General features: G+C 38.8%; 1 protein-coding gene across 1 annotated transcript; it reads left to right on the plus strand.

The window, feature by feature from the left end:
* The first annotated feature begins 29,700 nt into the window (after positions 1-29,700).
* SEC61G (SEC61 translocon subunit gamma) lies at positions 29,701-36,416 on the plus strand. Its single transcript, XM_007187661.2, has 4 exons — positions 29,701-29,818; positions 31,369-31,467; positions 32,754-32,856; positions 36,317-36,416. The coding sequence occupies exons 2-4, from the start codon at positions 31,374-31,376 to the stop codon at positions 36,324-36,326; spliced, it is 207 nt and encodes a 68-aa protein (XP_007187723.1). The 5' UTR covers positions 29,701-29,818; positions 31,369-31,373; the 3' UTR covers positions 36,327-36,416.
* Positions 36,417-72,089: the final 35,673 nt, after the last annotated feature.

The raw sequence follows: 72,089 nt of genomic DNA on the forward strand, positions 1-72,089 counted from the left end.
ACGTCAATCCGCCATCACTTGATTTCAATCCGGCTGCACTAGGCAGTGAAGGAGAAACTGAGAACGTGGACGGATGGGTTCCTTTGGGATTGGGATTTGACGACACAGCTTTGGTGGAAAGATAAGAAAGCAAGAAAAGCGCAATGCTGATGTACTGTTGTAAAATGCTCAATCATTCCGCTCAGCCTGGCTGATAGAGTGAACTGGGAAACTAGGATGATGTATACATCCCAGCGATACAAAGAGCAGTGTTACTCAGAATAAAAGAAAAGGCAAAGAGGAAGAACGGCAGGCTCAGTGAGATCTGAGTTCATTATTTCAGAGGTGGGATAATCACAGTGTGACCAAGAGAAGAAAGTGCTTAAGTGAAATAGAAGTGAAGATTGTCAGGGTTTAGGAGAAGAATATTTTGAGAAAAATTATAACACGAGATAAGAGTCTCTACCAGATATAGAAACATACTATAACATATCATGTTTAAAGCAAAGAAATATGGCATAAATACAGAAAAACATATGAGTGGTAAAGTATAGAGAGCCCAGAAATTGACCTAGATCAGTGTGGGATTATTGAAATATTGCTGGACAATGAGTGGGAAACAGCAGAAACTTAATAAATTATATTGGGTTAAAATTAGACAGTATTTTGGAAAAAGTAAATATATAACCATATTCAAAAATCTCTGAATATATCAAAGAACTAAATATTAGGGAAATCACAGACGAGCTTGCATAAAGGCAGAATTTGTTATAACTTTAAACTGTTGATATCATTTGAAGAATTGAAGCAATATAAAAGTATGAGAGAAAAACAACAGATTCTATTACATAGGAATGTAAAATTTTTGTAAGCAAAGAAGGGTTAAAATAAAAATGCGACAGAAGACTGGGTAGCACATACAAATAGAATGCATACATATAATAAAGCAAGTGGTATAAATTGCTACAACCCTAACGGAACGTTAATTGGCTATGAAAATATTCATATAATTTGGGCCAGTACTCTAACCTCTAAAAATTTATCCTAAGGAAATAGTAAAAAGGAGAAAAAGTTAGGTCCATGAAAGTATTAATTGCAGGATTATCTGTAACTGTAAAATAATGAAAACAAACCAAATACCTAACAATAAGGGAATGGTTAAGGAAATTAGGACATCGTAGCTCAATGACATATTTAGCTATTAAAATGGTAATTTGGAAAACAATGTAATAACACAAAAAATATTTGAGATAATATTTAAAGGGTATGGTAACATTTATATGGTTATGGACAAACACTAAAATAGCACACTGGAAAGTTAACACAATTCTTTTAGTGTGTTAGCATTATGGGGGATTTTATTTTTTAAGTTTCATTTAAGAGTTTAAAACATTATATGGAAAATTCAAACAGAAGACATGCACAAGGTAGGAAGGACTACAGGTGCTGCTGAAACCAGACAGGTAAGTCACCCAGGCTAATGACACAGGCTACAGGAGTTCTGGGCTGTGTCTGAAACCCCCAGAGGGTTTCCTTATCACCCCGATTCCCTCGCCAACACTAGAATTAATCTGTGTTACTCACAGGAAGTGGTTTGCTTCGATGCCTGACTTAATGTCCTCAGATGAGTCTCCGCCCTGAGGCACTGCCCCTCCTGGTAACTACACGCCACCATCATTTTCTAGGCAATAAAAATGTAGGACGGTCAACCCTAAGCTTCTGAAATGCAAAAAACCTGACATTTTCAAAGTTTGGGCTTTTTCAAAACTTCCTCAATCTTCTCTAAGCAAAACGGACCCATAAGAACCAATTCTATTGGTCTGTCACTTTCTCTGTGCCCAGACAGAGTAAGATTTCTTCATTTTACTCTACGTCCTCTGCCAGATAATTTGTGGATCTTTTGGATTATGGGTCATCAAAACATGGAGAAAAGAGGAGAAACGAGACCTGAGAGGAAGGAGGAGCAGAGGAGGGCTAGGAGAGGCTATCAGTCTACAAAGTAAGGCAAGGGGATGCGAGAGGAGAGGGTTTGCCACCAGAGGGCAGATCCAGGGTGCGAAGGAAGGGGCTTTGGAGAAGGGCTGCTCTGGGTTCCAAGTCTCTCTCGACATCCCTGCGAGATGCCAGCGATGCCTTTTCAATCAGTGTGTGACTGAACCGTACTTTTATAGGTGAGCCATTGATTTCAGGAAAGGAGCCATACTGGGCCTGAGAATTTATAAGTGCCTCCCTCCTCTCCCTATGGATACATCCTGGGACATTCTGGTGCTACTCCAGACAAGAGGCCGGCTGGTTCGTGCCTCTCCTGCTTCCTAAGGAGCAGGCCCTGTCGAATGGCCCAGGGGAGCCGGAGCTGAAAGTTCTCTCTGCTGGATGTTTCTGCCAAGGAAGGAAAGTGAAAGCAGAATCTTCAGCATCAGAGTTAACTGATAAAAGATACCAACTAGAACAGTATTTCTACATATTTCCATTTTCCATGAGAGACTGTACCTCATGGAAATTCCTCTCTGGAGTAAAATAATTAAAGGTAGATACAAGTGTGTCCTTTTGCCACGTTTTCAGTATTAGTTCTCTTAAGGGGTAATATTTAAAATATTTATCAACTGCCTAGGACACAGGCACCAATCATTAAAATGAAACAGACATTGGGGCTTCCCTGGTGGCGCAGTGGTTGAGAATCTGCCTGCTAATGCAGGGGACACGGGTTCGAGCCCTGGTCTGGGAAGATCCCACATGCCACGGAGCAGCTGGGCCCGTGAGCCACAATTGCTGAGCCTGCGCGTCTGGAGCCTGTGCCCCGCGACGGGAGGGGCCGCGATAGAGAAAGGCCCGCGCACCGCGATGAAGAGCGGTCCCCGCACCGCGATGAAGAGTGGCCCCCGCTTGCCGCAACTGGAGAAAGCCCTCGCACGAACCGAAGACCCAACACAGCCAAAAATAAATAAATAAATAAATAAATAAATAAGAAAATCCTTTAAAAAAAAAAAAAAAAAATGAAACAGACATTAGCCTTGAGTGGCTGGAGTGACAGGGCATTGTGAAGGCTTGGAGCAGTGACCATTTACCAGCCAGCTGGAAATACTGCAGTATTTTAACAAAAGTATGGCCATGTTGGCATTTACTTATTATCAACCTTGGTTCTTCCTCTTCTCTTCTCCCCCTTGGTAGCTGCAGCCTCTTTTTTGTCTTGCCCGACCCCCGCCAGCGCTGGGTGTGATTCCCTTTCTCTCTGATCATGAATTACTTCATGTGCCTGGTGGTGACCAGAATCCTACAGGTAGACTTACTCCTCAGATGCGAATGGGGGCAAGCGGGTAGTGGTGCGACAGCCAGGGTGATGACCCCAATTGTCATGGAAGCGGAGGAGGGTTTCCGTCTTGGGCAGGAAGGCAGAGAGTGCCCATGGTGGCAGAATGGAGCCCGTGGGGACATTCCAGACAGGGAAACTTTTCCCAGTGGTGTAACACTGGGTGGCCCCTATCATCTCCAACCTTCTCAAAGCTGCAGACGTTGCTAGCTTTTGTGAGACCACCCAGACCCCTCACTGAGCCCAGCTGCAGCACTGTTTCGTAGCAACGAATCCCCTCAACGAATCCCCTGGATGATTTCCCAAAGGAGGGGTGGGAGCGGGGACGGGCAAGAGCTTCCTGTGAGCTACACTGATTTCATTAATTTCATCCTCACTACTTGTATCGTCCACTAGAACAAGTAAATCAAGTTATAAGTATGGCTGTCTCGATTCAAGCTGTAAGGAAAAAAAGAAGCAAGTGTTCCACGTTACAAATAGAAACAAAGGGAGAAGAATGATGCTTTAGAAGAGGTTGATGATTTTAACACCTCCACGTCTATACTCATTTACTCAGTACAGCAAACCCTACTTAGTAAAGTAAGACAAAAGAATGTCCTGTTAAAGAAGCACACAAAACATTTGCATTTGAATGAGTAAAATCCCCAAACCTCAATGCTGTAAAGCAGCAGCTGGGGTGCAGTGGAAGGAACTTCTGGACCAGGAGCTGAGAGAACTGGGCTCCAGGCCGGCTCTGCCATTCAGTAGCTGCCTGACTGTGCCCAGCTCAGCCGGTCTGAGCTTGGGTTTCCTCTTCAGTAAATGAAATGCTGGACTAAATGATCTCTACAATCCCCAGTCAAGTGAAAATCTCTCTTATTGTCGTCTGCAGTCGACACAAATAAATGGCAACTCCTAATCCCCTCGGCCCTCCCCACCCAGCTCACAGCCAGGTGAGTCTGGTGGTCCAGGGAGTGGCAATGTAGGACGGTTTCTTTATCTATATTTCTGCCAGTGCTTCTCTTAAATAACTGATAGTGGCTGGAAAATGCTTTGAAACTTAGAAGTCACTGGGCAGAGGTGAGGGGTTGACCCTTAGACTGATTTTATTTAAAGACCATCAAAATCTGCAAACCTTCTATACTTTTCTTGCTACGTGTGGCAAAATCTTTTTTTCAGAAGCTGAAGTGTCAAACAACATTTTGTACGTGGTCCTGCCCTGTCTAAGGTAAGGGTGACCTGCCTATAATTTCTCTCCATTACAGACACTCCAGGCTCCTTTAAGAATGGCTATCAGCACTATTCCTTGACAGATAATGTGCATTTCTTTATGGCATTTTGATTATTATTTCCTTAAGCCATTATTTAAAGCTATTATTGATATTTTACTTTTCAAGTGCAGGAGTGCTGTGCCTGGAAGTATTAATAGTTATGATTTGATGAGAACCTACCACATGCAAGTTTCCAGGATGGAAACTTTATATACAATATTATTTAACTGTCAAAATACCCCTTTGAGTGGAGATATTACTATCTCCAGTTAACAGATCAGGAAAAGCTAAAATCGCATAAGTATCTTGCCCAGTGTCAAACTGATGGTGGGGCAGAAATCTGAACCCAGGCCTCTCCAACCGTGGTTTCCCACTCATCCCCTCCTCCTTCTGGATGCCAGGCTCACAGCTTTCATTCCCATGGTTTTTATTCCCAAATTCTTATAAATTCTTTATATTGAGAAATATCTGCTAGCATCATCTGAGTTCATCCCAATATATTCCCTATAATTTTAGTATAATCAACTTAGAGCCTTATTTATAGTGAAGAGGTCATGCTTCATGCAAGAGGGCTTGAGTGGACCTGAGGCAAATCCTCAAGAGACCTAACGATTCAGCACTGCTGCCTCCCAGTGGCTGTGAACCTTGAGTGACTATTGAGCTTTAGAGAGGCCTGCGATTATAGTGATTTTGGGTAGAATGAAGATGTAGAGGAAGGAAAAGATAGGAAAGATTCTAAGGAAATATATACTACGAGGCTTGATGACTGGGTATGGAAAGTGGTGGTAAGTGAGAGAGGTTGGAAAGTAGATGATGTTTATCACAATATTGAAATGAAATTACAAAGGGTTTGGTGGGGGACAGAGGGACTTGGAGGCCAGTGAGAAGACCAGTGGGTTGAACGTGGAGTTTCACTAACGTTTAGGAGGTGATCACAGCAAGAAAACAATCAGTAAATAGTCCAAGAAGGAACAGGAAGAGAGTAGAATAGAAACGGGGAAAGATGATGCTGAAGACAATTTTAAGGACTAAAGCAGCCAAGGGTGTAAAATTTCAGAGTTTATGATTGTATTAAGCTAATTGTTAGTTTAAGAAAATTGCTTTAAAATTACTGCAGCAGATTACTTGACTTGTAGAAATACACAGAAAAATGACTTGTGTAATTTCTCCATTATGTGTCATTCTTTAGTCCCTAAGAGCCCTGAAAACAGATATTACACTGGTAGAGGAAAATGACCCCAGAAATGGGTCACGGTAGAGCCTGCAAAAGATTTGTTTTGCCTACTTTATAGTTTTTTATCAACATTATGAAAATAAATCTTATTAATTTTATGAGTCAGTAATATCTATCCCAAGGATTGATATTTATGAAAGAAGTAAAACTAGAATGCTGACTTAAACCCCAGGGAGCTTTGTTATAATGAGAAATCCTCAAGACCTGAATTTAATCAAGAACTTGATGAGGATTTTACATTGTGCTATTAGTCATACTCCTCAGGATTTACCTCATCGTATACTCTTCCTTCATTTAATAATTTTTTTCTAACTTTGCTAAGTTAGAAGCATTCCAAAAACTGATCACGACGCAATAAGCATTACCAACAATGACCCTATCGTAGTGGAAATGACCTCATTACCACTCTTGTTGCCAAGAGCAATCCAGGGCAGATGTGGTCTTGGTTTGAGAGGAAGAAAACAGTCTTAGGATGAAACAGAGACACTGGGAAGATGCCTCCCCCCAAATCCCGATCTGTTCCTCTTACAAAAAGGATCATGAAACTTTGGTTCCAATACCAATGAATGCACCGCTGATTTAAGAGACAGTGCACGTCAAGCTGACGGTCAGAATTCTATAAATGAGGTATGGACGGCATGACGTGAGCTTGGCTGCGTGTTTACGAGCAATAGCCGGAGTCGCAGCAGTGACTGCCCTGCACCTGTGGCCTCTGCTCCCAGTTACAGCACTGCCGTAAATTCAGACAACATCTCCCCAGCAGGCCTCTGTCACTACCGAGACATAACTGCAAGTAAAGATGGCCTTTCCTTCTAACTTTCAGTTCCGTTTTCAGTCATTTACTTCATCATTACTCACGCTATTATTCTTTCGCTCATTCAACAAATAATTTTTTGTTTACCTTTCTGTGTGCCTCTCCATGTACTGTTCTAGTGGCAAACAAGACAGACAGCATCCCTGGCTCTATGAGGAGGCAGAGCCGATGGGCCCCGCTGCTCAGGTCCTCCGCACTTCTGGTGGCTGAGCAGAGAGCTTGGGAAGGAGACCTGAGCCAGCTTAACAGAAGGACGGGCTAATTACTAGTTTCCATGACCTGGAGCATCCTCCTTTCCATCAAAGCCACTTCCCCGGCCAGGGAACTTACGTGATCTCAGGGATGTTCTCTGACCCTGTCCCTCATCCACAAATGTGTGGAACATTGCGGGGGACTGTCCTTCTTCCTTGGTACCTTGGCCGTGGGTCATATCTACACCCGGCCTAAGCTCTGACAAGTAACAAGAGTCAAGGAGATTCTACCTGCTTCTACTACTTCTCTGAAGGTCTTTCTCAATAAACTCTATATCTGAACTGGATGATGCCACAACAAATAAATAGATAGAGATACAATTTCCGATCGCGATAAGTGCTGTGAAGGAAACAGAGCAGTGCAATTGGATCGAGAGGGACTGAGGCTGGGTCAGGACCAACCTAGGCAGGACAGTCAGGAAGGGCTTCTTGGAAGAGATGGTAACAGAATCAAAGCAGGAGTGATAAAGGGCAGGCAGCCCAGCAGAGAAAGAACATTCAAGCACAGGGAACAGCAAGAACAGTGGCTTGGGTGAAAGGATGAGATTGAAATGTCTGTGGGACAGAAAGAAATCGAGCACCACAGTGAATGAGGCAAAGAGTATTAGGGTTGACTTCAGAGAAGTAATCAGGGGACTGGTAAGGAGATTAGGTTTTGTTCTAACCGGAATAAGAAGTTATGGGAAAAAAGAAAAAAAAAAAAAAAGAAGCTATGGGAGAAGATAAAGTGAAGGATTAATAAAAATTGATAAGCCTATGTAATAGTTTAACTCTTGGATCTGGAGGAGAATGGCGTGCAGGTGGCATGGAGGGAAGCAGGGAACCAGTTAGGAGGCTACTACCGTGGTCCAGGGGAGCGGGGAAAGGCAGAGGGGCAAAGACTGCTTCGTCTAATTACGGGACCTGCAGCGAGTGTTGGTGGGATGGGAGAGGTGGGAACAAGGAGAATCACAGATGATTCCAGCGTAGAGAGGGGCTGTAGCCCTTTCAAAAACTGGTGCACACGATCACTCAAAATTCTGTAAAATTAACCACCGAGCAGAAAGTAGGAGGCCACGGGAAATAAAGATGAACAAAGACTGGAGGGTGCAGGGTGACAGGAAGTTGGAGACACGCAGTGGTTCTCAAATATTCTCGGGAAGTGCTAACTCCTGCAGTTCCTTACAGGCAGCTGTCATCTGAGGGCTTCTTTTAGGGGCTCCCGCAAGCTAGCACTCACTGCAAAAACGTGGCAGATTATTCTTCAAACCTGCATTTTAGAAGGGGGATGAGAAGATAGACTAAGCTTGAGAGAAGCTTTTTTTCTTTCTCACGGCCCTCTATAAAAAAAAGTTCAGGACCAGAGTCTCAAGCTGACTGGGAGGTTGGCCACCAGACTTTACCTCAGAGATTGAGAATTAGTCACAAGATTCCACGTAAGCCACAGAAGAGAAGTGGGAAGCAGACAGCACTCGCCGAACTGCCATGTGCCTGGCCCCGTACACATTATCTGTTAATCCTCCAAAAGAACCCGTGAGAAAGACGTGCTTTCCTTCAGGATCTGCAAGAACAAACTGAAGCTCAGAGAGGTTTATGAACAGCTCACGGTGTCCCCGACGGTGGCAGGGATGAGCCCCGGGCTCCGCCTCCTGGGCCAGGTGTGGGGCTGCTACAGGGGACGGCACCTCCCCTCACACCATCGCCGTGCCCGCCCTGAACTCTGGCCTCTGCTTCTTTCAGCCACTATCACGAGGTTCACCCCTGGGACTGGGGTCTGCCCTCAGGGGAAGAGTCATAAAAATGGGAAATTTACCAAGTGACTTCTCTCCTTCCACGGCCCACCCCCCTCCAGAATCTGCCTGCTTTTCCTCTCTCTCCTACGTCTTCATGTAGTGTTTAAAATATATCATGTCGAGATTATAGTTATCTTCAGGAGAGTTCCTCGATACTCTATTACTGAGAAATAATGTTTTAAACAACAAAAAAATTCTGAATCAAATAAATGGTTTCTAGAAATGTATTCATTTTCTTTTCACCCTTTACTCTGATAGAATGAATGCTTTTTGGTGCTCACTCATCATCTCATTTTAGCCTCCTTTTGTAGAAGATCTAGTTGGTTCCTACACTAAACCCAGTGCCCATAGACTAAATAACCACACAATTCCACGGGCGTTTTCCACATCGCATTCTGCTATCTTATTTATGTTTCTGTACTGCCCTCTAGTGGTTGATTGTCTGAAATACAAATCAAAGTAGAGTAGGCCCTTTGTATCCATGGGGTCTGCGTCCGGCGATTCAACAAACCACGATCCAAAATGTTCAAATTCCAGAAAGTTCCAAAGAGCAAAACTTGAGTTTTCTGCAAGCTGGTAACTATTTACAAAGCATTTATATTATACTTATAAACAACTATCTACATAACGATAGCATTTACATGGTGTTAGGTACTATAGGTAATCCAGAGATGATTTAAAGTATAGGGGAGTTTGTGTGTAGGTTATATGCAAATACTCTGCCATTTTATATAAGGGACTTGAGCATCCATAGATTATGGATTTTGTTATCCACGGGGGTCCTGGACCCAATCCCCTCAGACGCCGAGGGATGACTGTATTATTTTCGAAATGCAGGCACTTTTTCTAAAGGTAAGACAAATCTCAGACAGTTCAATTGGTTAGTAACAACTTGTAGTAGACATAAGTCTTCCTAACAACAATCTTACTGATTGTGAACTATTTCAATTTTGACTTTGACAACAATAGAAAAATTTTAAATGCTTAGAAGAACTTTAAAAATTCTGGACATGTTTAAAGAATCTGTTGGCATAGTTGGAATGTAGACAATAATTAAGTATATTGGAAAAGACTCCTGAAAGCCCCTGGAGAAGAAAGTGCTGGGCCTAGAACCTGATTTGAGAGGAGGCCGGGCGAGTATATGCTTTCTTGGAGTAACATCGCCATCTTGCGTCTTTCTTAGATACTGCTGATAAAAATAAGCAAACCCTTATTTCTTTTAGCACTCCTAAATGTTCTCTAATTAAAGAAATTTGAACATTTGTTTCAAGGTTCAAACAGAAGTTTTATTTATTTATTTAAAGAAGAGTTTTTTTAAAAGACTGTATTGAGGTATGATTTACACTCAATAAAATGCACCCTTTAAAGTGCACCAGTTTTCAATGAGTTTCAAAAATGTAAACACCCAGGCAGCCATCAGAACAATCAAGTTGCATAACATTTCCATCACCTCCCAGAGGTACCCTTGTGCCTATTTACAGATAACCCCATGCCCAGCTGTTGCCCCGGGCAACCACTGATCTGCTCTCTATCATTAGAGATCAGTTTTGACGTTTAGAATTTCATATAAACGAAATCATACAGTATGTACTCTTTTGTGCCTGTATTTAAATATGTGCTTTTTTTCTTCATCATAACATTGTTAAAATCTGTTCATGCTTTTGCATCTATCAGTAGCTCATTCATTTTTGCTCCTGAGTACTATTCCTTTGTGTGGCTACTCCTCTATTTACCATTCTCCTGTTGATGGACACAGCTTGTTTCCAGTTTTTAATTATTTTGAGTAAGACTGCTCCGAAAGTATGTGTATAATAAGTGTGTACAAATGTTCTCATTTCTCTTGGTAAATACTTAGAAGTAGATGGCTGGGTTTCAGGGTAAATAGATGTTTAACTTTATATAAAACAAAGTATTTTCTAGAATGGTCTTACCATTTTATTTTCTCAGAGCAATCAATGAGAGTTCCAGCTGAGTCATATCTTTCATATTTGGTGTTGTCATTCATGTTATCCATTATGATGGATATATAGTAGTAGCTCATGATGATCTTAATTTGCATTTTCCTGTTCACTAATACTGTTAAGCATCTTTTCATATGCTTATTGGTCATTCATATATATTCCTTTGTTAAATGTTTAATAAATTTGCTTCCCTCTTTTTATAAAGTTGGGTTGTTTCTAATTATTGAGTTATAAAGTTCTTTGTATATGCTCTGTATGTCTTTTGCCAAATACATGCATTGTTAGTATATTTTCTGAGTCTGTGACTTGCCTTTTTGTATTCTTAAGTGTCTTTTGAAGAGCAAACATTTAAAATTTTGATGAAGTCTAATTCATCAATAATTTTTTATAGGTATAGCTTTTTGTTACCTATCTGAAATTTTTGCCTATACTGAGATCACAAAAATTTTCCCCTATGTTTTTTTCTAGAAACCTTATAGTGTTAATATTTATATTTTGGCCTATGATCCTTTTCATGTTAATTTTTGTATATGATAAGAGGGAAGTACTGAGGTTTCTTTTTTCCTAGATAGATACCTAAATGCACCAGCACCATTTCTTAAAAAGACCATCCGTTCCCCTTGGCCCTTTCTTGAACATCAATTGACCATATTTGTGTGGGCATATTTCTGGACCCCTTATTTTATTCCTTTTATCTGTTTATCAGAACTTAGACTTGTCCTGATTACTCTCATTCTATAAGTCTTCAGATCCTCCAAATGTGTCTTGTTTTAAAATTATTTTGGCTACAGTATGTCCTCTGCATTTCCTTATGTTGGGTTGGCCGAAATGTTTGTTTGGTTTTTTGCCCTTAGTTGTCTTTAAAGTCATTTGAAACAATTTTGTTAGATTGTATTGTGACAGTTGTCATATAAGCGTGCATTTTAAAAAAACTTATCAAAATTGGTGAATTTTTGTGTGGCCATTTTAATATCGAATATGGAAGAAAAAAAGTAACATTTTTGGCATATTATGTTTCATTTATTTCAAGAAAGATAAAAACACAACTGAAACGCAAAAAAAAAAAAAAAGATTTGTGCCGTGTATGGAGAATGTGCTGTGACTGACTGAACGTGTCAAAAGTGGTTTGCGAAGTTTTGTGCTGGAGATTTCTCGCTGGACAGTGCTCCACGGTCGGGTAGACCTGTTGAAGTTGATAGCGATCAAATAGAGACTTTAATTGAGAACAATCAACGTTATACCACGCAGGAGATCGCGGACATATTCAAAATATCCAAATCAAGTATTGAAAATCATTTGCACCAGCTTGGTTATGTGAATCGCTTTGATGTTTGGGTTCCACATAAGTTAAGCGAAAAAAACCTTCTTGACCGTATTTCCGCATGTTATTCTCTACTTCAACGTAATGAAAACGTTCCATTTTTAAAACAAATTGTGACGGTCGATGAAAAGTGGATACTGTGCAATAACGTGGAACAGAAGAGACTGTGGGGCAAGTGAAATGAACCACCACCAACCACACCAAAGGCCAGTCTTCATCCAAAGAAGGTGATGCTGTGTATATGGTGGGATTGGAAGGGAGTCCTCTATGATGAGCTCCTTCCAGAAAACCAAACGATGAATTCCAGCAACTACTGCTCCCAGTTAGACCAAGTGAAAGCAGCACTCGACGAAAAGCATCTGGAATTAGTCAACAGAAAACACATAATCTTCCATCAGGATAATGCAAGACCGCATGTTTCTTTGATGACCAGGCAAAAACTGTTACAGCTTGGCTGGGAAGTTCTGATTCATCCGTAGTATTCAGCAGACATTGCACCTTCAGATTTCCATTTATTTCGGTCTTTACAAAATTCTCTTAATGGAAAAACTTTCCATTCCCTGGAAGACTGTAAAAGGCACCTGGAACAGTTCTTTGCTCAAAAAGATAAAAAGTTTTGGAAAGATGGAATTATGAAGTTGCCTGAAAAATGGCAGAAGGTAGTGGAACAAAATGGTGACTACGTGGTTCAATAAAGTTCTTGGTGAAAATGAAAAATGTGTCTTTTGTTTTTACTTAAAAACCAAAGGAACTTTTTGGCCAGCCCAATACATTTTAGGATCTGCGTGTAAAGTTCTACAAAATAGCTAGCTGGGATTTTGATTGGGATTGGCATTGCACCTATTAATTTGGGGAGAACTAACATCTTAACAATATTGAGTCTTTCAATCCATGAACACGATATTTTTCTTTACATCTTTAATTTCTCTCACCAATTTTTTATAGTTTTCAGTGAATAGGTTTTGCAAATATTTTGTTAAAGTTATCCTTAAATATTTCATGATTTCGATGTCAGTATATAAATACAATGGTATTTAAAAATTTTCATTTTCTAATTTTTCAGTATGTAGGAATACAAGTGGTGTTGTATACTGACCTTGCATCCTGTGGCCTTCTTAATTCACTCATTAGCTCTAACGTAAATTCTGGAGATTCCTTAGGAATTTCTACACACAATCATGTCATCTGCAAATAAAACAAATGAACATTTTTCTTTCCAAGACAAAAAATGCCTTTTATTGCTGTCTTGCTTTTTTGTACTGGCTAGCCTGGCAAGGACTTCTTGTGCAAGGCCAAATGAAAGTGATGGGGATGGAGCCGGGTCTTAGGGAATATGGATTCAATCTTTTCCGTTGACTGTGATGTTAGCTGTACATATTTTGTAGAAAAATGTCTTCTATCAGTTGCCTTTTATTCCTATTTTGGTGCAAGTTTTTGTAATAATTGCAGACTAAATTTTGTCAAATGCACCTTTTCTTTTCCTCCTGAAGCAGGAAAATTTATTTTCCCCTCCTTTATTCTGTTAAGGTTGAGTTACATTAATTTTTCATATGTTAAGTCAACCTGGCACTCCCAAGAAAAAATCCACTTGGTCATAATATATTATGCTTATTATACATAGTTAGATTCAGTTTGTTAATAGTTTATTAATGATTTTTGCATCTAGGTTCCTGAGAGATATTGGTATGCAGGTTTTTTTCTTTGATGTATTTGTCTGGTTTTGGTATCAGAGTGATGTTAGTTTCAAAAATTGAGTTGGAAAGGGTTCCTTCTTTATTTTCTGAAAGAGTTTGTGAATATTATTATTTTTTTCTTCTTAAAATGTTTGGTAGGGCTTCCCTGGTGGCACAGTGGTTAAGAATCTGCCTGCTGATGCAGGGGGGTTCGGGGAGATCCCACATGCCGTGGAGCAACTAAGACTGTGCGCCACAACTACTGAGCCTGCGCTCTAGAGCCCATAAGCCACAACTGCTGAAGCCCGTGCACCTAGAGACCGTGCTCAGCAACAAGAGAAGCCACCGCAATGAGAAGCCTGCGCACTGCAACGAAGAGTAGCCCCCGCTCACCGCAACTAGAGAGAGCCCGTGCGCAGCAACGAAGACCCAATGCAGCCAAAAATAAATGAATAAAATAAATAAATTTTTAAAAAAAGTTTAAAAAAAATGTTTGGTAAAATCCATCAGTGAAGACATTTGGGCTGGGAGTTTTCCTTGTAGAAAGATTTTTTTTTTAAAATTTTTATTCATTTATTTATTTATGGCTGTGTTGGGTCTTCGTTTCTGTGCGAGGGCTTTCTCTAGTTGCGGCAAGTGGGGGCCACTCTTCATCGCGGTGCGCGGGCCTCTCACTATCGCGGCCTCTCCGGTTGCGGAGCACAGGCTCCAGACGCGCAGGCTCAGTAACTGTGGCTCACGGGCCTAGTTGCTCCGCGGCATGTGGGATCTTCCCAGACCAGGGCTCGAACCCGTGTCCCCTGCATTGGCAGGCAGATTCTCAGCCACTGCGCCACCAGGGAAGCCCTGTAGAAAGATTTTTAATTATGAATTCAGTTTACTATATACATGGCTATTCAGATTTTCTATCAATTTTTATATTATAAAGAATTTGTCCACTGTTTTTAAGTTATCAAATTTAACAGCATAAATTTATTTGTACTATTCTCTTTTTATCCTTTTAATGTCTGTAGGATTGATAGTGACGTCTTCTCTTTCATTCTTGGTATTGGAAACGTGTATTTCTTTCTTTTTTTAATCAGCTTAGGTATAGATTTACCAATTTTATTGATTTTCCAAAGAATCCTTTGGTTTCATTGATTTATCTCTATTGTCTACTTAAAAAGGTGGTAAATGTTTTCTGTTCATGGCCAAATAATAAATATTTTAGGTTTTCAGGCCATATGATCTCTAACGCAGCACTAGACAACAAGTAAATTAATAAGTGGAACTATGTTCAAATAAAACTTTATTTACAAAAACAAGTGGTGAGCCAGATTTTGCCTGTGAACTGTGGTTTGCTGACCCTTGGCTTATTAATTTCAACTCATCTTCACTTTTTCTTCCTTGTACTTTGGGGTTCATATTCTCTCATTTTCTAGCTTTGTAAGGTAGAAATCTTAATCCTTCAGTTCTGAAGAACATTTCCAATGAGTTTAGAATTCTAGGTTCACTCCCCCAACCAGCACCAGTAGTTTAAAGATGTGATCAGTTTTAGATGAAATGCTTGCTCTTGGTCTTTGTTTCTGTGTATATATGTGTATTGCTTCCTTTGGCTACTTTTAAGATCTTTTTAATCACGATTTTCAAAAATTTGATTATGATAATGATATACTTTGCTGTGTTTTTCTGTTTCTTCAGCTTGGTTTTTTGTTTGTTTTTGTTTAGTTTATTGGATGTGTGTGTTAGTTTATAATTAATCAAATTTGGAAAATATTGTGTTCAGTGATGTCACATTGGTACCCTGAAGTCAGCAATAGTGTGAGTATTTACATCATAAAAATTGGCCTATGCTATAAATCAAGTCTTTTTTCCCCCATGGAGCCAGTTGTTAAAATTTACTGCCCACAGGTCACTAAAATTTGGTTTTCAATTTTTTTTCTTTATGTTTTTCTACTATGGTAGTTTCTGTTGCTATGTGTTCACATATACTGATATTCTTAAGTTTTCATTGGATGCTATCCTTATACTGTAAATTTATTAAGATACTGTATTTTTCAGCTCTAAAGTTCTGTTTGGTTCTTGTTATAATACTTTCCATTGATCTTTTCATGATGTTTTTCTTTGAATCCTTGACCATATATATATATATATATATATATTTTTTTTTTTGCTGCGTTATGCCTTTGTTGCTGTGTGCGGGCTTTCTCTAGTTGCAGCGAGTGAGGGCTACTCTTCATTGCGGTGTGCTGCCTTCTCACTGCGGTGGCTTCTCTTGTTGCAGAGCATAGGCTCTAGGTACACGGGTTTCAGTAGTTGCAGCACGTGGGCTCAGTAGTCACGGCTCGCGGGCTTCAGTAGTTGTGGCACGAGGGCTCAGTAGTTGTGACTCGCGGGCTCCAGAGCAGAGGCTCAGTAGTTGTGGCACACTGGCTTAGTTGCTCGTGGCATGTGGGATCTTCCCAGACCAGGGATTGAACCCGAGTCCCCTGCACCGGCAGGTGGAATTCTTAACCGCTGCGCCACCAGGGAAGTCCCTTGACCATATTTTTAATAATTGTTTTAAAGTCACTCATTGTTAGCTCCCTGTTACTGTTGACAGGAACACTGTCAACTCCTGTTTGGCCTCGATTGCTTCTTCCTTCTCTCCCTTCCTCTCTGTGTTTACTCTATGGCTAATTTAGTCCTATTACTAAGGTATCACCCTCCTGAGGTTTCTACTAAATGTTCCATATAGTTGACAAAGATTCCCTATTTGGCTGGTCAGAACTTGCATGTTTCCTAGATCTTGCGTTCTCTAGGAATGATTCATCTGAGAGCACCTGGTCATTGTTAGCCCAGCCTGGTGGAGTTTTACCTTATGCTAGCATAGCTCAGTTTTTATCAACAGACTCACAGAGAACCCTGAAGATTTCTACAGCTCTTTCTCCATCTAGCTCCCTCCTCTATGCTAGTCTGCCCCAGAAATTCCAACATCTCAGACTTCTTGATCCCTAATAATTATCTCCTGAACTCAAGACCACTGCAAGGGATCCTCCCCTCAACCCTGCAGCTTTGCTTTAGACAGTGCCCTTCAGGCAGAAGGCTGGAGTGATTTTAAGACTCAGTGTTCGAAAGTGGTTATTTCATATATTTTGTCCAGTTTCCTCATTTTTTTTAAACATTGAGAGGACATGTCTTTTTCCAGTTTCTCCATCATGGCTGGAAGCTGAAGTTCTTATACATGCTTGACCAAACCAATAATCTTTCTTCATCTGGTATATTCAACCCCTTTGACCGAGCTCTTAATAGCACTATCAGTCTTAGGTGGTATGCATTATGAATAATACAAATGGAGGAGATATTATAATCCACTGAGTCAACACCAGCTATAACAGAGGGAGCTGGATGTTGTGGGTAGATAGATGGTCCTCTTGTGCAGTGAATAAATTATGTCCTTCCTTGGTACTTAATCCTTAGGTTGGGTTGAACTAACCTGAGGGCTAAGTATTAAATTTCTCATTTCTTAAAACAGCTAGAAAGTAACAATCTGAGGATTCACTCTGGGGTAGTAGAGAAAGAGATAAAATGCAAAAATAATTCTTTCCTGGGAGTTAGGAAGCTTGGCTCAAAGGCCAGGACTCTGCATTTGTAATCCTCCACACTTCCTTCTATTTCTATCTGTAAAAATGGGCAATTGAACTCTTTGTCCTTTAACAATCCTTCTGGCTTGGCGATTTTTACTACTGTTTTCTTTTCTCACTGTTAATTCCTAGTATTATCCCATGTTAATTGGTGTAATATCATAGGCTAGAACAGTTATTTTCTAAAGGGTTAAATGATCCCTAGTGCATCAATTAGTAGAGGGTGGGTGCTAAGAGCAGTGCTAGGAAAGTGAATAAAAGATAAAAACAGGCATATCAAATAGCCTCTTGTAATAGTGTAGCGATCTCTGTATTTCCAGTTAAAGAGAGCTTCTGGGTTAAAAAAAATCACAAGATAGCAGGGCCTGATATTTTAATCTCCAATCTTCTTATTAAAATAGCAATGATTGTGAAGTAAAGCAGGAGCTCAGAATTCATCTCCTCCAACATCTAACGTAACTAACAATAATTATTAGCATAGTGAATATTTCAAGAGCAAGAACCAAATGAGGAAGAGCATACAACTTCATGCCATGAACTTCAGTAAGTAGTGAAAAAAGAAAAAAAAAAATATTCTGGCATGGCTTGGCATAGCTTCCTAGCCTTAACCCTAAGCTCCAGAAAGAGAGGGAATGAAATATTGAGAATTTCCACAAATGTTTCTTACTTTGGAGAAAAGTAGTCGGAGGGTTGAACAGGAAGCTCAGGTAAAATTCAAAAAGAAATTGTAATAGGGAAGAAAAAATCTGACTCCATATTGGACGTATTTCTTTTACTTCAACCTTTGTTATACATAACAGCCCATCTCTGGGAACCTCTTATGCCTGAACATTAAGCTAAAATCCCTTTTTTCAGCTCACAGGAAGCAAACTGACCAGGCCCACCTGTGAATGGCTGCAGGAAAGAAGAAATTGACACACCCCCTTGGAGTTTGGAGGGAACCAGGAAATATTTCCAACAACTTATCATCTTTTTAAATTTTACTTCCTCACCTCCCGCCTCTCTGTTCCATAAAAGAAACTAGCACCCAAACCTGGGCAAGATGGGTCTTTTGGACACTAGCCCACCATCTTCTCAGTCTGCTGGCCTTCTGAATAAAGTCATTATTTCTTATCCCAACAACTCATCTCTCAATTTATTGGCCTGTCATGTGGTGAGCAGTATGAGCTTGGGCTTGGTAACAAAATCTTCAGGAGTAAAAGCATCTACAGCAAGACACTGAGCAGGGGCAGAAGAGCTGTAAGACCTGTGTGGGTTGGAAGAACAGTCTGAGAGCAAGGGATCACCCACACGATAACTGGGTGCACTTTGGGCCAAGCGAATATTAGGATAGGGCACTGGGTCAGAGGAGAAAACAGAATCCATATCCTTAAGCAAAGGAAACATAGCTGGAGCCAGGCCTATGCCATTTCCCTGCATCCTCGGGCTACAGAGAAGGCAACAGGAGCAATGCTCATCTTCCAAGCTGCAGTTCTAAGGAAACAATCAGGACTCTGAGTATGAAGGACACTGGGGAAAACTCGGCCACACTATAGAGAACAAAGGGCAAGTCAAGCAGAGTAGCCTATGTTCTGCATATGCAAGATGAAAAGAAAGGACATAATTATACCATTCCCTGTATTTTTGTGGCTTTAAATTTTTTATAATAAATATTTTTAAAGGATTGTTTAAATTTAAATTATACAAGCATACAACTGAAAGGTAAATACAAGGAGATATGAAGATAGCATAAGACAAAGAGTAGAAATCTCAAAGAAACAGAAGGAAACTCTCTACAACTTTTTGTGACAAAAGAACCTTAATAAGGACATGAACTCCAGAAAATGATTTTTCGTCAGTAAAATTTTAAAAACAGAATAAAAAAGACAAAACTGCTACTGAAGAAAAAAATTGAGAACCAAAATAATATCAGGGAATGAATTAGAAACAACAAGAAACAGAATAGAGAGTTAAAAACTGAAATAATAAAGTACAAAAAGGCTTGAGCTAATCACAGTGAACAGAGGAACAAGCAAGGTAAAACAATTAAGAAAATATAATATATAAAGCAAAAAGAAAAGCTAACAAAACGTCATTTCCTTAAACAGATACCCCAGCAGATCAAGCAGAAAACTTACTACAAAATTTCCCTGAAGTAAGAATCAAATAGTCTATGTAAAAAAATTACACAGAATATCAGTTTTTATTGCGACAGATCTTGTTTGCCATTGAATTTCAGGAATAGAGAAATAATTCTTTAATCGCATAGAGGGGACAAAGTAAGATGGGAATATTTCAAGCTAATGTCAAATTTCTCCCTAGTAACACTTAGTGCTAGGATATAATGGAGTAATTAATTTCAGCCAAATTTTTAAAACTAACGAAGTGACAATTTTATACCCACCCATGTCACTAAAATACAAAGACAGATATATTCAAACATGTGTGAACTCAGGAAATGTACTGTCTATAAGAACCTTTAAAAAAAATAAAACTACTTGACAAGGAAATTTAACTGATCAAGAAATAATTTTAAAAACATAGTTTAAAATCTGCAATCCCTTTCTCAATATAAATTTTCACAAAGCTCTATAAACATCTTCCTAAAAGGTTAATTCTACAGTGCAACAATGGAAAACAACATTTCATGATTTTTATATTCTTGTGATGTTACTGCGTCCAAAAATTATACTTGCTTGAACTTTTATTTCTTTTAGAAAACAGGAAGAAAAAAAGGCAATAAAAACTTGCCCCAATTTGCTAGGGCTGCCATAACAAAGCACCACAGACTAGATGGCTTAAACAGAAATTTATTTTCTCACAATTCTGGAGGCCAGAATTCTGAGATCAAGATGTCAGCAGGGCAGGGTTCTTGTGAGACTGCTCTCTTTAACTTCAGATGGCTGTCTTCTCACTGTATCTTCATACCACCTTCCTTCTGCACCTGTGTCCAAACTTCCTTTTCTTATAAGAACATCAGGCACACTGGAATAGGGCCCACAATAATTACCTCATTTTAACTTAATTACCTCTTTAAAGGCCCCATCCCCAAATACACTCACATTCTGAGGTCCTGGGGCTTAGGACTTCTACATGTAAGTTTTGGGGAGACACAATTCAGCCCCTAACACTCTCCAGGGCTCGATGTAAAGAAAGTGCAGTTGAATGCCATCATGCTCCATTATTTAAGCCCCAGGGAATGCAATGAAAAGGTCAGAACCCCTTGCCTTCTTGAAATAAATCAGCTGGTTATAGCTAGGTTTGGGATCAAAGTCATCTCATCCACGTTGTCTTGGGAGAGGTGCTGGACTTCTTATCATCTTGGGGGGAAAAAGGACTGACTAGTAGTAGAGGGAAAGAGCACAGGACACTCAGTGTTGTTTAACAGTGGTTTTGATAAAGCATAAAGAAAACAGCAGAATGACTAGTTTCTTCCCATTTCCTAGAGTCTTATTTTTTATTTTCACTCACTTTATTGTTTAAGGTTTACAGAAAAAATTGAACATAAAGTACAGAAAAAGACTACACCCTCCTCCTCCCACTCCCTCCGCACAGTTTCCCCTATTATTCACAACTTGTACTAGTGTACATCTGTTACTATTGATGAATACATTATTAACCAAAGTCCATAATTTACACTAGGTATCACTCTTTGCGTTGTACAGTTCTGTGAGTCTTGACGAATGCATACCATCATGTAGCCACCATTGTGGTGTATTTCCAGGCACTCAAAATCCCATGCTACACCTACACATTCCTTCTTCCCTGTCCCCATACCCCAGGCAACCACTAACTTTTTCGTCTTTACAGTCTTGCCTTTTCCAGAATGTCATAGCTGGAAGCATACAGTGTGTAGCCTTTTCAGATTGCCTTCTTTCACTGAGAAATACGCATTTAAGGTTCCTTCATGTCTTTTCACGGCTTGATAGCTCTTTTTTTTTTTTTTAATCACTGGATAACATTCTATTCTATGGACGTATCACGGATTGTTTATCCATTCATCTACTGAAAGGCATCTTGGTTGCCTCCACATCTCACAATGATAAATAAAGCTGTTATAAAAATCCCTGTGTACGGGGGCTTCTCTGGTGGCGCAGTGGTTGAGAGTCCGCCTGCCAATGCAGGGGACACGGGTTCGTGCCCTGGTCTGGGAAGATCCCACATGCTGCGGAGCAACTAAGCCCGTGCGCCACAACTACTGAGCCTGCGCGTCTGGAGCCTGTGCTCCGCAACAAGAGAGGCCATGATAGTGAGAGGCCCGCGCACCGCGATGAAGAGTGGCCCCCGCTCACCGCAACTAGAGAAAGCCCTCGCACAGAAACGAAGACCCCACACAGCCATAAATAAATATAAATAAAAATAAATTAATTAAAAAAAAATCCCTGTGTACGTTTTCAACTCGTTGGGTTAAACACCAGGGAGCGTGACTGCTGGATAGTGTAGTCAGATTATGTTTAGCTTTGTAAAAACTGCCGAAGAGTCTTCCACAGTGATTGCACCACTTTGCATACCGACCAGCAAGGAATGAGAGCTCCTGTGGCTCCACATCCTCATTAGCACTTGCTGTCGTCAGTATTTCGGATTTCAGCGATTCTAATAGGCACATCTCATTGCTTTAATTTGCAATTCCCTGATGACCTGATATTGAGCACTTTTGCATATTTGCCATCTGTATATCTTTTTTGGTGAGGTATCTTGTGCAGACCTTTTGCCTCTTTTTGAATTTTTTTAGTTGCTGACGTTCAAGAGTTCTTCGTATATTCTGAAGACAAGTCTTTTATCAGACATGTGTTTTGCACATATTTTCTCCCAGTCAGGGACTTGTCTTTTCAATCTCTCAACAGTGTCTTTATGTAGAGCAGAAGTTTTTGATCTTGATGAAGTCACACTTATTTTTTTCTTTCACGGATCATGCCTTTGGTGTTGTATCTAAATACGTCACCAAACCTAAGGTCACCTCTGTTTCTCTTATGTTATCTTCTAGACGTTTTAGAGTTTTGCATTTTACATTTAGGTCTATGATCCATTTTGAGTTAATTTTTGCAAAAGGTCTAAGTTCTGTGACTGGATGTCCAGTTATTCCAGTACCTTTTGCTGAAAAGATTATCTATGCTCTTTTGAATTGCCTTTGCTCATTTGTCAAAGATCAGTTGTCTCATCTGTGTGGGTCTATTTCTGAATTTTCTACTGTTCAATTGATCTATTTATCTCTTCTTTCACCAATACCATATTGTCGTGATTACTACAGATATACAGTAAGTCTTGAAACCTAGTAGTGACAGTTCTCCAACTTTATTCTTCTTCAATATTTTGTTGGCTACTCTTTCGTCTTTCTATAAACTTTAGAACCAGTTTGTTGATACCCAAAATAATTTGCTGGGATTTTGATAGGAATTGTGTTGAATACCAAGTTGGGAAATACTGACATCTTTAAAATATTGAGTCTTCCAATCTGTGAACATGGACTATCTCTCCATTTATTTACATTTGTATTTCTTTCATCAATTTTGTAGTTTTCTTAGTATAGATCTTGCACATATTTTGTTAAATTTATACCTATGTCTGCCTGCCTCCTTCCTGCCTATCTCTCTCTCTCTCTCTCTTTTTTTTTTTGGTGCTAATAAAAATGATGTATTTTTTATTTCAAATTCTAATTTGAAAGCAATTGACTTTTGTATATTAACTTGGTATCCTGTAATCCTGTAATCTAGCTGTAATTGTTTATTAGTTCCAGGAGATTTTTTTGTTGATTTTTTGGGATTTTCTACATATACTATCATGTCATCTGTGAAAAAAGACAAGTTTTTAAAATTCTCCATCTATATGCCTTCCCCCCCCTCCCCTTTTCTATGTCATGAGTAAGGACATCTAGTATTATGGTTAATAGGAGTGTGAGGGTCTTACAATTTTACTTTTCTTATAATTTTTACTTTATTGTTTTAAAAGAGTTAAAGTGGGCTTCATCAAGAGATTAATTCCTTATGTAGGGACTATTCCAATACACTAACAGAGATTGGAGGGGAGAGGAATAAGGAGGGAGGAAGTGTGTTAAATTTCTCATCATAGCACGGCACCAATTTTACTAAAATTAAAACATTTCAAGAATATATATCTTATAATAACTCCAACCTTATGTTTTCTCTTAATCTAAGAGTTATAATTAAGGAGCAATATAGCATGTGGTAAAGAAATGTTTATCATCTTACATTCAGAAATTTGGAAATTATTTCATTTTCATTTCAGTTCATTTTTCTTCTGTTAAACTCAGATAAAGTAAACTTAATATTTTAAATATAATTTTAATATGATCATATTTTTATTATATATCCGTATACTTTTTCTAGTTATTTACCTAGATATCTTTCTACCTGTATGTTTGCAGAGAGAGAACTGGAGTGGGGTTCATCTGTTAATGAAGCATTTTACTGGATAATGGATAGTGGTTGATTTTTAACATTTTCTTTGTACTTGTCTGTATTGTCTGAATTTTAAAAATAATTAGCATGTATTATTTTTGCTAAAAATGTTATTTCAAAAATATAATCACAAATGCTTAAAAAAGATGCACTCAACAACCAAAAAAATTAAGATAACAGCTATATGTCCAAATATGGATGGAATTTGCTCTAAATACATACTATAGTGTTAGATTTTGACATCATGTTTACACAGGTTCTACCCTCTGAAGCAGTACCACATAACTTAGGGGGTTAGGTAGCAATTACTGTCTTAACCTTTCCCGTCTGCTTCTACATGACGGATTAAAATGCTACATCAACCAAAAACTGTACAACCACAGACTTAATTATTATGCAGAATCTACTTTATGAAACAACTAAATTGGTGGACTATCCTCTCCACTCCCCAGTTAGCAAGTCTTATTTCACATACCTTAAAGCTTAGGACAATAACAGTATCACTCCTGAATTGTTAACAATAATTTTTAATATTATAATTAGTGTATGTATAAAATAGCTTGTTTATTGACTCAAGATAAATATAAGCTGTCATAAGTTAATATGCTTTTTAGATATATTTGACTCATAGATTCTTTTTCTCTTGCAAATTTTTTAGAAAGCTAAGTCATCTGTGGAGTTTTACTATCTCTTGTTTTATCAAATATCTTATTACCTTAAAAAAAGGGACTTAAAAAATTAAAAAAAATTTAAACTAGTAAAAATTGTCAATGGAAAAAATTTAAACATTATCAAACCTAAAGTAGCAAACATCATGAAATCTATATCATCTTTAAAGGCTTTCCCTTAGACATATATAAATACATAGATGTTGTGATATTTACTATAATGTAACCCAATGTGGTACATATTTACTATTTTGTGGTATGATATTTACTATTTTGTAACCCAATATAGAACTAGCTCAGTTACTGCAACGAGAATATAATCATTAGAGAATTACATGTCTTAAAGCAGGCATACCTCATTTTATTGCACTTCACTTCACTGTGCTTCGCAGATACCGCACTTCTACAAATTGAAGATTTGGGGCGACCGTGCGTTGGGCAAGTCTACTGGCACCATTCTTCCAACGGCATTTGCTCACTTCCTGTCTCTGTAACACAGTCTGGTAATTCTCATGATATTTCAAACATTCTCATTATTTTTATATTTGTTATGAGGATCTGTGACCAGTGATCTTTGATGTTACTATTGTAATTGTTTTGGGGCACCACAAACCACACTCATGTAAGATGGAGAACTTTGTAAATGTTGTGTGTGTCCTGATGGATCCACTGACCACCTGTTGCCCCATCTCTCTCCTTCTCCTCAGGCCTCTCTATTCCCTGAGACACAACAATATTGAAATTGCGCTAATTAACAGCCTCTAAGTGTTCAAGTGAAAGGAAGAGTCAATTGATGGGCCAAACTTAATTGCTGTCTTTACGGAGAAATGGCCACGGCCACCCCAGCCTTCAGCATCCACCACTCTGATCAGTCAGCAGCCGCCAAAATCCAGGCAAGACCCTCCACCAGCACAGAGATGACCACTCACTGAAAGCTCAGATGATGGTTAGCGCTTTTTAGCAATAAAATATTTTTTAAGTAATGTACATTTTTTAGGCATAATGTTACTGCACACAACAGACTATACTATATTGTATGAACATAACTTTTATATGCACTGGGAAACCAAAAAATTCATGTGACTTGCTTTATTGTGATATTTGCTTTATAGCACTGGTCTGGAATTGAACCCACAATATCTCTGAGGTACACCTGTACCCATTTTGAAAACCTATAAAAAGAAGATATAGAGGTACAATTTTTAACTCTCTTTCAGAGAAGCACAGAGATCTTGCTTGTTAGTAAAATAAATGTAAAAAAAATCATATATCCCATTTTCAATTAAATATTATATTTTTCTACTTTAAGGAACAAAAGACTAGAACTCTGGGTAAAATATTACTTAAACTACTTGGAGGGTGTATTATTTAAGCTTGGTGTTTTTTAAAAAAATCCTGTATCTATACAAGGGTTTTTAAACTTTCTTACTTCAAGCAGAGATTCAGGAAGCTAAATGGAGCATTAATTCAGCTTATTTCAAATAACTCTATCAATATTTCACTGATATTTTTAAATTGAGGGGCAATTTAAAATTTCTACTATGTATACTTTCAACTTATATTCAACATTATTTATGTCAAAACAAAATTTTAAAAACTTGATTTAGTGATGTGGGTATAGATCTTTTCCACATTATGAAAAAATTCAAACATACGGAAAAGTTGAATTGTTCAGTGAATACCCATACAACTACACCTAAGAATCTTTCAATGACTGTATACCTGTACCTGTACACTTCACTCCTGTCAGCGGTTATATCATTTAACTAGAGCGAGAGTTCAGTGTTTGTGTACGGTGTTTTATTTTTTGAGGTAAACTTTACATGAAGTAGAATACAGACCCTAAGAGTACCACGTGATGAGGTGTGAGAAGTGCACACACCTGCTGCCATGACTGAATGTCTGCACGCCCCACATTCATTTGCTGAAGTGCTAATGAGATGGTGCTTGGAGGTGGGGACTTTGGGAAGTAATCAGGTGATGAGGGTGGAGCCCCCGTGGTGGGACTAGCATCCATGTGCAGATGCCACGAAGACAGCCGTCTGTAAACCGGGACCACACTCTCTACTGAGAACCCAACCACGCTGGCACCCTGATCTGGAAGTTCTATCCTCCAGAACTGTGAGAAATAAGTGTTCACTGTTTAAGCCATCCAGTTGATGGTATTTTATTACAGCAGTCTGAACTAAGACTCCTGTGTAACCCTAATCCTTGTCAAGTTACATTATTTTCACCCGAGTTCCCTCATCCTCCTTAATCCCTATGCCCAAACGCTGTTTTCAACATACATTAATTTTGCCTTGTCCAGAACTTCTTACAAATATATACAGTATGCGGTCTTTTGCATAGACTTCTTTCACTCACCACAATGTTTTTGATATTAAGCAATGGTGTTACATAAATATATATATATATATTTTTTTCCCTTAATTGTGGAATAGTATTTCATTGTGGAAATACATCTTTTTGTTCATCCATTCTTTGTTGATGGACCCGACTCACTTTTAGATTTTTGGCTATATTTTTGTACAAGTCTTTTGGTGAATATATTTTCATATCTCTTCAGTAAATACCTAAAATTGAAATTGAGGGATTACAGAGTGGTGTACACCTAGTTTTATAAAACTGCTGGGTCCCATTTTACACTCCTGTTGACAATGATAACAGTTCTGATTGATCTAATATTTATACCCAGATTTGATGTTGTCAACCTTTTTAAGCATTCTCAGGGTGTGTAGTGATATACTGCAGTTTGATATACTACATTCTCATTATCATTCGGTTCAAATAATTTTCCAATTTCCCTCTTGATTTCTTCTTTAACCCTTTGGATTATTTATTTAGAAGCATGTTATTTCATTTCCAGATTTTTCTAGGTATCTGGTTGTTATAGATTTCTAATTTAATTCCACAATGGTCAGAAAAAACAATGTATGGTTTGAACCTTTTTTTATATAAGACTTGTTTTATGACCCAGTATATGTTCTATCTTGGTAAAGTTACCATGTGCACTTGAAAACGATGTGTATTTGCAGTTTTGGGGGGTAGTGTTCCACTTGTAGACTAATCAGGTCAGGGTAGTTGACAATGTTGTTCAGATCTTCTATTTCTTTGTTGATTTTCTTTTTTGTCTAATGCTGTAAGTTGCAGAACAAAGACTGTTAAAATCCCCTACTTGTTTGTACAGGTGTCTTTTTGTTAATTTTTGTTTCCTGTATTTTGAACCTCAGTTACTAGGTGCACACAAATTTATGATTGATATACCTTCCTGATGAAGGTATTATGATTGATATACCTTTTATCATTATGAAAATGCTCCCTTTTTATCTCCAGTAATTCCTATGTTAAAGTCTACACTATCTAATATTATCTGATATCAACAAACCCCGGTACCAAATTCTGACGTCTTCTTATTGCTTGCATTTCCATCTATTTATTTGCAACCTATATGTCTTTATATTTAAAGTGTATTTATACAATCAGCATATAGCTAAATCTTTGTTTTTTTTCCAATCACTTTGACATCTGCTTTTTAAGGGGAGTTTTTAAACATAAAAATTACATTTGGATGTAATGAAATTACAGATGTGGTCATATTTAGTTCTTCTGTTTTATTTGTTTGGTTTTTTGTGTGTGTGTGTGTTTTTTTCTCCCTTCCTCCTTTCGGGTTTTGGGTTAATTGCATATTTCTCTGAATGCCATTCTAATACGTGATTGTTTTTTTAGCTATATAGCTTTGCAGTTTTTAATTTTTTCTTTAGTGGTTGCATTCTTAACATAGTCTTAATACTACACCACTTCATGAGAAATATTAAGAATGTTGCAATAGTATAGTTCCATGCACCCCTTCCATGGTAAAAGGCTGTACTGTGCTTGTATGACATTTGGCATTTCCATATCTATGTCCGTAAGTTCAGAATTCAAGGAGAAACTCTATAATTACTCAAGTGTGGATATACAAATATAGTCTTACCTAAATATCAAGGCATGATGGTTCAATGTGGTGTCCACAAAGCTCAGCGGTCTGCTGTAATATATATATTGTCAGGGTGATGGGCATCACTTGTTTTCTAGGTAAGAACCTAGGTTTTCCAAATATGTGATGGTATGATTATGGGTTTTTATCCCATGTCAAGGCAAAATACTGGAGCCTGTTAACAGTAATTGCACAGAATATTTGACTACAGGATGTGTTGGGAATGAAGCAGAGTAAAAACTTTTCCAAAGCCCAGAGGTCTGTAAAACATACTTCTTCTCTCTGCCTAACAATGGAGCATGACAAAGGTACCAGAGGAATAAATGTAACTCAGGAGCAGCTGATAGAGCAGAGTTCAGAGAGAGGTTAGAACCCTCAGGGCTGTGATCTTCAGTACCTAAAAGCCCCTGGTAAGTTTTTTAAAAATGTAGGTTTCTAATCCCTAAATGTCCAAATATTCTGATTCAGTGGGTTAGAGGTCAAGAATGTATGTTTTTAACAGTTTTCATACACTGTACTGCAGGTGGTCCATACATATTGTAAAGTTCACATGGGTACTTGGCCTTAGTTTTAAGAATTTTAAAATTCTGGACAGATTGGGGTGTTTAAATAATTCTTCACCCCTAGGCCTTTAGCTCAGGTGACATGGCCTTGGAGTCCTACAGTAATCATCCAAAAGAATGCTATCTTTATCCCACCGTGCTTTATTTTTTTCTCTCTTCACAACACACTTTTTATTTGCCATATAGTATTTTTATTAACGTATAATTTTGTTTTCTTGTCTGTTCCCTTCCCTACCCTGTACATTCCCTTACTAGACCGTAATAAGAGGGTATGACATATCTAGCTCATTCATAGCACCTAGTAAAGCGTTATACACCGTAGGTGCTCAATAAATAATCGAGGACAGACTGATTCATTCCAAAAACATAACATCGCAGCTTGAGAAGCTCACCATTTAGCACCAAATGTCGGGGTTCATAATAGTCTCAGCAAAACCCATAGTCGGATAACACGTATACACTGTACCATGTCTCCACGGTAAACCCAGATCATGGCCTCAATTCCTGGGGAATTCCAAAGATGGACACAGAGGAAGGCCAAGTTTTGCGGGTGGGAGACCGTTTCGAGGGAGGTCGGTCACAAAACACTATGTTGCTTATAAGGTTCATTGTTGACGACTACAATTAAATACGTACAAAGGGACGGGCAGTCAAGAGGTCACCGCCCAAGGCGAAGCCTATCAGAGCCTGGCTTCCGGACCCGTCCAGCAGAGTTTACCCAGCTAGGCAGCGCGGGTGAGGAGCGCGGCGGAGAGCACGCCCCGCCCACGCCGCGGAGGGGCCCACGCATCGCAGCCACGCCCCACGCCCCACGCTCTCCACGAAGCTGCCCAAGCCGTGGCCGGCGCCGTATACGCGCACTCCGCGAGCCCGTTCCGGAAGCGGGGCCGAGACGCACGACGGACTGCGCCTGCGCGCCGACGTCTTCCCGACGGACCAATGAACGGAGGGGTGGGCGGGTAGTAGGCGGACTCGGTTTCCGGTTCCGGTCGGCGCCTGTACGTCGGCCGTTGTGCTACGTGTCTTGGCCTTCGCGAGCGGACGGCGGGAAGGTAAGGCAGCGTCAGGCGGGGGCTCCGGGCTACCGTTTGGTCACTCGCGGAGGCGGCGGACGTGGGCGAGCCCTCCGACCGTCCGCCGCCTGCCCGCACGGCGTCGGGGGAAGCGGACCCGGGGCCGCGGCCCGCGTGCCCGAGGGAGAAGGGCTTCCAGGGCCTCGGTCGTTCGGGGCCGGCCGCGCGGCCGCCTTTCTGGGAACGCTTCCCCCGTCTCGGTGCTGTGGTCACGGAGGGTCCCTTCGGGGTTGGCTTTGGGGCCGTGTGTGTGGAGCGTGTCTCGGAGAGCTCCTCCCTGTGCTGTGAGGGTGAAAGGGTTGGTCTAGAGTCTGAATCAGGAGGCCATAGTGGGTTATTGGATTCTCTCCCCTGACATTCAGTGAAGTGTTTTGGGTGTTGCGCGGCTTTTTTTGTGTTTTTTCTTTTTTTCCTGAAAGGACCCTTGGCATTTATCATGACATCTGTAAAGTTTAGGCTCAGTGGATTTGCAGAACAGAGTTAAGTGCAAGACTAAGGAAACAGGCGTTACTTTCTGTGTGTTGCAGGGGCCCAGCACACCTGGCCCGGGACGTTTATAGAATTGCGGACGTCCTTTCAGTGTTCTTGGGCGAGAAACCCGGGGCTTAGAGAGGCTGCATTTCATAGAAAGGGATTTTTGAACCACCACCTCTTGCGGGTGGCATTAAGTCAACAAAAGCTTACCGAGTATCTGGGTGCCTGGCCACGGTTGTAAAAACCTGAAATCCAGTAAAGTCCAAGCAGCGAATCGGCTTCATTGGCTGTTGTACCAGTGACTGTCAGAGCCAAGGTTGGATGACATTTCTACTGTGTGATGGGTTCCACAAGAGAGCCCATCGGTAACATACATATAGCCCTTTTCCTTAAAAGGTGTGTCCAGACCTAAAGATTCAGACTTCAGCGGACAGCCTCGGAGAGTCTGGGCCTTGGTTTAGCCAGTTTTTGTGGTTTTGAAAATTGTACAGACGATCTGCCCCATGTAGAGAAACTCTTTTCTTAAAACGTTGTGGGGCCATGGTTTGGAACAGTCAGATGGGAGTCCACGTTTACCTCTACTCTAGGCCCTTGAAGCGTCACAGTAGGCATTCATTGCACGAGACGCTGGGGTCTGGGGAGTTTAAAATAAAATACAGCAAATATTTGTTGGGTCCCAACCCTGTTGATTCCCCAGCAGGAACAGCGGGAGGACTGCAGGGTGGTTGAGGGGCGGATCTGTTGTCAAGTGCTCATTAGCCTTTTCGCAGTGAGAGCCCTTTTATACTAAGAGCTTGCGTCCTTTGTCAGTGATGAGAACACGGGCAAAACCTGCCCTGTTCTTATTGCCTTTGTTTTGATGATTGGCTGGAGATTGCAAAAAATAATGTCAATTTACTCTTGGAGTCTGTGTTTTTTTTTTTTTTTGGTGAGATGATACCGACCCACCCATATCAGGCTGGTCTCATTTACACTTTGATATAACTCAGCAAGTCCTTGTTCTATAATAAATAACATCAGTGAGTATCTTTTTTCCCTTTTTGTTTTTCAAACAGGCATCATGGATCAGGTAATGCAGTTCGTTGAGCCAAGTCGGCAGTTTGTGAAGGACTCAATTCGGCTGGTTAAAAGATGCACCAAACCGGATCGAAAAGGTAATAAAATTAAATCTTTGCATTCTCTAAGCCCTTTATTTGATTAATGTCTTCCTGTTTAATAATTGTTGCAATTCTTTCATCAACATTTTTATTGATTTATTTCGCTTTATTGCTTTTTAACATTGTCATTTTTTCCTAAACTTTGTGTACTTTTTGCATACCTTATAAATTTTTCTCTTATATGTATTTTCAAATCGTATAAGGTTATTTGTTACAGCCTTATTTTCCATGTTGCTTTTGCCTTAGTCATATTTAATGACTTTAGAGTTTTTAGTATCTTTCTCATTTCTACTCTGGAAAATCTTTTGGAGCTTTTCCCGCGGTGCTGCTCCCTCCCCAAGCCTCCCCCAAGCAAAAAGGCCTTAACATGAAATCAACAGCATAGTTGGTGCCAACCTAGGAAGTTTAATTTCTTACTTATCACAATTCATGTGTGAAGAGGTGAACCACAGTTTGTCTGCTTCTATTCATTTATTGACTGCTGCCTGAGTTAGGAGCTGGGAATATAATAGAGACTACAATATGATGTATTATATTACATATATAGCATAATCTATAAAAATATACAATAAGGAGCAGTCCTTGCTTTTATGGACCTTAGATTCTTTGAGGGAAGATAGTCATAAGCAAATAATGACAATTACAATTTTTAATTACTGCTATGGTAAGTATTACGGAAGGTAAATAGAGGAATGTTTGACAGCATGTAAGAGGAGGACTAACCAGGTCAGGAGGTCAGGGAGAGCTTCCCTGAGGAGATACCCTTAAATGGAAACATCACCAGGGTCTGGAACCTTTACGTAAAAGTGTGCGCAACCCAGTTCGGGTTTTCAAGCCTTATTTTTGGCTTCATTATAATATCAAAGACAGTTGACCTATTATTTATAAAAAGTGATGTTCTGTGCTTTTATAATTAATCCTTTTAGCAATGTTACAAAATTTTTAAGACAGATACTGTGTATTCTGTCCATGTTTCATTTCTTTTTGGTATTCTGGTCATTTGCTAGGAAGATAAATATGTCACTGCTGGTTGATGGAATCACTAGCCTGAACGTGCACTTTGTTTTTATATATCATTAAATATCAATAAAATATGGAAGTTAAAAGATCTGTCAAACACCTTATTTACTATTAATACTGTCGTGTTTTGTTTTATTTAAAATTATATACTTATTATCAGGAGAAATGTACACCAGTAAGTTTATGTCGGTGCTAATTTTTTTCCACCTATACTTGCAGTGACAATGCAAAAAATAATGTAAATTTTGTATTTTTAAATCCAGAATTCCAGAAGATTGCCATGGCAACTGCAATAGGATTTGCTATAATGGGATTCATTGGCTTTTTTGTGAAATTGATCCATATTCCTATTAATAACATCATTGTGTAAGTAAACTTTATGAAATAGACAATATCTAGGATAGAATGAAAATGCAAACCATTTGAGTTAACAGCCTGCTATTTCCTTAACACACATATGTTTCTTGACTTTTTAATGTTCGTACGGTCTACTGCTGTTTACTGAGTACCAGATAATTCAAAGTGACTTTAAATCTTATATAATTTTTATAGCTACTCTGTGAGATAGGCACTAATTTTTTAATAAGTAAAATTTTAAAGGATCAAGGAAATGAGTTAAAGGCACTCAGTATGAGACAAAACAAGTATTCAGTGACAGGACCAGTATTCAAATCCAGGTCCTCTTTGTGCAATATATTAACTTGTCAACAAGATTTTTAAGGTGCAGAGAAAATGCTCCCCATCTGAAAATCACTATAGTGATAGAGTTCAAACTCTGGACCAGGTTGCTTAGGTTTAGATTCTCTTTCTTGTTACTTAATAGTTGTCATGACCTTGGACAACTTGCTTAGCTCCTCTGTGCCCAGTTTATTCAGTAAGGATAATAGTTCTTAACTAGGGCTATGGAAAGATTAATGACTTAGGTCATGTAAAACCCTAAAAAACAACTTGGGTAAGAACCTAAACGGAAGTTGTGGTTACTGTAATGAGCCATTGATACTAATATACCTTTAGGTATATTAGAGAGGAGAAGAAAAGACAGAGGAACACTGGGATTATTTTATTCTATTCTAAATGCTTTTGCTTTTTAGATTCATTACAAGATTCATTACAAGTTGTTGGGAACACCTTATGGCAGTGTGCAATTAGAGCAGTCAGTTTTAGGCCATTTTGTTCGGTGTAAAGAGTTAGTATGAGTTGCAGTACTTATTTGCTCTATGATTTTGTATTCGCTTAATCTCTGAGCCCTACCTGCCAGAGAAATAATCATGAGAGAAGCCTTTTAGGCTTATTTTACGGGGTGGGGATGGTTTGTAAACTATAAGTCTCTTTAAGTACTAGATATTTTATTATGGATGACGGTGGAAGTTGTCTTTTAAATGACGAGACTGGATGAGTATTGTCAGGTGGCTTTCTTAAGTAGGTTTTCATAGCTATTAGGCAGACATGCCACAAAGGGGTATTTTAGGATCACAGAAAGTTAGACCTGGAAAGGACCAAGTCTCTCAAACTTCCTCCATCAGTTCAGAAATCTCTATTATATTCCTAGTGAGGAATGCCGTTTCTGGAATAGTGGAATCACGGAGCGAATCCTGAAGTAGAATTGGGAAACCTGAGCTCAGTGACTCTGGGCTACAGCCCCTACCTAACCAGTAAACAGAGGAGGGAGGGTGGAGCCTGTGACGTAAGCTCAGTGCTTCTGCTTCCTGCTCCCCGGTCCACTGTCAGGCAGGTGTAACTGACCGAGTTACTGCTTTAAATTGTTAGGAATGTCAGTTAATTGATAAGGTAATAGTAATACGTCACTGTATATATATATATTCTGTAGTTTGTGTATATACACTACAGAACCTAGTCCAGTGCATTCTTGTACACATTGAAAACACTTGAGTCGTGTGTTGAATTAAGTGAACAACGTCAGGTTCTTAACCTTTTTCTAAGGATCATGATGGTAATAAAAATTGCTAACATTTATTGAGCACTTGCTGTGTGCCGAGGCCACATAGCTTAATGTGAGCTTTCTCTTTTAACCCTCATGACAATTGTGTGAGGTAGCAGTATTATTATTTCCATTTTATAGATGAAGAAACTGAGGCATGGAGAGTAAGTAAGTACGTCACGTGCCTATAAGTGGTAAAGCAGCATGTGAAACCCAGGCTCGGGAGCCTGTGTGCTTAACCATTGTATAGGCCATCTCTCATTCCAGCTCAGTTTGAGACCACTACTCATCCTGAGTCAGGCGCCTCACTTCAGGCTCCAGTTTGCATTTCATTAAGCCCTCTTAAAATCCGGTGTTTAGAATCCACTGCCTACTGTGGATGTTTTCTTGCTAAAGGCTAAAATCTTCAGTTTCTCACAGATAACGGCTACCTACAATAAATTTCCTTTATCCTGGGTTTACACAGTTGGTGTGGTTTGTTTTTAGCCTAAGAATGGAACATTACCCTTGTTAAATTCCTTTTTGCTAGATTCCCTTATGGAAGACTTTTGCATTTTTAATCTGTTCATCGTTATTTATCCTAGTTTTGTGTTCAAACATCTTTTGTTTCATTATCTGAGTTGTGGCCTAAAGTACCTTTTAGGACAGTGAACTCTTAGCGCACCCTTTTGGGATTGAGATTCATTAGTCCAGTTGTTCCCAACAGGTCTTTGAAACAAGTGTTAAAAATTTGCTTTCTCTTAATTCTCATTTCTGCAGCAGGCACAATATATCTTTTGCCAACCTTGCTAGTCAGAGATTGTTGAACTATGACCTTTTGGAAGCTAGTTGCTTAGAGAACTTTTCTTCTAGTAACACAATTGTTTTCAGTGTTTAAAGAGTTAAAAAAATATATCTCTAGATAGTTTTTACATTAAAATGAAGGCTAAATAAAACATTTTGTGAGAAAAGCTATCAGAAAACTTAACTCTTTTCATGATATGCCATGACAGCTGTAAAACTAAAAGAAATCTTTTTTTCCTGCTTGAAAGAGCATAAATCACTGTTTAAATCATTTTGAGACAGTAGCAAGTGAAGTATAAACACAAGCTTCTCTTTCACTAGGCTGAATTATCACATTTTTTTTCTTAATGATGAAATTTTTTCCTCTTCTATACAATTACAGCAGTCAGAATATCCACAGAGTTATAATTTAAAGGAGTTTTATAGTTGTGGGTATTTTAGTTGCAGCAATAGAGTTTAATGATATAAGCACTTAAACCACTTCACGTTAAAGTATAGATGCAGGAGTGTTCCTTTTAGGAGTATAACTTTCATCTAGTACTGGAATTACTTTCTTTCTTTAACATCACAGTTTTAAAATGTATATCTCAGTATACAATTTTAATGTTTATGCTTTTGAAACTTGGAAGGTCTTCTGTAGAGAAGGTGATTTTTATTTTCATTATTAATCCAGGTTTTTGAGTGATTATGGGAAGATACAGTGGTTGAGAGCCAGCGCACTACTTTGCACTCTTGATTTTCAAATGGCTGATTGTACATCAAATTGAAAGAGTTCTCAACTAACCGCCCTGTTATGTAATTCATATTTTTCATCTTGTTGAGAAAGATGTTATGCTAGACTGTTAAGCATGTTTTCCAAATGAGGATTCTGAGGTTTAACAGATTAAGCCTGTTCCAGCAGCCATGTCCTCTGTAAGGACCTTTTCAGTTCCAAGATTTTAAAATTCAGTTTCTTCCCTTTGGTGCTGTTTTGGAGTAATGTAGGCGTGGTTCTCAAATAACTGGTTTTGGTTCCGTAAAATTACAGCATATAGCATTTCAAATTTTTGTTATTATTAAAATCTTATGTACACTCACAATTGACCATCTTTTTTTCTTTTACAGTGGTGGCTGAATACCTTTTTAGAAAAGTGTTTTTCATCTTGGGGCTTGGTGAACAAGTGAGGATTTGAGACGCTCATGGAGTAAAAAAAATTTGCCTATATGTTTTGTGTTTTTCTTTCATTTTTTTTCTTCCAAGATGTTTTCTATTTGTAAATTAAAATAATTTCAAAATAGACAAATTTCTCTTTTTTCCATCAGAGATATTGGTCAGATTTTAGTGGTAGAAAGTAATGGGTTCTTTTCCCTTCTTCCCTTCTTTCCTTCCTTCAATCCTTTATATTTTGGTTTACAGGAGAAATTAAAGGGCACAGTGGAATATTGCACTTTCTGAGTACTCCTCTATCAGATCAGTGTTTTCCCATCATGGAGGAAGAAACAGCAAGTAAAGGATGGTAGAGATGGTGAGAGAGAGCTTGAAGGTGGGGTAGGAGTTTTGTCCCTGAGCACTGAAAGTGTAAGTAGGTAGTCAGAGCTCCTACAAGTTTATGTGCTACTTGAAATAGCTTCCTGAAAATCATGGTTAAAAACTTTAAAGTGAGAGCTCCTCTTCAGGTAAACTGTAATTAGTTACACTGTCATAAACATTGGAGTTCTGAATATTTTAAAGAATTTTTTTGATAATTAAATGTGAGATGAAAAGGGGCCTTCTTTCCCCTTTAAAAAAATTACTGGTATAAAATTGAGACAGTCTATTCTCAGTTTTATTTATAAAACTATTAATCTGTTCATTCATTGTTTAGTTATTGAACTTTATTTCTCAAGTTCTAATATTTTAAAAAAAATTTGTTTAGCAGCACACATTTGGTAAGTGTCCTCTGATTCTTAGTGAATAAGGTAGACAGGTGTCTTAACTGGTATTGTTGGGCAGTATTCCTCAGTTTTGGGATCCATGGTTCAGAGAGCAAAGTCTGTGGTTCAGAGAGCAAAGTCTGTTTTCATAGTGATGGTAACAGATTTTCTGCCTATTTTTGAAATACTGATAACTTTTCAGTCTTGAATGAATTGATGTCTTCAAGGAAATAAAGCCTTGGCCATCTCTGCTCTTAAGGAGACCATATAGCTACGTTTGATAGTTATGTAGCTACTTAAAGGCCAGAAGTGTGTGTGTTTATGTGCATGTGTGCATATGTATGTTTGTCTGTATGTTTACACAAGCATGCATATATAGTGTACCTATACATGTATATACACGTTTACATATATACACATATGTATTGAGTACTTACGGTAGAAATCTAAAATGTAGACTTGCTAAAATGTCAGACTTGCTTCTGGCAAATGTGTGTATTTTCTTGTAGGATAAAATGATCTGAACATTAATATTGACTTGATGCAAGATAATTATGAATCTCTATCTATAGCCTACATTTGTGCAGCTCATTTTTTATTTTGTTGACTTACTGGTTCCTGACACATGGGTAGGTGAGGCATTACATAAATATTTTGTATTTATAAATGTGAAGTGAGGGCTGACCAAGGATTGTGGTGATAAAACAGAATAACCTTCACACTCAACAATTGAATTGTTAAATAGGAAAGAATAAATAAATAGATTTTTCTTACTAACCATACCCCTAGTATATCTAAGATATACTAGTGAGTTTGTTTTGTAAAACAGTGCTTCTTAAACTTCAGCAAGTTTAAGAATCACCTGAGGGAGTTTCTTCCCAACCTGAAGAGTGTTGAGTGAGCAGGTCTGGGTGGGCCTGAGAGTCTGCATTTCTGTCTCCCTGCTGATGCTTCTGGTACACAGAACACACTTTCAGTGGCAAGGTTTTAAAGCTCTTGATAATTTTCTGGTGTCTTAATACCTGCACCAAAACATACTAATGCCCTTGTGGCAGTTCTGGCATTTCCATGAACCCCTACACCTTACAACCAAGTGCTTGGCCACCTAGACTAAAACCTGCTGTTAACAACAGAAAGACACGTCAAAGAGGGAGGCAGTTAATGGTCCAGACAGGATGGCTAAGAGTCTTGATAGGAGAGGGTAGGAAGTAAAGCCCTCTTCCTATTGCAGTGTCTTTGTTACTGCTGGAAAGCAGTGCTTTGCTCCAGACTCTGTCCCTCTTGGGGCATTTGTCTCCCATTTGTCTGCCTGGAAGGAAGGGTACTTAGTTTCACCTGAGTGCGGGAGGCACCATGGTGTTTCGTGTTTAAAGGGTGCCCCTCACATTGGGAAGCTCCTGCTTAAGAGGAGCTGCAATCTACTGCAAGTTAACGCCTGTCGTAGTGTCGTGCTCTAGAAGCAGTCTTGTGGCAGGTTTTCTAGATTCTGTGGATGCAGTTTTGTAAGGCTTATTTTACCTGTAGCATCTCTCACCCCCTAACCACTATTATAGTAGTGTGTATGCCTGTCTCATGATCTTGAGGTCCTAATAGAGCTTGCTGTTTTTTTAAATCAGCCTTGCTTGTAGCTTTTCTGTAGGCTTTTTAGACGACACCTGGAAAAGGCTCCTGAGATAGCTTGATTCCGTGATTTAGTAAAGTTCATTAAAATAGAACATCAGACACTTCACTAACTACAGTTTAATCAAAATGGATTTGCATTCTCTTCCCACCAAATACTTACTGAATTTCTAAATGAACAGTATCACAAATGTTGACTCAGTAGTAGAGATTGGAGCATATACTTTATCGGTTTAATGAAATTTATGTAAGATTTTATTGTTTTCAAACTAATGTTCCTTCTCACTTGATCCTCTCAATAACCCTGTGTAATAAGTAATGTAGGGATTGTATTCTTCAAAATGTATCCACAATTTACTACTTACCCCTCCACCCTTCCCACTGCCACCACCACTACCGTCCCACCTGGATATTTCTTTTTTTTTCTTCCAGTTTTATTGAGATAACTATTGACATACAGCACTGGGTAAGTTTAAGGTGTACAGCACAGTGATTTGACTTACGTACATCATGGAATGATGATCACAAGAGTTCTGGTGAACATTCAACATCTCATGTAGATACAAACTTAAGAGAATTTTTTAGTTTGTAATGAGAACTCAGCAATTTTTATACATAATGTACGGCAGTGTTAATTATATTAACCATGTTGTACATTACATCCCCGGTATTATAACTGGAAGTAGGTATCTTTTGACTGCTTTTTTTTTACCCCTCCCCCTTGCCCCTGGTAACCACAAATCTGATCTCTTTTTCTATGAGTTTGTTTTTGACATATAAATGACCTACAACAGTATTAGTTCCTGTTACACAACACAGTGATTTGGTATTTGTATACGTTTCAAAGCGATATTTTACTTCTTTATTGTCCACCCCACTGGAGTACAAGTGCAGGGAAAGGCAGATGTTTTTGTCTGTCTTATTTGCTGCTGTATCCCAAGAGCCTAGGGCAGTGTTTGCATGTATTCGCCACTCTGTTACGTTGAATGAGACTGAAGTGCCCATTGCTGGTTTGTAAGTACAACACAGAACATGATAACTTAAAACACTGGCTTAGTAGAGTACACTAAGGAAATTCTCAACTTTTTTGGTGCTAGTAAGCTAGTATCAGAAAACTAACATTTTGTGTGTGTGTGTATTAGTTTTCTGGAATCAGAATACACATAAACCTACGTGTGTGTGTGTCTTGGCTTTTACTTGCATACTTGGGACAGTGGCAGTTCTGGACTTCTAACTTGCTGTGCCTTCTTACCGCCTCCCTCTCATTGGCCTCCGTAGAAAAGTATTTCCTCCTTCAGTGGTGTTCTAGGGTTCCCTCTTGTGTCTCTGTAGGGCAAAGTAATTTTAAGCCTTTTCATCAATATAATTTACAAGGCTCTTTCCCTGCTTTAAGGGCTGCACGTGATGTTCCAGGGGCCACCTGTTTAGGTGGCTCAGGACTGACTAACCTTGAAAGAAAGAGCTTACACTTGGAAAAGATGATTCTGAAACTAGCTAGGGTAGCACTGCCTTTTCTTGAATGTCTTCGAGGCCTTGTGAAAAAACAAAAGACAAAAGAAATAACACCCCTCCCCCACCCCCCACAGCCTAGATTGGAGGAGCAGAAAAACCAACAACTCTCTGGCAGCTTTCTCTCAGCTGTAATGGGGGTAAAAGGCCCTGCCCTCCCTGTAGGAGAGAGTGTTACCCTCATGGATGTACGATGGCTTTGGAAGCTAAACTTGTGTAGACATGAAACAGACTTTTGTTTTTACCATGTATTCTGGGAAGGTCAAGAGGACAGAGCCAAGTGGAAATATGTCAGGACGTTTGTCACAGCAAACCGAGGCAGTAACAAAGCCAGCTGATTTGGCTGTCACGGAAGAGCAGCAGCAGTTGCACAAACGGGGGTAGCGTGTTGTGTGATGTGTGGCTGTGGATGGAGAAGATGCACGACGCGACAGCTGTGAGTTACGTTTCATTCGGGCCTCACTGAGCACTAGCCCAGGAGGCCGCCTCTCAGGTAGCTCTGAGGAACTGCTCTGAAGAGGTCGGGGAGGAGCCAGCATATATTTCAGTGTTTTTGGCTGGGAAACACATGTAGTCAAGCATAAAAAAGATCACTGCTAGTCACAGAGAACAGACATCTCAAGTGAATGATTTTAGTGCTTTTTTTTTTCCTATGTATGTATAGGAAGTTGCAGGAATCTGCGGTTATTGAAATTCTTCCTTACACATGCATCTTCACTATCTGGGGGCCATATAGCCAAAGCGCTGAGTGCTTCCTGCTTTTTCCAACCTGAATTCCCTCCAGCGTGCACTGTCGGTGGGCACCTGCAGTGGATTGCAACTTAATCCTTCATCCCACCATTCCTACAGGTGGAATGGTGGGCCACATTCTTTGTTTTACGTGGCCTTAGGTTCAGCTTCTGTAACCCATGTGAATTACGGTCTCCTCATCTTCAAAATAGAGACATTAATGCTCAGTTTTCAATGTTGCTGAATTACCTTCGGTCAGAAAGTATGTGTGAATGAAGCTGGCCCAGTGCCTGGAACATAGGTATTTTAGTGTTAGCTCTTGTTTTTCCCTGGCCCTTTCACCTCAGCGGCAGGGTTCCCTGGCACAGGTGGAGCTCTGATTATCTTCATATGGCATTGTCCCTTGTCCCTGCAGCTTGTCCACAGTCCTGTTAAAATTTCTCACATCATCAGTTTCCAAACCCAAAGATGGCTTTCGGGGAAGGGCTTTCAAAGGCAACATTAGGGGTGAGAGTTGCAGGGTGTGTGATCAGCTTGTGGGCTTGCTTCTGATGGGTTTGTGGTGAGGTGATGGGAATCTGAATCATCCGCCTTCTGGTTCCAGCCTGCCTGGGGTTTCCGTGCTTGTGCTCAGCACGTGGTCACCACCCTCCACCTGGGTGGGGGTCTTCTTAGTTTCTGCAGAGCACCTCAAAGGTAGGCGTCAGATTGTTACGTTTCTCCCGTGAGGAAGAACTAGGACTCTGTCTTATTGATGAACTAGTGTTTAAGCTACCATTACTTTTCTTGCTGGACTGCTTTTCCTCTGTTTCTACATTCCCTCACTTCCCTGATTGGTAACTGCTAGAGTCTCCTCTTTGGAACTTAGGGAAGGCCTAGAAGACTAAAACCTTTTTTCCACAAACAAGAAGCAGGAGACACAGGGGGGGCTTTTGTACCTGGGAAGGCCTCACAGAGTCCTGCTCTGTTTCGGTGGTAGCAGGAAGGTAACTAAGGTATGCCTTCTTAAGAAGCGAGAAGAACGTGTGTAACCTCCCAAGTGTGGCTGTTTACAGAGGGTGCAGAAAGTCCTATTGGTAGCACCACTTCCCTAATCAGCCTGGGGTAGAAAGAATTACATCCACAGTAGGCAATAGAAAATGCGTGATTAGTCGTTTTAGGAAGCTGCAAAATAGTTACCTCAAGACATCTAAAAATTGTGCACGACTCACTACCTGTTTAGTCTCTGTGACAAAATGAGAGGTGATTTCTCAGGTGTCTTTTAGTGTTGCTTTTCTGTGATCTGGCGTATTCAGAGGGGACTCTAGGTTATCTGAAAGTGTCCCCACCCCACCAAAGCTGGCCTTCAGTTCAGGGGCACTCCCTGGATCTGTAATGGTTTTCTTTTAACACCAAGTATGTGTCGTTTTTCCACCCCAGTTCTCCAGTTCTCCGACCAACTGAGTGTCCAGCAGTTGAACTCAATCCTGACACTGTGTCGAGTAGCCTCAGATCCCACCTGGTAAAGGCCTCAGTCCCACGTGACTGCCCCACTTCAGATGCCGACTGCAAGTGGGGTCCCCAGACGACCCCCACTTCTGACGGCTACAAATCGGGGGGCTTCTGCAACCGTCCTTAGGTTCAATAACTCACTAGAATGAATTACAACCCAGGTCAGTCATCTACTTAACGATTACAGTTATATATGTGTGTGTGTATATATATATATACATAAATAATATGTGTGTATTTATATGCTGTATGTTTAAAGAAATACGTGTTGACTATTTTCAATATTTATTACATATTGGTCTTTCCCCACTCCATTGTTGTTCAGTAATAAAATGTTTCATTTAAAAGATTTTACAGATAACCTTAAAAGCACATAAAGTTAGAAGGAAAAATGGTAGAGGTTGAAAAGCACAGGAGATCCTCAAGTCCTTCTCCTTTTATAGAAGCGGACACTCCCCCACTCCTGGCCCTTAGAATTCTACTCTGAGCAAGAGCCCTGCCTTATTCAATTTTCTATTTACTTGCTTTACTTGGACTCATTGATTCATATTTTTCAATGGTTTATGATTCATTATTGTCTTTAAATTTGCCATTATTAAAAGTTGTACTAAAAGCAAAAGTAGTAAATCCTGAAAACTCATCTCTTGCTACATATTTCTTTTTTGGCCCTCTGCTCGTGTTGCCTTTACCTGACCTGGATCGTCCTGATTAGTTTCAGCACAGTTAGGGTACCTAGGAGGCTTGGGCTCTGTCTCTCATCTGTGTTTTATCTGCCGATACTATAGGTCTTAACGTTGATATGCCCTGAACTAGATTAAGCCTTTGTTGGAACCGGCAGTCGCAAAACTACACTCGTAAGCTAGGCTATTATCTGAATGCTCTGTAACGAGACAGGGTATTTAGAAAAAGATGTCAGTAAGGAGTATTGTTTAGGGTCAATAAGAAACACACACGCACAGGAGTCCATGAACATACGCGTCGAAGGAAAGTTTTAGGTAACAATACTTAACCCTTTCACAGTGCACTGTGCATTCTTATATTTTCTATTAAATGTATTCTATTTCATTTTTTAAAAAACAAAGGCTTGCACTCTATGAGGTAGAAGTGCAGAGGGTTACTGCTTTCTGCCTCTAGAGGGCTGAGGGGTTAGATGATGAACTTGCTGACAGCCAGCTGGATGGACCTAACGTCAGGGAGACTGTGACTGCTGAAGACTTCGTGCGCCCTTAGGGCCTGTGCAACATCGGGCCTGGGGGGAGGGTCTTTGCAGACCACTGAGGTTGAATTACTGACCACCTGTAGGATGAGATCTTGGAACAGATTAACTTTTATTAGAGGAGAAAATGTGAATTTCTTGCATCCTAGTCTATGGTGTAATATTCATACCTGGGTATTCTGTAACTTAAACCTTTGCAACTCTCACATGTACATTTTATCAAACTAATAAGGAGCAAGACTTTCAAGTGTTGCAGAGGCTTATAAATAACGTCAGCCTTTTCTGTTCCTTCAACTTGGCAGTCCCACTCCCTAGAAGCATACTCTTTTATTTTAGCTGTTTCTTCTGATAATTATCTTAACTTCAAAATCGTAGAAATTATTTCTAGATTCATCTATTTAGATATACTTTTGATATTCTGTTATGATAGGTGATACTTTAGCTCACATACCTGCCACTTTTTCTTTTCCATCTTCCTAACATAGCTAAACCACTATTTTTAATTGCTCTGACTACCTTTGTATCTTTAAATAATATATTCACACCTCTGTTTCTTGTTCTAACAAGTGTAGAAGGTATCTTTTCAACTCCCCGCCGTGAGGATGAGGATTTTGTGGACTTGCTTTTCTCTTCAGTTGGCCCCTCTCCATCACCTCTCATCTCTTGTCATCTCAGCTTTTAATTTTACGTTTTCAGACTTGATGGTATGTCCTTTTTGTCATTTTTTGCTTTGTATACAGGTAGATTCTAAAAGTTAAAAATTAATAGCTGGTGTTTAGATTACTATAGCAAGTAAATATTGCTAATTTTCCAGCCAAGTAATGTACCACGATTACATTCCTTTTTTGACCAGTTGTATGTATTTTGTGTGTTGATGTTTTTATTTCTATTTTCCTTAACATTGCCTGCCTTGTCACCATCTCTCAAGGAATATCAAATGTATGGCATTTTCCCTTTTCTGCATCCCTCCCACCTCCCTCTAAAGCCTGTCCTCCCATTCCAATTCAGACTGATCATTTTCTTGTCCTGATGCACAGCTGTCACCCTGGGATCTTTCTTCTCTTGATTCTCTTTCACTTTCTTGGCTTTGTTCTCTTATTTTACTGTAGTATATCACCAAATAACTTCCTAAATAAAATGTATGAGGTCAAAATATCTTTAGTCTTATATCATATTTGATTGATAGTTTAACTGCATATACAAAACTAGGTTCTAAGTAACTTAAATATTTTTCCCTCAGAACTTTGAAGATATTGATAATTGCCTCTGATAATACACTGCTTATGATACATTTTCAGTGTGATTCTCATTTTTTGTTGGTTACTTTTGTTATTATAGTTGTAATTATTACTATTATTGTTGATATTATGAAAGCTTTTAGAGGCTTTCCTTTACCTTGATAAATTTCACAAAGAATTGCCTAGGTGTGATTTATCTCTTGTGCTGGGCACTTACTAGACCTTTTAAATCTGAAGACCTGTGACTTTCAGTTCTAGGAAATTATTTCTGAAAATGTTCTTTCCTCTGTTTTCCCTGTTTTCTTTCTTTTTCTTTTCTAGAACTCTAGTTAGTCAAATTCCTTGTCCTGGAGTTCTATTTCCTGGGAGAGTTTAATCTTCCAAATTTAAATTTTTAAATTTCAGCAATGATTAAAAATTTTTAAGCTTTCTTTTCTGTTTTGATTTTTTAATAGCATCATATTATTGTTCCGTGGATGCGATAACATCTCAAATCTTTTTGAGAAGAGAATTGTTTTCTGTTTCTCATTTTAAAAACATTTGTTTTCCCATTCTTTGCATTATCTTTCCTGCTGTGTCATTTTTTTTTTTTTAGCTCATATTTAAGGATAAGGCATAAAAATATCATTGAGAGTTCTTTGGGCTAACCATTTACCTGTTTGCTCTAAGATTCATCCCAGTGGCTGACTCTGCAAACTAGATTTCCAGACTCTCTTAGTGACTGGTTTCAGCCATAGGGAGGCACTGGCTGCAGGAGGGAAGAACCTAGATTGTTTCTGCTTTTCTCTTTCCAGGTAAAGTTTGCCACAGTGCTGCATTTTCCTTCTGGTTTAGGCTCCCGGACATTGCTCCGACTGGTGGCCTTGGCTCCAAGCCTCAGGGAACACCCCTTCTCCCATTATTCCTTCAGACCTACACATGGTAGTGGCTTCCTGATTTTACTAATTTGGGTGTTTTCTCACCATTCCCGCTTTCCTTTTTAACTTTTACAACTTTGAAACTAGCTCCTTGTATTAAATTTTCTGTCTGTGCTACATGGAGTATATTCTCTTTTCTTGACTGGATTCTTACTGACAAATCTTAGGAGCTTGTAGACCAACAAAATTTACCTATGGTGGCAGGTAGCTGGCCATTATGTTTGGAGACTCCTAATCACCAGGATGGGAAGTATTCTTCTGGGACCAATCCATCTTCGGAATAAAGTTATTTTAGTATTATTTTGTCTGGGGAAAAACACTTGTCTGCGATTTTTCCTGCCTATAGTGGGAAAGGGGAACAGAACTCTTTATTTTCAACATCATTCTTCAATCCAGGGTGCACATTAAATTTGTTTTTCTCATATATTATCCAGTATTTCTTTGCATTTATAGTGTGAGGTGTCTGCATTAGGTCAATCCATCTTGTTGCTGGGACTAGCTAGAATTTCATTTTAGAAAGACCATAGTAGGAGCAGTGCAGAGGATATACTGATTGGGGTAATAACAGTGAGTAAAACTGAAAGCAGAAGGTAGTTTGCAGTCTAAGGTTCTAAGAGGTGATGAGATTATCCTGAGTGAAGAGCACTAGTCAGAAGGAAAGGAGAGGATGGGAAATGGATTACAGAGAGATTGAGGAGGTTAGAGTTGGAAGGCAATAGAGTGTAAAGGGAGGCAACTTCAGTACTTGCCAGTTGTGTCATCTTGGATAAATCATACTGTCTCTGTGTGCCTGATGCCCTCATCTTCAAAACCGGATGCTTGTGAAGGTTGCATGTAAAGTGCTTGGAAGTGTTCCCAGCACAGTAATAACTAACCTTATGAGAAAGGGGATATCAGAAGACTTCAGGGTCAGACTGGTTCAAATCCTGCCCTGGGCTTTCAGTAACCATAAGGACAAGTTTGTGTTGTTCACTAATCTGTAAAACAGGGAGGAAATGCCTGCCATGCAAGGTTGTGGTAAATATTCAATCTATTATGTCTAGGAGTTTATTTCACAGTGGGTGGAAGAAAGTAGGTGTTCAATAAATGGTCGTTATTATTTAAACGTTGATGTTAATCTTATATTCAGACATAATATACCAAGTGATTCAACAGTTTAAAGAATAATAACACACATACCCATGTGTTCTCTACCCAGTTTAAGAAATCAAATCCAAGCAGAAGCATCCTATATGCTCCCCAGTTGTATTTCTCTCCTTCCACCTACACAGAGGTTATAACTATCCTCAGTTTTCTTTAGGCTGTACACGACATGCATGAGTGCATAAACAATGTATTGTTTAGTTTGCCTGTTTTTGAGCTTCATGTAAATGGAATGATGCTGTTTGTATTCTTCTATGACTTGCCTTCTTCACCCAAAATAGTGTTTTTGATATTCATGTATATTGATACTTAGCTGTAGTAGCTGTAGTCCATTTATACTCAGGGCTGTGTAACAAACAGTCCCTTGTAAAATTATTCCACAACTTATTTACTCATTTTACTGTATATGGACATTTGGATTGTTTCTTTTCTTTCTTTCTTTCTTTTTTTTTTGGTGCTATTAAGAAGAATGCTGCTAAGAGTGTGCTTATATATGTACCTGTACAAGCGTTTCTTTTGGGTCATACTTAAGAATAAAATTACACGCTCAAAAGTATGTCCACACTCCACCTTGGTACTGGCCATCATCTTCTGAAGTGACTGCTAATTCCTCCTCACACCACTCACAAGAGACTCTCCTGCTCCACATCCTCTGGTGTTAAATGTTGTCCCTATCTTCTCTTTGTGGCAGGCATTTACAGTAATTTTATCATATCTTTGGTGGAAAGAATTCTTAATGGTGATATCTTTGAATATATCGATAAATTCATTTAACGTTTGTACCTCCTGTGTCTGTTTACTGTTATTATTAATTTGTTGGATTCTTACAAGATTACCCAGTCTTATCTTCACACACCAATGCTTTCCAAACTTTCCTAAATACTAAGACTCACCTGGGTATCTGTCAAAAATATGGATCCTGGGGCCCCACTTTACGTCTTCCAAATCAGAATCGGTAGATGTTGGTTTGGACTTGGGATTCCCTCCTTTTAAACAATGTCCTTCGATGGTACCAACATCAGTCAAGATTGAGAAATGCTGCCCAGCCTGTACGGCTCATCTTTCCAGCTGAAACCAAGAGCTCCCAGCTGGAAGTCACCACCTTGTTGTATTACAACTTCTGTAGTAGAACAAAGTATGTGAATGGGTGGGTGTGACTTTCACGTAAGAACTCAGTAGTATGGACGGCCATATCTAAATAGGGACACTTCTAAAGTAATTACAATTGCACAATTATCACACAGTTTATTAAATGCTTAGTTCAGGTAACCATGCAGAGGGCAGTGGAGGCCAGTAAAATAAAAATTTTTGAAATTTAGATTCTTTTTTAAGGCAACAGCCAATGCATTATCTACCTCAAACTTTTCCTGTCTCCAATGAGGAATTAATTCCAATTGAAAATCATGCCCTGCCAACTTAAATATTTTATATTTCAATCCCAAAGGACCTGAAGACCACATAGACATCAAAATAGTTCTCCTTTTTGAACAATTATATACAAATCCTGGAGAATCACTCCCATACAAATATAGGCCTGATGAGGCTGCAGTTAATAAAATGGGAATGATTAGGATAGGAGTGGATTTGGAGGATGATTGGGAGTTTGGTTTTGGGCATGGTACTTCAAGATGCCTATTGGGCAGTCAAATGGAGACGTTGAGTAGGCATTTGGATATACTAGTCTGGTGCTTCCAGGAGATGTTCTGCTAGAGATATAAATTTGGGAATCATCAGGGTAGAAATGTTTTTTAAACCTTGAGATGGAATAAGATCATCAAAGGAATGAAGGTAGCAAGAGAAGAAAAGAAATCCTGGGGTAGCGTCCTAGGAACTGCAATGTTGAGGACTCAGAGGGAAAAGGAGCAGCCAGTGAGGTAGGAAACAACCCTGGGGGTCATGGTGCTATGGAAACCAAGTGAAGATAAGAGCTTCAGAAAGCAAGTGACCACTGAGTCAGTGCTGCTGAGAGGTTATGTAAGACGAGGGTTGAGATATGACAAATTTGGCAATGTACAGAGTATTTGTGACCTTGATAAGAGCAGTTTTAGGAGAGTGTTGGGACAAAGGCCTGACTGGAGTGGGTTAGGGGCTAGGGATACAAGAAATGAATTATGGATGAGTCTTTTGAGATTTCTGTAAAGGGTGGCCATTGAAAGGAGTAGTGGGGTCAAGAGAAGGTTTATTTTTAAGATGAGAGAAATGGTAATGTGTTTTTATAGTGGTAGGAATGGTCCAGGAGAGAAGGGAAAAATTTTAATGCTGAGGTGAGAAGAGAGGGGATCTACTGCCCAAGCAGTGGGACTGCCTCATCCTTGCTAACAGGAAGAAAGAGCATATGCATATAGAATTGAGTTTTTTCCAAGTGAGGAAATAAATAGGTGGGTTGAGGGTACATGTCAGAGAGTGACATAATGATGTTCCATGGGATTTAAGCCAGGTAAGAAATAGAGGACAAGAGGTGGATGAGGGACAATGGATTATGGTCCCAGTGTGTTGAAGCTTTGTTGACATTGAAGTCTTGGAGGAGTGAACTAGAAAGATAGGAGTTTGTGATTGAAAAGTAGAATGCTTGAATTTAAATTATGGAGGGGTTGTAGTTATTGATAATGACCAATCATAACACTGGAAGGACCGTGGGAAACAGCAGCTAAGGTAGGGGGAAAATCCAGATCCTTGGAAGTGAGGAAGGAAACAAAAAGCAAAAGCATTGGAAAGATTATTTTCGTGGATATTAAGGTCACCAAGAATTACATTAGAAGTAGGGGAGTGGAGAGAGCAAGCCAGGAATAAAGTCTTCCAGGAATAAGGTGGGAGGGAGGAATGACTCAAGAGTATACCGACAGTGTATGCAAGGTTCCCTTTTCACTGCATCCTCACAAACACCTGTTGTCTCTTGTCTTCTTGATGATAGTCATCCTAACAGGTATGAGGTGGTATCTCATTGTGGTTTTGATGATTAGTGATGTGAGCATCTTTTCATGTGTATGTTGGCCATTTTGATGTTCTCTTTGCAAAAATGTCTATTAGTTCTTCTGCCCATATTTTAATCAGATTGTTTCTTTTTTTGTTATTAAGTTAACTGAGTTCTTTATATATTTTGGATATTACCTCATTATTTGATATATGGTTTACAAAATTTTTCTCCCATTCTGTAGGTTGTCTTTTCATTTGATTTTTTTTTCTCGTGTGCAAAAGCTTTTCAGTTTGATGTAGTCCCATTTGTTAATTTTTGCTTTTGTTGTTTGGGCTTTTGGTGTCATGTTAAAAAAAACTCATTGCCAAGATTAATATAGATGAGCTTCTTCCCTATCTTTCCTTTTAGAAGTTTTACGGTATTAGGCCTTATGTTTAAGTCTTTCATCCATTTCAAATTAATTTTTGTGAGTGGTGTAAGATAGAAGTCTGGTTTTATTTTTCTTCAAGCATTTCTCTAGTTTTCCCAGCACCATTTGTTGAAGAGACTATCCTGTCTCCATTGGATATTCTTGGTTCACTTGTGAAATATTAGTTGATCATATATACTGGGATTTAATCCTGGGCTTTCTATTCTGTTCCATTGGTCAGTATGTCTATTTTTGTGCCAGTACTAAACTTTTTATTACTATGACTTTGTAGTATAGTTTGAAATTCAGAGGCATGATATGTTCAGCTTTATTCTTTTCTCTCAGGATTGTTTTGACTATTTAGAGTCTTCTGTGGTTCCACACAAATTTTAGGGTTGTTTCTTCTATTTATGTAAAGAATGTTTTTGGTATTTTCATGGGAATGGTGTTGAGTCTGTAGATGGCTTTGAGTAGTATAGCCATTTTAACAATGTTAATTCTTTCGATCCATGAACATGAATGTCTTTCCATTTGTGTCTTCAATCTCTTTCAGCAAAGTCTTGTAGTTTTCATTGTATAGCTCTTTCACTTCCTTGGTTAGGTTTACTCCTAAGTATTTTATTTTTTTGATGCTATTGTGAATGGGAAGGTTTCTTTATTTCTTTTTCAGATGCTTCATCATTAGTATAAAGGAATGCAACTGATTTCTGTATGATGATTTTGTATCCTGCCACTTTTTTTAAATTGGTGATTAATTCCAACAGTTTTTTTGACTGACTTTTTGGGTAAATTAAAAAAATGTATATATAAGATCATATCAGCAAATATTGATGATTTTACTTCTTTCTTTCTAATCTGGATGCCTTTTATTTCTTTGTCTTGCCTAATTGCTCTAGCTAGGACTTTCAGTATTATGCTGAATAGGGGTGGTGAGAATGGGCTTCCTTGCCACGTTCCTGACTTTAGAGGAAACACTTTCAATTTTTCTCCATTGAGTATAATGTTATTGTTGAGTTCATTATACATGACCTTTATTATGTTGGGGTATGTTCCTTATATACACAATATGTTAAGGGTTTTTATCATGAAAAATGTTGTATTTTGTCACATGCTTTTTCTGCATCTGTTGAGATGATCATGTGATTTTTAACTTTCATTTTATTGACGTGATGTATTACATTTACTGATTTACATATGTTGAACCATTCTGGCATCCCAGGGATAAATCCTACTTGGTCACGTGTAGAATCCTTTTTATGTGTTCTTGAATTCGATTTGCTAATATTTTATTGAGAATTTTTACATCTATATTTATCAGGGATATTGGTCTACAGTTTTCTTTTTTCTGGTATTTTGATATGGTATTGGTATCAATGTAATGCTGGCTTCATAGAATGAGTTTAGAAGTGTTCCCTCCTCCTTGATATTTTGGAAGAGTTTGAGGAGGATTAGTGTTAAGTTTTCTTTAAACGTTTGGTAGATTTCACCAGTAAAGCCATCTGGTCCTGGAGTTTTCTGTGTTGAGAGTTTTAAAATTACTGATTCAGTCTCTTTATTCATTACTCGTCTCTTCAGATTTTCTATTTCTTTCTAATTCAGTCTTGGTAGGTTGTGCATTTCTAGGTATGTATCCATTTCTTCTAAGTTATGTAATTTGTTGTCATAAAATTGTTTACAGTAGTCTCTTACAATTCTATGTATTTTTGTAGTATCAACTGTGTCTCCTCTCTCATTTCTAATTTTATTTATTTGACTCATCTCTTTTTTTTTCTTAGTTAGTCTAACTAAAGTTTTGTCAATTTTGTTTATCTTTTCAAAGAACCAGCTCTTAGTTTTGTTGATTCTTTCAATTGTTTTTCAGGTCTATATTTTATTTTCACTATGATCTTTCTTATTTTCTTCCTTCTGCTAACTTTGAATTTAATTTGTTCTACTCTTTCTATTTCCTTGATGTGTAAAGTTAGGTTGTTTATTTGAGATCTAACTTCGTAATATATGCATTTATTGCTATAAACTTTCTTCTCAGAACTGCTTTTGCTGCATCCCACTATATTTAGTATGTTATATTTCCATTTTCATTTGTTTCAAGGTAATTTTTTATTCCCTTTGGATTTCTTTTTTGACCCAAATGCTGTTTACAAGTGTGTTGTTTAGTTTCCACATATTTGCTGATCTTCTTACTTTCTTCTTGTAATTGAGTCCAGTTTCATACCACTGTGGTCAGAGAAGAGATTTGGTATAATTTCAGTCTTTGTAAATTTGCTAAGATTTGTTTTGTGGCCTATCATATGATCTATCCTGGATGAATGTTCCCTGTGCACTTGGGAAGAATGTATTCTGCTGCTGTTGGATGGAATATTCTATATATGTCTATTAAGACAATTTGTTATAAAGTGTGGTTCAATCCCAATGTTTCCTTGCTGACTTTCTGTCTGGACAATCTCTCCATTGCTGAGAGTGGGATATTGAAGTCCCCTATAATTACCGTTTTGTTATCTATTTCTCCCTTAAGATTTGTTATTATTTGCTTAATATATTTTGGTGCTTGGGTGTTGTGAGCATAGATAAATATAAATATATATTATATATATGATTGTTATATCTTCTTGATGTACTGACCCCTTTATCATTATATAATGACCTCTTTGTCTCTTGTTACCCTTTTTTGGCTTGAAGTCTATTTGTCTGATATAAATATGGCTACACCTGCCTTCTTTTGGATTCCATTTACTTGTAATATCATCTTATATCCTTTCACTTTGAGCCTATGTGTGTCTTTAGAGCTGAAATGAGTCTCTTGTAGGCAGCATATAGTTGGGTCTTGTTTTTTTAATCCATCCAGCCACTCTGTCCTTTTGATTGGTGAGTTCAGTCCTTTTACAGTTGAGTGATTATTAATATGTAAGGACTTACTACTGCTATTTTATCTTTTGCCTTCTGGTTATTTTGTCTTTCCATTGTTTCTTTTTCCTTTTGTTTCTCTCTACCTTTAAATTGGTGATTTCCCGTGGTGATTTGGTCAGTCTCCCCTTTTTAATGTTTGTGTCTCTTCTCTATCTTTATGCTTTGTAATTACCATCAGGTTTACATAAAACATTTCATAGATAAAATAGTCCTTTTTCTGCTGATAGTAATTTATCTTCATTTGCCTATAAAAGTTTTATCCTTTTACTCTTTCCCTTTTGTATTTTTGATGTCACAAATTATCTCTTTTATTTTTTTTTTTTTTTTTAAACTGGTTATGTTTTTTCCTTTATAGCTACTTTATTTATTTATTTATTTATTTTTGGCTGTGTTGGGTCTTTGGTTCGTGCGAGGGCTTCCTCCAGTTGCGGCAAGCGGGGGCCGCTCTTCATCGCGGTGCGCGGGCCTTTCACTATCGCGGCCCCTCCCATTGCGGGGCACAGGCTCCAGACGCGCAGGCTCAGCAGCTGTGGCAAGCGGGGGCCGCTCTTCATCGCAGTGTGCGGGCCTTTCACTATCGCGGCCCCTCCCATTGCGGGGCACAGGCTCCAGACGCGCAGGCTCAGCAGCTGTGGCTCACGGGCCCAGCCGCTCCGCGGCATGTGGGATCTTCCCAGACCAGGGCTCGAACCCGTGTCCCCTGCATTAGCAGGCAGATTCTCAACCACTGCGCCACCAGGGAAGCCCAAATTATCTCTTTTTATGTTATGATTTTGTTATTGAATTGTAGTAGCTATAGATGTTTTAATGCTCTTTTCCTTTAACCTTTGTGTTGTAGTTAAGAGTTTAATAATATACTATTCTAAAAAAGAGTTACAGTTTTCTAATTCTGACTATCTACATATCACCTTGATCAGAGTTTTGTGTACCTTTTGTTTCAGATTGAAGAGCTCCTTTCAACATTTCTTGTTAGGCAGGTCTCATAGTGGTGAATTCTCTCACTTTTGTTTGATGGGAAAGCCTTTATTTCTTCTTCATATCTGAATAATAACTCTGCTGGATTGAGTATTCTTGGCTGATGGTTTTTATCTTTCAATACTTTGAATATGTCCTTCCACTCTCTCCTAGCCTGTAGAGTTTCTGCTGGAAATCTGCTGATAGCCTAATGGGGGTCACTTGTAGGTTACTGTCTTTTCCCCCAGGCTGCCTTTAAAATTCTTTATCATTGACTTTTGGTAGTTTTAATATAATATCTTAGAGAAGTTCTTTTGCATTGAGATAAAAGGTTTTCTAATAGTATCATGGACTTGTATATTCAGTTCCTTCCCCAGGTTTGGGAAGCTCTCAGCTATTATTTCTTTAAATACACTCTCTGCTGCTTTCTCCCTCTTTCCCTCTTCTGGAATACCCATTATTCTTATTTTGGCTTTTCTAATGGAATCAGATAGTTCTTGTAGAATTTCTTCACTTTTTAAAAATCTTAGTTCACTCTCCTCTTCCATCTGAATAATTTCTCGATTCTATCTTCCAGCTCGCTAACTCTCTCTTCCATCTGATCTGATTATTTCCAATGTGTTCTAATACATTGCATTCTTCATCTCATCTGTTGAGTCCTTCAGCTCCAGAATTTCTGTTTGGTTCTTTTTTAGAGTTTCCATCTCTTTGGTACCGTACTCCTTTTCTTCAGTAATTTTATTCCTGAGATCATTGTATTAGCTTTATGAGTTTTCCCGTAGCTCACTGAATTTTGTCATAACAGCTCTTTTGAGTTCTTTATCAGTTATATCGTGATATTCTGTCTTTGGGTTTAGTTGCTGGAAAATTGTCATTTTTTGTGTGTGGAACCAATTACTATGCTGCTTGATGAGTTTTTCCTTTGCTGCTGCATTTGAAGTAGTGAAAGCCTTTCTTATTCAGGTAAAGCTTTGTTTATTTTGATTCTAACAGTTCAACAGTCTGCTGGCAGTTAGGAGCCTTCCTTTTGTTTTCCAGAAGGTGGCGCTGTCCACAAGTTTTTGGTTTCTCTTAGAGGAGCTGATGAAGCTAAGGTCAGAACATGGTAAAAAGAAAGTCTGGGGACAGAGTGAGGGGAGGTGTGTACTTAGCATCTGGAGCTTTGGGGGGGGTGGGGGGTCCATGGCTGGTAAGGGATCCTCAGGTGGGGGGGTGTCCCAGAGGTCTGGGCCAGAATCCGGGGAGACAGCAGGAGAGCTTCCCTTCAGATCTCTTTGCCTACTTTCCTTTCCTTTCCCTCCCCCATCACCAAGTCTCTCCTCAGAGAGAACAGGTCACTCCAGCTGCAGGACGCACAGCAGGACAGACCCCCACTCACTGCCTTTACCCTCGACTCCTCTGCCAGCAAGGTCATGCTGTCCCACTCCGTGCCTGACCCAGCACCGCCTCTGCTGCCACTCCCCTTACTTTGCAGCCTCTGAGGTCCAGTCTGCCCACTTTTGGGGGCACAGATGGATGGATCTCTCAGGTGACCTGGTATTGACAACAGATTTTTGGGTCTTAATTTTAAAATTCTGAGCTAATTTTAATCCCTCTGCCGCTTTGAATACCAAGCTTAAACCTACTTTTATCTTATAATGGGTCAGAATCTTAAATGAAGCCCTCAAAATCAGTGGAAAGGGCTCCCTCCCTACTGCATATCAAGTAAATTTGGATCAGCTTCTTGATTTATTCAATGCATATTGAAAGCCAGGCTGCCCCTAAGAGTAGGAGGAAAACCTGTTCAGAGCAGCTGCTTGAGGGCCTGAGTGTTTCTGTAGGGCCTTTGGCTGTTGGCAGCATTGAGGTAAGGGTCCTGTCAGGTGGCAGAACCTTAATTGTATAAGGTGCCACACACATTTGTATAATTGGGGCATGTGTAATTATATATGATGGAGATCACTAGTTTGTGGCCTAAATAGAAAATACTTACAGACATCTAGATGTGTTTGGTTCTTTCTTAAAAATTTTATTTATTTATTTATTTATTTTTGGCTGCGTGGGGTCTTTGGTGCTGCGTGCGGGCTTTTCTCTAGTTGCAGCGAGCGGGGGCTGCTCTTTGTTGCGGTGCGCGTGCCCCTCATTGCGGTGGTTCTCTTGTTGTGGAGCACAGGCTCTAGGCGCGCGGGCTTCAGTAGTTGTGGCACGCGGGCTCGAGAGTACAGGCTCAGCAGTTGTGGTGCACAGGCTTTGTTGCTCCATGGCATGTGGGATCTTCCCGGACCAGGGCTCGAACCTGTGTCCCCTGCATTGGCAGGAGGATTCTTAACCACTGCACCACCAGGGAAGTCCCAATGTGTTTGGTTCTTGAGTCAAATTCATTAAGACCACATTGTCACTTGAGGAAGAAGTGGTTTCAACACTGAGGTGTTCCAGCCCTGACTCCCTGGTGTCCTGTAAAGTCAGTCTCTCAACATTAGCACTGCAAATTTAACATAGTCTTTACATGGAAGTCCTGCTTCTCCTGTCATTTGTAGTACAAACTGGTCTTCAGTCTTTCAACCTTCTCATTCTGGCAAAATAGAAACCCATGATCCCTCTTCTAATCTGTTTGTCACAAACACATGTTAATCAGTCTCTTTCCTTACTGCAGTGTTTCATCTTGATTCAGTCTTGTAGCATTCCCAATGTCACTTTATTGTGTAAAATATATGCTGAGGTTCTAAGATTTGCATACATGATGAGACACTTGTGAATGTTTAGTGAAAAGTACCATTATCTTGATGCCACCATCCCTGTATCAGGAAATTCGAATAATCACCTTTGATTTAAGTCCTTGAAAACTTGCTTAAAGGGCTGTTTTGATGCTTGAAACTTATGCTAGTTCAAAATTTAGGTTCACTTCTATTTACTGAATATAGTTTTGTTTTAAAAGGAAGATATTTTGCTTCTTTTCATGAGTTGGTAGAAAGTATAACTATCGATATTTTATTTAATTGACTTTGAGCTTCAAGAATTACTGTGTGTGTGTGTGTGTGTGTGTGTGTGTGTGTGTGTGTGCATTATATAGCTGACAGATTCTTGGTTAATAATTAAGTCCAGATAAAATTCCTAATATGTACTATGGATAAAGGAAAGAAAATTTGTATAATCCTTCATTATTCTTCTAGTTATTTAGTATTATATAGATACAGCTTACATATCTGCTTTCAAACCAGGAGAAAAGTGTGAGTGTCCTACTGGGCTAGCAGTAAAGTTTTCTATAGTAATGAAAAATTGTCCACACTTTGAAATCCATTGCTTATGAGCTGTCTGACTTTCATTTATGCAGTATTTTCTCAAGATACTACAATATTTTATATTTATCTTAAACTCATTTAAAATCTATATTTACAGTATTTTTCTTCCTCTCTGTAGTGTATACAGATGAAGACATTTATTACAGCCTTCAATTTATTTGCTGTTTACTTAATAGCCAGGTTTGCTTAATGTGACCTTTATTAGATAAAAAGGAAATAGAGTATCAGTAGATTTCTTTCATCAATAGGATGCAATTACCTGAGTGATTGTTTAATGAAAGGATAATGTCAGAAGATCTGTACTGGAGGAGCTATTTTAAGAGCAAAGGACAGTTTTATGCAAAAAGTTCACACAGAAGGTAGGGTTATCATTAACATGGGCTTAACATTGAGTAGCAGCCAATTTTCTTCTCTTTTCTCTTATTTCATGCTTTAGCAATCATCAACACAAATGATATGGATGATAAATGTACTTTATCACGCAAGGAATGTTAAGTTTAGAGAATGCTTCAGTTTGTTATTGCTTAGGAACTTTGCAGAAATACAGCAGTCACCCAGAGTAAAGCTGAGACATACTTTCCGTTCAGTGTGAGCCCTGCCCAAGGTGAGCACATCCACACGCCTGACACATCTTTTGGACAGTTCTATTGAGATGCATGGAAATGGTTTTATTTCCTTGATCTAGACATTCATAAAATAAAAACTATTGTGCTATAATATAAAACGTGTTTTATATTTGTAACAAAGTAGGTTAATTTAGAATTTTTTCCATTTTCTCTAAAACTTAGAGTGAGAATTTATGAACTGCCAAAAGCATGAACAATTACAATCTTCGTGGTGATTACTGCTGAAGCCTTTGTTTGGCATTGGTTCTGGAGGGGTGTTATTTCTTTTATTTTAAAATGCCAGATTTAAGACACATCAGTAAAGAACTGTATTCACTTGAATGTGAAAAGAAAGCCCTTGGTGGGTTTCCTCAGCTGGAAATCTGTAGGTTATATTCTTCTTCTTCTTAAGAAATTCTGAGAAGTGATGCACATATAATAAAACCAACCTCAAATTCAGCAAATCTTTTCAGAAACCAGTTGGCAAAGTCAAAATGATTAACTGCTTACCTTTCAACCCAAGGAAAGACCAATGCCTCTGAGTTTTAGAAGTTTTTAAAACTTCCAAATTGCTTAATTAAATTCAAATTTTTTCTTTGAGTCATGTTACCTTAAAGACAGTCCTTCTACTTTCTAGAAATTTTCCCTTAAAAATTAAAAAATGTAATTTTTCAGTAAGTGTCCAATTCTTCTCCGCTGTCTCCTTCAGTGGTACATCCAATCACTGTTTGTTAGCCAAGTGTCTCGGCTATTTATTGTTAGGTAATGAACCATTTCCAGATTTGGAGGCCTAAAGAGCACAATTTGTTATTTCTCACAGTTTCATGGGCCAGGGCTCAGTTGGGTGCTTCTCTGCATAAGGTCTGTTATACATATGCATTTAGCTGAAAGCTTGGTCTGGGGGTGGATATCCAAGGTGCCCTCTCCTTCTACAGGGCCAAGCTCCATTTAAGGCTCTGGTCTGGGCTTCCTTACATCCAAATGGCTGAGCCCTAGGAGAAGAGTGTGGAAGTTGAAATCCCCTTCAGGCCTGGGCTTGGAAGCCCCAGAACATCACTTCCACTGTTTTCTATTGGACAAGTCAAGTCACAGGACCACTCCAGATTCAAGGGAGGGAAGACAGATTTCCTTTGTTGATGAGATGAGAGGCATACATGTACATGGTCAGAAGGAATTAATGGCTGCTTTCATTAACACTATCTATTACCCTAGAGTGGTAATATTTGTTTATTTCTCAGATAGCAAACATTTATTGAGCCCTGGGAAACAAAATGGAGATGGAGTCCATAAATTGACATGGTTCCTATCTTTGTGATAATTATAGTGTTGTACAAAAGATCGACAATTAAACAAGTACACAGCACCTGTGTTTTTGGCAACATGGCAGATTAAATAACACAGACAAAATATAAAAATGCAGAATAAACTTTGACAAATTTTTGAATGCATAGCCAGGAAATTTCCAGTGACACAAATAAAGAGGATAAAATTTAAAGCACGTTAAGTGTGCAAAGTGATGCTACAGTGGTTTATAAAGACATCCAACAGGATATAAGCTTTAAAGGTTAGAAGCCAGGGTTTGAAGGTGTCCAGGGAGAGGAAGGGTGGAGAATGGAAACAGACTGCTGCATCTTTCATGTAAAGGGTCTAAAATTTCTACCTGAACAACCTAGTGAAATATTGAAACACTAAACCTGAGCAACCAATGGGCATGGAGCCAATAATCTGTGAGAAAACCAAAGCTGAAAAATTAACACAAAACTGTTATATCTGTAAAATCGTTGGGATATCAGGCAGAAATTAACACAAATCTTCTCCGTACGGGCACCTCACATGTATAGGGCACAGAGTGCCCACAGAAAAAAAGTAACCCCAAAAGTTGAGCTAACAATAAAACATTAGTCACCATAGATGGCAGTTTCCTAAGGCTGCTCACCAACATTTCTGTGTTCTTCCCATTTAGGTATTCAGTATTAATGCATTTCCCCGTTCCCTTGAATGCCATGTGAATGGCACGACTGGCTAACGAATTGTGAGTGGAGATTACATGTGTCATTTCTTGCGGGGAGCATTTAAGAGTGTGTGTGCTATTATTTGTAATACTCTCATCCTACCTTGGTGATTGATTGTGAAAGCATATGTGTTGATAATGAAGATGCAACTCTGAGCCCTCATACTGAGGACACTGTCTTAGAGAGTAACTTGAACCTGAGGCCTGATAGATATGCATCTTAAAAACATTTAAACTTGGAGATTATATGCTTCTGTGGCATAACTGAGCATATCATAATTAATAAAATATACAAGGAAATTAATTAACAAACAATTCAAAATATAGTACTTAAAGAACTTTAAATAAAGGATAATCTGAAAGTCAAATAAGTGTAATGTTGATTATTTTATTTAAAAACTCTATTTTTAAATAATTATAAATGTAAAAGAAGGAAAAGGCATTATAACCAAAGAAAAAGACAATGCAAAAAACAGAGATTTGAAAAGTAGCCAGTGGGATTTCTAGAAATGCAAAAATGTAGTTATTTAAATTGAAAATTCAGGCATTCAAACAAAATCACCAGGCATGTTGGGAAACAAGATCAAGTGAGTGATAACTAAAAGTAATGTCAGTAAAAATAAAACCGTAAGTGATTGAGACATTGAACTTATTAGGTAAAGATTTTACAATAACCATGGTTAATTTCCTGTCACTGTGGAGGGATGGCCATTTCTCAAGACAGCTGCAAGTTCTCCAGACAGGAGCAGAGATAGCCCTACCACAAGAAGCAGAAATGTGACTTGGAGTGACCATCAACCAGCACAAAGACCAGCCTTCACGACATACCGACAGTGTGGAAGCAGGCGGCAAGAAGTAGCATCGTCTAAGGCGTGTACTCACCAACTTAGAGTCACCAGTGTGGTCTGTAGGGGTGCCAGTAGTGAGCGACATTAAGGTCCTGGGGAAGAGTGCTGTGCTCAGATGGTACTGCAACACCCACCTAAGGGTCTTCTTCTTCAGCTCAGTTAAACGTTCAGACTCACAGAATTACCAAAGGCGACTCTTAGAACATAATTACTTAGAAAAATATAGGGCAAGAAGCACAGCCTGCCTGGGAAGGCAATCTGCTTTACTCAAGACTACTGATTCAAGTTAACCTCGTCTGGAAACACCTTCACAAATACCCCCCAAAACAATGTTTAACTGGGCACCCCATGGCCCGGTCGAGTTGACACATAAAATTAACCATCACATCATCCTTGAACAGAGAGAGAGTAAGTGATAAAATTTGGGAGCTGACCATATAACGAACCCTATGTCTAGTTCTATCCAGGGGCACCTCTTAAGCTAATTATATAGCAGAGTGGGGTGAGAATGGGTCATGCACACCCGAATGTCAGACCACAGACAACGCTGTCGAGGAATTAATGAAGGCAAGTCATGTGAGAAGGTTGGGGGAAATCTGGTTGGGAGCTACTGGAGGATGTACCTTTTCCGGCTATAACCCAAGCCCCTTAGATATACTAAAAAAATCAGATTTTGAATAGAGGGACAAACCACATGGTATAATTTTGGCCATGTTGTTAAAACAATGCCAGAAGCATAGAAATGAAATGGCTGAATCATGATTTTGGAAACAGAATACTGTATGATCAACCTAAAGTTGGAAAGATTTTTCTAAAATGAATATCGTGTATCCCTTGTTTAAGTCATAGTACCTAAGATTCCTTATACTTTTTGTGGGCCACGTTGTATTATTAGAACTCCATATTTATAGTTACTTCACAGAATCTCTCTTATAAATTTTTCTTACTTTGAATGCAGCTGCACACATCTTTAAACAAAAAGCTCATATTTATATATTTTTTCATCTTAACTGAATTGCTTCAGCATTGTTGTAGAAAAATATTGATTTTCAGGTCCTATTAAATGTCTATTATTATTTATTAGGAAATGCTCCCTCATCCTTGCCTTGGTTGATGAATATCTGCTCTCTTGCTTGTTCCTTGTGATTTACTTCTCTCTCAGTGCAGCTGGAGGTACATAATTAACACTTCATACGATAAAGAACTTTGCTCCCCCAGAGTTCAGGAGAATCTTACTTGGTGCCAGTGAAGTTCTGACTTATTTTCTGCTACTATTTTCTGAGGGAACGGGGAACTTGAAGAGATTGTAAATCCTAAATCCAGTGTCCTTTGAATGACCTTGCAGGTCTCTCCTGTTCCCAAGCCCACTGGTGGTACAGTGTGTACAGCACAAAGGTAGCAGCTGGGGCGTCCACTGGTCAGAGCTGGGGGCCTTGGCACCGAGCAGGATCGTCCAGGAGGAAGGGGTCACTTCTAATCCATCCACCCAGGAAGGCCACCCTGTGTGCTCTCAAGAGTCTTGTGCATTCTGGCTCCACTGTTTAATATATATTTTTTCAACCAGCTAGTTAAATGTCATAGTAATAAAACCATGGACTTCAGAGGGAAAACCATACATGTTCGAATTTTGGTTTTACCATTAATCACCAGTTTGATTTTTGTTAAGTGAGGGTAGCTGCATGAGCCCCTGTTTTCACATCATTTTTTTCTTTTTAAATTACGAAAGTTATTCATACTCATAGAAAATGAATAAACACACCAAAAAAAAAGGGGTGATGTCTCAGAATTCCACTACAGAGGGGACTTGATGTGACTACCTTCAAAGTTTTTTCTTTGCCTACACATGAAAATTAAAATTAGAATCAGAGTTTATACGTATTTACTTGCTTAAATTACAAATATCTTAATTCAACTTTATTTTCTTGACTGCATCTTAGGAATGTACCGGAATTTATTTCACTAATCAGCTATTGCTTTACATAGATGCATATTTATGCACATTCATGACTTATTCCTGCTAAAGATAGTTTTCCAAATGCCTTTTTCAAATTTATGTCTACAACTGTCATATATGAATAGTATATAAGAAATGTCTATTGCTATATATTATCATCCTTTCAAGAATGTATGCCTTTTTTTGTTTTTAAATTTATTTATTTATTTTTGGCTGTGTTGGGTCCTTGTTTCTGCGCGAGGGCTTTCTCTAGTTGTGGCAAGCGGGGGCCACCCCTCATCGCGGTGCGCAGGCCTCTCACTGTCGCGGCCTCTCCCGCTGCGGAGCACAGGCTCCAGACGCGCAGGCTCAGTAGTTGTGGCTCACGGGCCCAGCTGCTCCGCGGCATGTGGGATCCTCCCAGACCAGGGCTCGAACCCGTGTCCCCAGCATTGGCAGGCAGACTCCCAACCACTGCCCACCAGGGAAGCCCAAGAATGTATGCCTTTTTGATAGATAAAAATTATATATTTTTTGGTTGCTATAATTTGCTTTTCATTGAATAACGTAGGATTGAGCTTGTTTTTTATTTGTTTACTTGCATTTGTATTTATTTGTGAATTTCATGATTCTGACTTTTCCCTACGTTTCTACTCTTTATTTATTTATTTATGGCTGTGTTGGGTCTTCGTTTCTGTGCGAGGGCTCTCTCTAGTTGTGGCAAGCGGGGGCCACTCTTCATCGCGGTGCGCGGGCCTCTCACTATCGTGGCCTCTCTTGCTGCGGAGCACAGGCTCCAGACGCGCAGGCTCAGTAGTTGTGGCTCACGGGCCCAGTTGCTCCGCGGCATGTGGGATCTTCCCAGACCAGGGCTCGAACCCGTGTCCCCTGCACTGGCAGGCAGATTCTCAACCTCTGCGCCACCAGGGAAGCCCCTACGTTTCTTTTCTTAAAAAATAGTTTTCTTCTTGGTTTGTAAGAGCTCTTTATATATTTTTTACAAAGTTAACCTTTTCTATGTCCTGTATGTGTTTCAGGGGATTCCACACCAAAGATTAGAGGAGACTGCCTTCTCTTAGTTTATTCATTGAGTCTCTGTAACAGCCAGAGAGAATTCAAGAGGGTGACATTAGTCAGAAGAGATTTTTTTGTTTTTTTATTTTTAAGTCCCCTTTACTTTCTGGACAAATAGTAGTTATGATTGAATTCAATCTGCAGTGGATCTACAGCTTTCTGTTGGCAAGGTATATTTCTTTGATCTGTTCCCTAGATCCATTGTATCTTACGAGATGAGGACAAAGATGAGGCTGGTCAGTTGTTAAACCTTTGTGGAAACAATCTAGTCACTACATTTTCCCTGGGTGAGGGACACACCTCCCTCTTTAGTTTGTGGGATGATTGCCAGCGATGGTATCCAATTACAGCTTTTTCATTCTCTACTGGGTACAAAGTTGCACTTCCTTTACACTCCAGCAGAAACACAGCAAAGCCAGCATGAGAACATTTTCTGATACAGAGCAAGCTATAATTACTTTTACCTCATACTTCTGTTTTTTCTGTTGGTTATAACTTCTATATGAGTCTGGTGGTATAGCAGTCCTCTGATGTCAGTTTCCAAGTCTTTTCCTGGAGGAAGGAAGGACAAATTTTTCTTATGGTAAATGGCCAAAACTTTTCATGCTAAGGCAAGATTTCTTTTGGTTCTCTGGCACAGTAAGTTGCAAATAAAATTTTTCCATGTATAATTTGCCTTTTAATTTTGTTTACAGTGTATTTTTCCAAAACTCTACTGTTAATATTTTCAAACATCCAGAAGCACTGAACTAACACAATGAATACTTGTATAGTCTCTACCTGTCTTCACAACTGTGAACAATTTTCCCTATTTATTTGGTGTGTTCTCTATATATTTCCCTAAACCATTGGCAAATGAATTGCAGAAATCATAATACATCACCCCTAAATACTTCCAAATGTATCTGTAAAAATATTGAATTATATAAATAAAATGTATATATGTATAACCATATACCATTTGCTACACTTAATAAAATTAACAATTTTATATCACCCAATATCCAGTTCAAATATGATGTATTTTTGACATTCAAATTTTTAAATTGTCAAAACTATCAATCTTTTCCTTTGAACTTTTTTCTTTGATAATATGCTTTAAAATAAGTTCTCTATTTCAAAAATTAAAGATATTTTATTATACTTATCTGTATTCTTGCCCTTGTATGTTTTTTTTCCATTTGAATTTCTAATCTATTTAGGATTCATTTGGATGAATTTGGTTCTAAGGGGAAAAATCAAATTTAATTTTTCCATACTGTTAGATGATTATCTCAGCATGATTGATCAATCATATTTCCCCCACTAATTAAAAATGACACCTTTATACTCTACAGGAATCCACTGTGTACTTGGTCATTTCACTGCTCTGTTTATTCCTGTGCCAGTGATGCCTACTTACAATTACTATAGCTTTTCCTGAGTTTTAATATTAGATATCCATATGCTCATTCCAGAAATCCTCAGTTACTTCTATCTACACCCCCTCATGGCCTCCAATCTAGTTTTGTCATCCTTGTACTTAGTGACTAGACTTCCTTGAATACAAAATGTCAGTAAGAAACCACACTGCACAAAATGTTAGAGGCACCCCATTTATTGTGACAACTACAATTACCCATGCGGATTTCAAAAATGCCACCTAGGGGTCCATTTGAGATAAGTTAGTTTAAGCATCATTTCATTAAGAAATGTCTTGAGATTAGGTAAGCACTCCTGTTATACATGCCAGAGCACATCTGAACTCTCTTCAAAAAATATTTGTCTTGTTCATCAGCACCTGTTGCATACAGTGCCTGTCACTTGGTCCATGATCAATAAACATTTGTTAAACGGCTAATGAATAGAATGGCCAGATGTAAAGTGTACTGGAAAAATAACAACGGCAGCACAAACCTATACTCTCTAAGAATAAGAAATGTGTGAGTAAAAATTATTACTGAAAAGAATAAGACAAATTGAAACAAATAGTTTATGGCTGAAAAAATCAATATTATAAATTAGACACCACTATCATTGGATCTAAATGATCTGTTGGTTTAATGCAATTTGAATCTAATTTTAACCATGATTCAATATTTCTAAAGGTCTTTGGAAAATAAACAGATGAGACTAGCTAAGGCAATATTAAAAATTAAAACAATAAGATGGTAGTACAAGAACCAGCAGACAAGCTACTGTAAGGAAATGGGCCTAAAAGAATCCTGGTTTATATAAGTACTGTGCATAAAACAAAAGATGAAGAGAGAGGCTATTCAGTACAGGGATTTGGAAAAACTGACCAAGTATTTGAACTAAAAAAAGATAGATACTCACTTCTACCATACACTGAAATAATTTTGATATGGAATAAAGAACTAAGTGTAAAAAGAATAAATAAATATTTTATTTACAATCTACCTCTTGCCTTCTGATGAAGTGGATGCAAAAGAGAGATAGTTGGGTGATGGTTGAATCTGATGGTGAAATTAGAGCATTCAACAGGAAGTAAAATCGCCATATGTATGAAGAGAGGCAATGAGAGTGTGTGTGTGTGAGAGAGAGACAGAGAGACAGAGAGAGCGACAGAGAGAGAGAGAGAGACAGAGGGAGCAAAGGAGATACCAGGGCAAATAGAACTATGAAGCTGAGGATGAGAAATCACTAAGTCACTGAAATATTAAAGAGAATTTATTTTCAGGGAAGTTTTTTTGTTTATCTGCCTTCAGACCCAAACTGAAACTTAGGCTGTTCTGAGTCTCAAGCCTGCCAGCCTTCAGACTGGACTAAACCATCGACTCTCCTGGGTCTCCTTGCCAGCCTCTATAATTATAGGAACCAATTCCTTATGATAAGTCCCTTTATGCATACACATCCTGTTGGTTCTGTTTCTCTGGAGGACTCTGACTGCTGCACCATGTGAGGATGGAGCCAGAGATTGCAGGAAAAAAGCCAATGTCCCAATTCCAGGCAATCAGGCAGGAAAAATTCCCCCCTACTCGGTGAGGGACAGCCTTTTTGTTCTAGTCAGGGCCTCAACTGATTGGGTGAGGCTCACCTGCATTGGGGAGGGCAATACGTTACTCAGCCTACCTACCTAAATGTTAATCTCATCCAAAACACCCTCACAGACACCCCAGAATAATGTTTGATCAAATACCTGAGTGCCCTGTGGCCCAGTCAACTTGACACCTAAAATCAACCATCACCCAGGACATTCTGTGTGTGTGTCCAAATCTCTATATGAGTGATGGATGTTCACAAAACTTGTGATCATCATTTCATGATGTATGCAGGTCAAATCATTATGCTGTATACCTTAAACTTATACAGTGCTGTATGTAAACTATATCTCAATAAAACTGGAAGAAAAAAATTAAAAATAAAATAAATAGAATCACAGCACTCGAGTGGTCGGGGGGCTGCTTGGGAAGCATGGGGTCCCTTGGGCAAGTGACAAAGTGTGGCAGGAGCCATCAGCTGGTTGCAGGGAGGGGGCTTCTCAGCCTCGGGAAGAGGACGCTCAGTTGTCTTTAAACTGGGGGGTTGGCACGAAGAAAAAAGGCGTCACATGTGGTGTCGGAGGGCCAGAAGAAAGGTGAGGCGGGGACACAGATAATGTACTAATGACAAAAATTTTTAAAAATTTATTAGAGCTGCTGAAAAAGGTGGAACACAGATTGTCTCGGGTAGCGGTGAGGTCCCTGCCATTGGCAGGGTTCACGGACTTCAGGCCCCGGGCAGCCCTCCCGGACCTGAGGTTTGGGAACCTAAGTAAAGCACTTGTCATTTGCCCCTTTTAAAATTAATGCTGTTATCAACACTCCTTCATTCTAGCTTCTTGAGGACACCTGGGATCCGATCCTGCCACCCGGCACATACAGTTCCGAATCCCAGTGTTTGGAAATTAATTGTTTGTAGCTGTAATCAAGTTAGGATGAGGTCATAATGAATTGGGGTGGGTCCTAATCCACTGACTGGTGACCTTATAAGAAGGGGAGATTTGTATCTATAGATACAATACTAAAGAAGTAGAAAAATATTTTTCCTTGTGATGAGAACTCAGGATTTATTCTTTTGACAACTTTTACATATAGCATACAGCAGTGTTAATTGTATTTATTATGTTGTACTTATTTATCTTATAACTGGAAGTTTGTACCTTGTGACTGCTTTCATCCAATTCCCCCTCCCCCCAACCTCTGCCTCTGGTGATCACAAGTCTGATCTCTTTCTCTATGAGGTTGTTTGTTTGTTTGTTTTTGAAGTATAATTGACCTATAACACTATGTTAGTTTCTGTTACAAAGCATAGTGATTCGATATTTCTATACATTTCACAATGACCACACGGTAAGTCTAGTTACCATCTGCCACCATACAAAGATATTATATAGTTATTGACTATATTCTCCATATTGCACATTTCATATCTGTGACTCATTTATTTTTCAGCTGCAAGTTTGCACCTCTTAATCTCCCTCACCTATTTCTCTTCTCCTTTCCCTCCTCTCTGGAAACCACTTGTTAGTTCTCTGTATCCATGACTCTGTTTCTGTTTTGTTATGTTTGTGCATTTGTTTTGTTTCTTACATTCTACATATAAGTGAGATCATACTGTATTTGTCTTTCTCTGTCTGAATTATGTCACTTAGCATAATACCCTCTAGGTCCATCCATGTTGTCACAAATGGCATTATTTCATTCTTTTTTATGGCTGAGTAATATTCCATTGTATATATGTACCACATCATCTTTATTGATTCATCTATTAATGGACACTTAGGTTGCTTCCATACCTTGGCTATTATAAATAATGCAGCAATGAACATAGGGGTGCACATATCTTTTCTAATTAGTGTTTTCATTTCCTTTGGGTAAATACCTAGGAGTGGAATTGCAGGATCATATGGTAGTTCTATTTTTAATTTTTTGAGGTATCTCCATACGATTTTCCAAAGTGGCTGAACCAATTTATAATCCCACCAACAGTGCACAAAGGTTCCCTTTTCTCCACATCCTCACTAACACTTGTTATTTGTTGTTTTTTGATAATAGTCATTCTGACAGGTGTGAGGTGATATCGCATTGTGGTTTTGATTTGCCTTTTCCTGGTAACAAGTGATGTTGAGCATCTTTTCATGTGCCTGTGGGCCATCTGTATGTCTTCTTTGGAAAAATGTCTGTTCATTTTTCAGTCGGGTTGTTTCTTTTTTTGATGTTGAGTTGTATGAATTCTTTGTATTAGATTTTGGATATTAACCCCTCATCGGATATATTGTTGGCTGTGATTCTATTTGATACACACCTGCAGCTCCTCCCAGCCCTGCAGGTGGCCCTCAGGGGTGTCTGGTAGCCTTGCCAGCAGCCTGGCCCCGTCAACCTGCCATCCCGGTAGCGCTTACACTCTGCACAGTCAGGCCCAGAGGTCCTAAATGGATATGGGTCCCACTCTTGATTTTGGAGGCAGTACTGGAAAGATAGCTAACCCAGGGGAGAACGACAGTAGAACATGGATCACTAAGGGAAAAGCAGGCACAAAGGAGACAGATAAAAGCAAAACGAGGAGCTCTGCTGCAGTGCCCTGATGATCTTGCCGTCTCCACACGGTCACACGGGAAGGGAGGCTTAGCCACGGCCAGACTCACGACTTGCGGGCCGCCGGGTAACAGCTCTGGAGCACAGGGAGACAAGCAGCCCTAAGCCGCTGTCAAAGGCAGTTGTCCATCTCCCTCCCTACCTCGCGGGAGGTGCCTGTCATCTGCACCCCGGTGTCACTAAAGCGCTGGACTTCCTCCGCATGCCCCTTGGCTACAGCTGCAGCTATAAACCACGTGGCTGCAGTTAGAATGGGCTCTGCGGCGGCCAGTGACCCGCATGCTGCTTGTCATCTGGACCCTCTGGTTCAGTGTCATCCGTGGAACTAAGGACGTGGGGAACTGACGCCAGGCTGGTTGGTTTCTGCTGTAAGTGATAAACCGTGCGAATCCGCGGAGGCAGGCGGACCTAACAGATACAAGGAGTGATGCTTGCAGCTCCGTCCATCCCTCGTGACTGCCTGCGGTCTGCTGACTGCGTGTTATCAGTGGAAGAAACATCATCTCCCGAAGCAGAAATAAAGTTCTGATAAGTGCGTTGGACGACTTACTCCACTGCTCTGAGCCGTAACTTTCTCTTTTGCCAAATGGGGATTGTAATACCTATTTTTCAGAGTGGCTGTGAGAAGAGCGTGAGAGACTAAATTTACTGGGTTTAGAATAAGTCCATAAAATCAAAGTCCTCTACCTGGAAGTAGAGAATCAAATGATGTGAGATTGTTTTGTGCTTAAACATTTTCTTAAAACACTGTAAAATTTGAAGTGAGCCATGATAATCTAGCTTCAATATAATTACATCCGTTGGGTGTTTATATCATTTTTATACTATATTTTTTGCTATTAAGTAAGTGAAAGATTCTCAGCTATTGCTCTAATTAGCATTTTTGGTTATTATTTAGGATCATATTCTCTCATGTGTTGTTTATTATTTGTAAACATCTATACAGTATTGTGTGAAATATTTTAATCTTTTCCCAGATATCTAATGGGATGTTAATATAAAGATCAATTAAAAATATAAAATTACATTTAAAAATTATGATTCTTTCCCAATTGTAATATTAAAAATGTTTTCTAATCTGTTGCTTTTTAGGTTTTTTTTTCTTCCTTCTGTAGCTTGTAAATATTTTATGTTCAAATACATTAGTTTGTCCCACTGTGATTTCTTCTACTGCTTCAAAGCAGAGATTGCTCTCATGATACAGATCTGGTAAATATTCTATTACTTGTAGACTTTCTTTTTAGATTTTTAAAGTTTTATTTTTGCTTGATTTGGAAGTTACCTTGTTTGGATGTACCTTAAATATTTTTATACAGTTGATAGGCATTAAAAATATTATATCAATGATATTTCAATATATACTTGTTCTTGACCTTCCTGATCAAGTCATGTGTTTTAATGTACAGTTACACTATTCATGTCCTCTCCACTTGTTTTTCTTTGTTGCTAGTATCTGAGATCAAACATTTTCCTATTGTTTGTTCACTGTATTTATTTGACCTGTTTAAAAAATAAAGGGCATTGCTTTTTATCCCAGTTACAAAAAACAATAGATTCTCATTTATAGATGTGCAAAAAATACAGAAAAGTAAAAATAAGAAAAACTCATAATCTAAAGCATAATCCTTTTTTAACATTTGTTATATTTCAATTTTTATTATATGTATTTTTAGTTTATGAAGTTCCAAAACCTATAAGATTGGGGCAATACTTTATCTACTCATAGAGTTGTGAGGATTGAACAAAATTAAATGTATGAAGCATTGAGCAGTGTTCAACATACAGTAGTTAATGAATATTAACTTATTTTTTTATTTACATGGTTGTAAAATTTTGTGCTTTGTTTAACTTTATATAAAACTGTATACTTTTCCCCATTCAGATATAAATATTTTTAATCAAAAATTTTAAACACAGTTTTAACTGGGTTTATAGTATTTCCATCATATGTGAATATGTCTGTGTATGTTTGTGTGTGTGTGCGTGTGATTCAACCTGCCATTTTCCTGTTATATATTTTTGGTTTTTCCTGTTAGTATATTTTGGTTTGCATAGTGAGAAAGCATTATCTGTTTTGGAATTGGGTGCTTAGTGTAGAAATCTAGAGCTGAAGTTGTTCAATCAATGACTAGGAATGATGGGTGTGTGTATATATGTATATGTCTGTGCTTATGCACGCAAACGCATACACACACATACACACACAATGCATATATATACTTTCAAAAGGCCTCATTCCAATTTTTACTCCAAAGATTTTTAAGTTACTGTTTCATTTCAATTTGTCCATATATTGTCTTATTCTTTATTTTACTAATTTTACACTGCTTTTCTTTTTTGCTCCTATCTGAGATTGGGCATTTTCCCATGTGCTTGTTTACTATATCATATTCTTATAAAATATGAATCACTAGATTATGTCTTTTGCCTATTAATCTAATTTCTTTCATCATTTCATGGTCTCTGAATATAGCAAGTTCTGTCTCCAAGGGTCTAATAATGTCCTACTCAATTTCCTTTTGTAATATTTCTATGTTATCCTTATACTTTCTTCATTTTGAAAGTGTTAGTGGAGAAATTTGGAAATCACTGATATGTGAAAAGATGCAAAAATT

The sequence above is a fragment of the Balaenoptera acutorostrata genome, chromosome 7, assembly GCF_949987535.1.
Source record: "Balaenoptera acutorostrata chromosome 7, mBalAcu1.1, whole genome shotgun sequence".
NCBI classification, from domain to species: Eukaryota; Metazoa; Chordata; class Mammalia; order Artiodactyla; family Balaenopteridae; genus Balaenoptera; species Balaenoptera acutorostrata.

Coding starts and splice junctions, on each gene's coding strand:
- SEC61G (XM_007187661.2), top strand. CDS start 31,374: ATGGATCAGGTAATGCAGTTCGTTGAGCCAAGTCGGCAGTTTGTGAAG. Junction 31,468..32,753: donor CACCAAACCGGATCGAAAAG/GTAATAAAATTA, acceptor TTTTAAATCCAG/AATTCCAGAAGATTGCCATG.